The sequence below is a fragment of the Tachypleus tridentatus genome, chromosome 3 (assembly GCF_004210375.1).
Source record: "Tachypleus tridentatus isolate NWPU-2018 chromosome 3, ASM421037v1, whole genome shotgun sequence".
NCBI lineage: Eukaryota > Metazoa > Arthropoda > Merostomata > Xiphosura > Limulidae > Tachypleus > Tachypleus tridentatus.
Window position 1 is genome coordinate 31,215,673 of NC_134827.1, and position 66,445 is coordinate 31,282,117.

The 66,445-nt window shown below is 35.1% G+C and overlaps 1 protein-coding gene and 2 non-coding genes across 3 annotated transcripts; 1 reads left to right on the forward strand and 2 right to left on the reverse strand.

Annotated features, from left to right (window-relative positions):
• Positions 1–9,075: 9,075 nt before the first annotated feature.
• LOC143247961 (U2 spliceosomal RNA) lies at positions 9,076–9,267 on the reverse strand. The gene has a single exon (XR_013026752.1). It is a non-coding gene; the product is annotated as a U2 spliceosomal RNA (small nuclear RNA).
• Positions 9,268–14,113: 4,846 nt separating this feature from the next.
• On the forward strand, positions 14,114–14,305 carry LOC143247962 (U2 spliceosomal RNA). Its single transcript, XR_013026753.1, has one exon. It is a non-coding gene; the product is annotated as a U2 spliceosomal RNA (small nuclear RNA).
• An 8,552-nt stretch (positions 14,306–22,857) lies between these two features.
• On the reverse strand, positions 22,858–31,829 carry LOC143246636 (chitin deacetylase 1-like). Its single transcript, XM_076493684.1, has 4 exons — positions 31,720–31,829; positions 26,983–27,384; positions 26,324–26,645; positions 22,858–25,520 (listed from the first exon to the last, which is right to left on the reverse strand). Exons 1-4 carry the CDS (start codon positions 31,769–31,771, stop codon positions 24,686–24,688), a joined length of 1,611 nt encoding a protein of 536 aa, XP_076349799.1. The 5' UTR covers positions 31,772–31,829; the 3' UTR covers positions 22,858–24,685.
• Positions 31,830–66,445: the final 34,616 nt, after the last annotated feature.

The following is a 66,445-nucleotide window of genomic DNA, read 5'->3' on the forward strand; positions in this document are numbered from 1 at the left end:
GCAAAGACAACCCATTTTGTAAATGTTTGCTCAACAAATTTTTGAATATTAAATATTCACAGTAACTTCTGTCTAGAAAGAGCACGCCAAAATGCAAGAAGCTGAAAACGTATAACTTAATACAATTAAAAACGCTTGAAAGACCCTTAGCTTAACCCATTGTAGATATTTCGTTATATAGTTGTAGTTTTAACCTCAGCATATTTAATTAAATTAAAAGTTGATTGCGGTTATTTGGTTTCAATCTAAATCTGAAGTAACACTAATTGTAAAACTTCAACATACGCTGGATTTTGATATCAAAAGCATTTCAATTACAACATGGATCCTTCGATGCCAAAGCATCCTATTGGTGTTGCCATCTAGTAGGGTAAAAACGAAGTATATTTTTATTTTATTTTCAATTCCAAAACAGTAAGTTAATTGAAACGACTTGTACTTTAGCGCAACACTCAGAGAACTGCCATAGCAAAATTTTACGTTAGGTGATATATTTACGGACTTACTGTACAAAATTACACATGTTCGGTAATATTTATACGAAGGTTTCGTATAACATTAGCTACATCAATTGCCCAGGTTTAGGAGTGCCATTAGCTATATCAGTTGGTTTGGTTTAAGAGTAACATTAGCTACATCAATTGGCCATGGTTATGAGTGTCATCAGCTATATGAATTTGTCAAGTTTAGGAATGGCATTAGCTATATCAATTGGTTTGGCTTAAGAGTGACATCAGCTGTATCAATTGGCCAGGATTAGGAGTGTCATTAGCTATAACAGTTGGTTTGGTTTAAGAGTGACATCAGTTATCCAGTATTGCACATCTTGGATAATTGATAGATTGAAACAAGATCGAACAAAATGACTGTATTAATTACGAGCTTGTTGAGAAAAACAACTGGTGGAATAAATACCGATAAGGAATAAATACTGTACTGGGTACTTTTCCTCCAGGAGGTTTGAAAGAGGCTAAGGTTTGGATATTTAAGTCATTCCTACTATATTTTATTAGTCCTTAAACAGTTGGCAGGCACCATAGAATTGTAAATTAGGTAATGCTACTCTTCTTTTTAAGGGTGGTAATAAGTACAGTTTCAGTAATTAAAGGCCTATTAGTCTTACATCAATTGTGGAAAATATTCTGGAAAGTCTGTTAAAAGATGATCTGCAAAGTCATTGAACAAAGTTTAGAATTTTATTAAATATTCAACGTGATTTCAATAAAGGAAAATCTTGGCTTACAAATATATTGACATTATTTGAAAATGTTATCGCTTATTAGATGAGGTTTGGTGTATCTGTATTTTCAGAAAGCATTTGACAAGTTGCCACATAAAAGGCTTCTAAACAATTGTCTCTATGGATGTGAAAGACGAGTTAGTTAATGGGATAGGCGAGTGGTTGGATGGAAGAGAACAGGGTGTTGTTATAATTAGGAGTTCAATAAAACTGGATTAAAGTTACAAATATGGTATCTGAGAGCTCAGTTTTAGGACCTTTTCTCTCTTCAACTTACATCAGTGACATAAACGAAGGGTTGGTTAATAAATTAATTAAATTTGCTGATGATATTAATATCTTTGGTGTTACTGGTTGTGAAAAGGATGACGATACTTTACACAAGGATTTAGATCATCTAATGAGTTGGGCAAATAAATGGCAGATGGGTTTTAGTCATAATAAATGCAAGATAATACTTGTGGGTTGTCATAATCTGAAGTATAATTATGACATAAATGGGAATAACACAAATGCTATTACTATAGAAACATCCAGTCTCTTAATTAAGCCATCCAGTTTGCTGTTGCTAGTTGTAGGACAAATAAGATTTTAGGTAATATCTATAAAAATATTAAATACAAGTCTAAAGAGATTATCATCATTCCCCTGGTGGAATATTTGATAACTTACATATTTGTTCTTGAGCCAAGTTTATTTGATAGAGCAAAGAATGAAAATGTAAACCGCAGTCACGTCCACTGCGTCCCTGGTTCGGGGCTCGCCTTAAAGCCGTGATAGATCTTGAGTTCCAGATTTTTATGCACTCCCCATCACACCAAACATGCTCGCCCTTTCAGCCGTGGGGGCGTTATAAAGTAACGGTCAATCCCACTATTCGTTGGTAGTAGAGTAGCCCAAGCGTTGGAGGTGGGTGGTGATGAATAACTGCCTGCCTTCCCTATAGTCTTATACTGTTAAATTAGAGAAGACTAGCGCAGATAGCCCTCGAGTAGCTTTGCGCGAAATTCCAAAACAAACAAACAAACAATAGACATTGTTTAATAGAATACGTATATCTGACAAATTCTAACAATTTTCTGTAACACACATACGATGATACAAAAACACTAATAGTCCACTTATCGATCCAGTTGGTAACCTTAAAAAGAAAGAGTGGATAGAAGACCAAGGTAAGATATTCGAGGTGGTTGTTGAAGTGAATGTTGTGTGTTTAGCGAAATGACGTAGTTGAAAGGAGAAATGGATTTCTTCCATGTGACAGGTATTTCTACTGTCCTGATGAATTTTGTACAGAAGTTATTTTTGTTTTTGCACTTATCATGAAACGTACTAGCAAATGTAAAGTATATTTGGATTGTTGTTGATTTATTTATTTTAAAACGTTATACAACAGGGGGATATAAACAGAAAGGGTAGACTTTGCTTTTTGCTTTTTATTGTGTGCATTGGAACATTTTATATAGATATTAGATATTCCGGTACGTTATATGTGATAGGTCAGCTTTATTCAAGAATTGGCCTGTGGCGTAATCTCTGATATTTTCAAGATAATTAATCCATTGTTGTGCTTTAGTTATTATTTCTGTAAACTGTCTGTTCCAGTTTAGCTTTCGATAAATCCTAGATATTTAATTTTTGCTCGTAAAATTATTTTGAGTGTCGTAGAACTTCAGTTTCGCAGTTCTAACTTTTTATTATTTTGCTTTTACCTTTGATAAAACTTAATGGCTAGTGTTTAAATAGGTTTAACAGGGCGCGCCAGTTCTTACATCATGTAACTATGTGGTTGTGATTGGCTTAAATTTTGTTAGCTGCCAGAAGTGGATTGCGTGAAGTGCTCCATGGGGTGACGGTATTCGTGTATTGTGGGGAATAAGGCCAGTGATGGGATATGTTTATAAACCACTGAGCCATGTTTGACACCAGTACTGATCCAAATTGAAGTGATGTATATCATTTGGTTGAATATATGGTGCCTGCCTCATACATTCTGCCCTATATATATATATATTACTGTTTCATTACCAGGTGAGGATCATACCTGCTACAGAAGCAGTACTATACCTCACAGGTGTGCCGCACTTTTTTCCTACCTGTTCAAGTGATTTTTATCTATGTATTCGAATACTGGCACTCCTTCAGAGGCCTCTCCATCTTTCAAGGTGAGATTCTAGCTTTGAGTAAGAATAATCAGAACCGTTTCTGTAGTTAACACATTCCTCAACTGAAAATGTATTTCCAATATGTACTTACTTCCTCTAAACAACTTCCCACCAACCTCTCCACTGATGTGCCAGTGTTTTAGTTTGTAACCGACAATTCTAGAAAATGTAGATTGTGCTTGAATAATAAAGTTGGTGCAGTATGATTGGTGAAGGAAAGTCACATGATGCGCACTTTCTAAAGTAGTGCAAAAAAGAATGGATGTATAATAAACTGATGCACTCTTAGTGAAAAGATTTATAGCAATGATCATGGATTATATCAAGGTTGAGACAGATTTCAGTGAAGAGAGACAAGTACCTATCAGAAACACATTTTCAGTGTAAGAAAATACCATCATTGGCTATTTCTTTCTATCAAATATATAACAATACAGTAACTGATAAGTGTATATGGTTATATTGTGAAAGCTAACTACAAAAAATATCCTCACTTATCATGAATGATGAAGATTTTCATATCAACGTATGTAATTGTTATCAAATAACGTTACAGAATGCGTCTGAAATTTTGAATTTTTAAATTTACTGAGGAATACCAAAAAAATCTGAAGTTTGTCCTAGAGGGAAAAATATGACATATGGCTCTGATTGTTGTACTTAAGGTGCTATGTTCCGTTTGTTAGAATTGATTTCAATTGGTTTTCAGTAGGAAAGTGTACACATCAATACTAACTTTCTCAACTAGTTTCTCAGATCAGGCCCGGCATGGCCAGGTGGGTTGAGGAGTGCGAGTCGTACTCTGAGGGTCGCAGGTTTGCATCCCCCTCACATCAAACATGCTCGCCTTTTCAGCGTTGTAATGTTACAGCCAATCCCACTATTCGTTGGTAAAAGAGTAGCCCAAGAGTTGGCAGTGGGTGGTGATGACTAGCTGTCTTCCCTCTAGTCTTACACTGCAAAATTATGGATGGCTAGCACAGATAGCTCTCGAGTAGCTTTGTGCGAAATTCAAAAACAAACAAACATTCTTAGATCAGAGGGCTATACCCTTCACTTAAATTACATTTGTTTAAATAAGAACCAGATCTGCAGTTGACATAAATTATAATTTCTCTACAAGCATGCAACTTTTGGAACTGTATTACAACATGTGTAGTTCTCATTTTTGTTGTTGTGTGTTTAATGATTTATTTATGTTTAGTATCTGTCAGTGATTGATGTTCTTGCTACGTGTCTTACATCCTGACTCATTACTGATAGGTTTAAACATCACTGTTTTGTTTCCCTTCATTCTTTAGTAGGGTTGTATTTGTTTTAGCCATGTGCAAAGGGCTATAATGTAACAAACAGCAACTGGTAAAAACAATGGGCCTTACTCTCTCTGGAGTAACAGAGGTAGCAAAAACTTGTGTTTTATTGATAAAATATCGTGGTTAACACTGCATAACACTGTGCCTTATTACAGATATTAACCACACCTTTCTTACAATTACATGGTATTTATAAAATCTATCTCAGTACTATGTGAAACAGAAAGTTACACTGCATCATTTCTATTACTATAGAACTGACTTCAAGCACATAGCAAAGATAAACTAACATTTTGTATGCTGTGTTATGTATATGAAGTAAACTAGTATTTCAATTCAGTGAAAGTTAGTGGTTAATACAGTTAGGTTAAAACAGTGAACAAAGTATTTTTGTGCCTTATCAATATTGAGAAGCTTTCACAAACGTTGAGCTGAATATTAAAATGTACAAACATGGAACACATTTTGTGTAAGTCTTCTTGGGTAAATCACATGTAAAAAATAAAGAAAAGGTAAAATTTTGTCAGAACAATAATGGCAAATGCAGTTACTGGTCAGTAGATTTTGACCAAAGTTAATTCAAACAAGACATCATAGAACAGCAAATTTTCATATAGTGACTCTATGTTTGACAATAATATTACCAAATATACTGTCAGCCTGTACAGATATCAGTTTTCATTACTTCCAAACAGATGATACACAAAGTCAATAAAAATAGTAGAAAGTAGGATGAACATCTTTTGTTAGTTATGAACAACTATAGCTTGCAAATTTGAATGTGGTCTGAGGGTCACGTGCTTCTCATCCTGATGGTTACAAAACATGATCCACATTTATGGGCCATGCTTGTGTAGTGAGAGTAAGAATGAAGTCACACTTCCTGATTCTAGTAGACTCTAGAGTTGGCAGTGGATGTCACAGATTAGCTGCCTTTCTGTCATATTACATATTAGCTGGCACAGATGGCCTTTGTGAAGCTGTCTTTCTATCAAGTTAAATATTAACTAGCACAGATAGCTCTTGTGGAGCTTTGTGTAGATCTCTAGCATAAATTTTGTGAACATCTTAAAAGTTCTTTGTGAGAAATTCAAGACATGGATAAACCAAACGATGACATTAAACCTGGCAGAGGCTCAGTGATGGTTTTGAGTTGTTTATTTGTGTACTTTAAGAACCAATAAAAACTGAAGAAACACTTGATGAAGGAATAACACTCCAACACCAATACCCTCCATATCTCTCCATTTCATTGGTCAGGACACTGAATCTTAGCAGCATGCTGGAACAAAAGTAATGACATTGTGCCTCTAAAGGTCCAGATCTCAGTTGTGTTTAGTGGGTGAAGTCCTTTTGGTTAGAGAAATAAAACCACTCTCTAATGTTGAACCTAGTGCAATTACAGATAAAATTCTGGATAACTTTGTAGCATTTATCCCTAAATATTGTGAGACAATTATAATATTTAGATGAGGACCAACAAAACAGGACCAAAATTATTTTAGAAACTTCAACTTATTTGTTGCAAGGATCAATAAATAAAAATAAAAGCACAGAAAATCTATTTTATCTACTTACTGAAATGAAGCATAAAACATAAGTGGACTTACACTTCTGACCAGTACTGTGGTTTATATATTATATGTAAAGTGACCATTACTGGTTGTTCATTTTACACTTTCATTCATTAAAGTACTAAGGGTTATTTAAACATAAATTTATTTGGATAAGGAAAGTAAATTATGAATTTCAACCATGTGTCGACCAGAAATAAAGTCAAAGAGTTACAGTTTTGTCAAAGAAAAAAATGTCAAAAACTGTTTAACACCAAATCACAACTTGGAGTAATAGAACATAAAATAATTTAAAGCAACTTATTACAAGAACAGTATGATAAATAACTATATGAAAAGAGGCATATATAAGGTTAATAATTGTTATGATAATTATATATACTTTTCTGACAGTAGAATATGATAAAGTGTCGGAGGAAGAGAATTATTAGTTTAAAATAATCATTGATAAACTGTACAAATTTAATGCACATGTGAAACATATATGTAATGTTATCTTCACAATTTAATACAGGGTGAGTTAGAAACAAATGAAAGATAAAAAACGTGAGTCACACGTGGTTACATCATGTTTGAATCAGAAGAGTGTCAGAATGGATCAGTAAAGGAGAACTGACTACTGACTCACTTCTGTTAACTACGAGCACACTTGATACAGATATATCAGCCATCAAAATACTGTACTATGACTTACTTGGAGAAGAGTTTCTAAATAAATAGCTACGTCTGTCGTGTATGGTGTAATCCATTCTTAAGAATATTATCATAAATTCATGTGACATCCTGTAGACAACCTAGTTTTAAAACTACACTGAGATGTACTGCTGAGGTAGTGATGATCCCGGACACAGTCAACAGTCACGTGTGGTGCGATAGAACCACTCATGATGCACCATTACCATATGTGTTAAATGTAAACATCCACGATCCAGTTCATTGAACAAAAGCTGACCACACACAAATGTGACAGAAGCTGCTGTCAAACAATATAACATGAGACAAACAATGGGTATTGGTCTAGAATACTAAATATTAACAAGTTTCCATATGTTTCCTCTTGACATCATGAAATATCCCACTTTTACAAAATGTAAGAAAGAAGCTGAAACAAATTACAAACATACCATTATTTCACTGGATTACAACAACAACAAGTATCTGCGAACACATAAATGGCTACACAGTCCAGGTGAACTTTTGTAATGTGCAAAATGGAGGTTTTCTTCTGGGCAATGTGGTTTTCTTTCATGGTCCATCAGCAATATTTAATGTGCAGTTGTAGCTGTTAAAAAAGTAACTTTCTTATTGCAACTTCCACATGACTTAAGAGCAGAACAAAAAAAAAAAAGAGTTCCAAGCAGTCCGAGCTTAATTTATACATTCAAAAATACTTCATGGATAATGATGGTGATCACAATTAGGTCTCGTAAGTCTGCTGTACAGGTTTGGTGTTTTATGTCGACATGCATGCGTTGTTTGCTTGATGATATTTAGTGAAAAATAACATTTTCTTTCCCTACTTGTAAAGGTTTAACAAAACGAGACACTGGAACGTGTTATTTTGAAACCAATGGGTTTCTGAAGTTTATTCAACAAATCACAGATTTTTTAACAAATTTTGTTTTATAAATTTAACTGTTAGCTCACTTCACTTAAAATTAGGTACGTTCAAATGTTTGTAACATAATTCTGTGGCACTTCCTACACTTAGTTTGTGCTGCAAGATTCACTTTCACCTCTTGCTTCTGCCTTTGAATGTGTATTGATTGCAATTTATTTTCTTGACGTAAGCCTTTTTCTTCTAGCAATCTGTGCAAACTACTATTTAATATATCCATGTTTTAAAGTTTTCTGATGTGTTAAGTGTGATTTTAATGAGCTCTAAGGTACATCAAATATAACACAAGTTTTGTATTTGTTGTTGCTACAGTGGAAAAACCACAAACATTGGCACTCACTTCTTTCAAGAAGAAGATGTGAAAGTCATCAGAAACAAGTGCCACAGTTTTAATCTTAGCATATGATAGTTTCTGCAAATCAACATGGTGAACACCCCACTTCATCTATAATTAAAATACAGGTTTAGCGTATCAAAGTAATTGCTGGAGACAAAAATTGCAGCAAGCAACATTATTTTCGCAGTAGAAATGTATCTTTAGTAAATTTCAAATATGATCTCAGTGATTTCATAGAAATGTTAGATTTTTAAATCAGACACAGAATAGATTATTTTAAATATACTTTGAATTTTTTGTTGATTAATTTATTTCGTGTACTGGTTGTAGGTTAGTTTTACAGTATTTAATAAATTTTGTGCTGAAATTCTGATAAAACATTTTCCAAGAAAGCAGTAGGGATGGATAACACAGCATCATGAATGCGATGTTTTACTTATTCAGGGTCTTTCGATTTGTAATAATGGAATTTTGTTTTGAAAAGCCCCAGTGATGAAAAGGTTAAACTGTGTGAACGTGCATTTGATTGGCCCTCCCGTACCAATGGAAATGTTTGGATTTCTAGATGATTAACAAGCCCGGTATTTTTTCTAGTTGTAGAATAAATAAATCTTGTATGAATACGTAGTTACAGAAACAGTTTGTTCGTCGAAGAAACAAAAATCGATACAAACTCATTTTGTGTGTTGTTTTTTCTCAGAATACCCTGTACTATATCGTAATACGATAAACTTACTAACATGTACTAAAGAAATAGAAATAACTGATCAGTGGCATATTATTGGTATACTTTCTCTACGTCAGATTCATCTATTATTTGTTTTACATAGGGAGTGGGCCGATCCCAGAAGTACTGCAATACTGGGCCAACCCGTGGCAGGAGTGGAGCAAGCTCCAAGCACCCCGCCGCCTTACAAAAATAAGTTTAATATCATGGTCCCCAATGGGAACCGTATCAGATATTAAGCTGATAAGAACAGATACTACACTTTGATCTTAGCCAAAAGGCCGAGAAGCGATACTGACTTCACCTTCGACAAATTCTTATATACAGCTTTTACCCTTTCTATTGCAATGGCGTGAATATAGTTTAATTAAACACGTCAATCATACAAAGGCTGTAGATCGTGTAGATACTTTAGGATTTAGAACAAAGATAATTTTTCACACATTCGTATTTTTTTGCTAAGAAATAAATATTAAATATTCAAACACATTTTAGAAAAAAGTGAACAACGACTCTCATTCCAAACTTTTCATACAGTTGCGTTTACTTGAACCGCCTGCCACCTAGCGGTGAAAGACATTGTAAACAGCAAATATTTCGCGAAAATCGTTTTTCTTTTGCATTTAAATTTTGAATTTTGTTCTAAAACGTATATTTCACTGCTGTCATACTTTAATGACAAAACTGGCGCTTAATAACTGTACAAGATAAACAGCTTAACAACTAATAAATTGTTGGTCTGTGCAGCGTTACTAAATAAATGTATACCTCTCTCGGGTTACAAATACACGTTGATAATATAGTTAAAATATAGATCTGAATTTTGTGAATGTGAGTTCAGCTATAAAGTGCGTATAGTAGCGATTTTGAAAATGACATTAGCACATATTTTATTGTCATAACAGAATAGAGAATAATTTGAAAAAAACTGAAAAGTCAGTTTTGTTTTAAAGTAATTTGAATTGTTTTACTATAATATTTTAAAACAAGTGGAATATTTGCTGTTTGTTTCTTAATGAAATTTATCGTTAAGACAACGTGACAAAACACTTGATAAGAAAGTGACCAAACGTGAACCCACTTAATATACTCACAATATGAGATGAAACATAGATTTGACACTTCAAAATAATACCACCATTACCTACAGCTTTCGTGATAAAAATTGCCGAGTAAAACAATCTCGAACTGTTACGATAATCAGCCGATCCGTATCCGATTTGTTCGTGAAAAGCTTCTTTACGAATTGTACCAACAGCATGTGTTAATAACGCGTGTTTTTCCAAGTTGATCTCGGCGTTTTGCAGTACAATACAATAACAACGGTAGTTAAATAATTCTAGGCCAAAAAGGAAAAACCAATCGACGAAAATACTCTCTTATAACATTAAGCATAAAGCGATAACAAAAACATAAAAATAAAACCCTCACTCCAGATAACTGACACTAAACTCAATATAAACAAATCATTATAAGGACTAGTATACTTAAATGAAACCATATCATTAACTGACAACAAAATTCCATGAATAGTGAGATTGTTGTTAAAATATAACAAACATCCAGTGGTAAATCTCTGTTCAAGAGATATGTACATAGCTGAGAGATTCTTGTAGCCAGCCGTTGTAATAAAGTCAATTACCAAAGAATCTTTTACAGTATCTATCAAGGAAAACTTACCACATTTTTCACCGTTTTCGATACTTTGCTTTAGCAAAACGTTAATACGACTTCTCTTGAACAGTACCAAGAAACTAATTTGTTTTGATCTAAATTTTAATCAGTTAATCAATGTATAGAGAATTTCATCATGCCTTCAACCTATCGTACAAAATCCTGTCAGTGAATGAAGCTGAACGCCATTCCTGCGCAAGATGATAACCCTTCCAAAACAAGTTGTTGGATAATAAGAACATATTAAATTAACATAAAAAGACCAGGTATCACCCAGTTCAAAATCAGAAAATGTATCAATTAATTCTGTCACTAATAAGCAACAAATATCAACTCAGAATGAAGCGTGACTTTCTTTATTGGTCACCTTTCAGAGAAAGACCATAAAATACCTCATCTCCTTTAAATCCATTCTAATCTTCATCAGCATATGTTTATTTTCAAACAGCTCTCAAGATACTGAAATAAAGTCAACTGACATGAACACCAGAATTCAATAGCTTGGGCATTGAAAACCTTTATTTTTCAAATCAGTAATACCTCCCTTCACCCAGTTATCTTAACCTTTATTTGCCCTATAAGCGTTGCTAAACAACTTTTGCTAATAGTGCACTAGCTTATTACATCCCGTTCTTTCAATACCATTGCAGAGCATGTGAATATCATATGACTTCCCTCTACGTTTAAATGCAAAAGAAAAGCGATTTTCGCTAAATATTTGCTGTTTACAATGTCTTTCAACTGGCATGCTGCATTAAACCAGAGATTTACGAACTTGTACAACGAAACATAAACCAAATCAATACTAAGAACGACAGAGACAAAAAGATCTGCCACAACAAAAAACTAAAAAAACTAAGATGCAAACAACAGAAAAGACACCAAAACGACAAACCGTTGACTAACCTCATAATTTACAGATTCGACCGTCAATTAAACACAGAGGAGATACATCTACTTAACAAAAGACTCAACTTCGCAATAGCACCTAGGTACATTCCAACCATAGAAATCAAAACATGTTTAGAAGACCTAGCCAGGAGACTTGTGATACTTTTTACAGAGAAGAAAAACAAGGAAACAACGAAAAACAACCAACAGAAAGAAGACAACTTAGATAATTTTATTGACATCCAACAGCCAAACTTCCCGTGTAAAATTACAAATTTATATTTTCCAGAAACACCTAAAAACAACATCTTAAACGATTTGTTTCAAAGAATTTTTTCACAAAACCATCAACATAATTTCACAAAACAGAAAACTAAAAAACAACCTTACAAAAAGACATTAATTCCATTAAAAACCTAAAACAAGACAGAAACATAAAAATTCTAAAAGGAGATAAAGGTAACGCTGTAGTCCTAATGAACACGAATGAATACATCCAAAAAATGAATAACATCCTATTAGACACGGACAAATTTAAACCAATACACACAAATCCAACAAAGACACACGAGACGCAACTGAACAAATTACTACTACAAATTAAAAAAGCCAACACAATTTCACAAACACTTTATTCCTACCTACGTAAAACCGACTCACGCACACCGCAAATATACGGCATCCCCAAACCTCATAAACCAGATTGTTCATTACAACCAATAATGTCCACATATGAATCGTTTAATTGCAATCTTGGTAAATACATTGCATGGGCATTCTCCAAATATGTAACATCAGCCAGCTCATTCATCAAAGACTCTTTTAATTTCAAGTCTAATCTAAATCAACTTAATCATAAAGCCTTAATGGCCAGTTTCGATGTTATATCCCTCTTTACAGAAGTTCCAACCACTGAAGCCTGCAAGATAGCCTTAGAACTCTATATCCGAGACCCTAACCCAACTATAGAAATTCCCAGTAACCAGTTAGTAACCCTCATAGAATTCACCACGATAAAGACAAACTTCATGTTCAACAACCAAAACTATATACAAACAAATGGCCTAAGCATGGGCAACCCAGTATCACCAGTTTTAGCCAATATTTTTATGACACAAGTTGAAATACAAGCAATTAACACAGCATTACATCCACCACTATACTGGTACAGATATGTAGATGACACGGTTGCAGGATTCAAATCTACAGAACACATACTTAATTTTTTCAATCACATTAACTCTATACATCCCAACATTAACTTCACATGTGAACAGGAAGAAAGCAATCAAATATCATTTCTAAACCTCAAAATTACAAGAACTGACACACAATTCAAAACAGAAATCTACCGAAAAATCACCCATACTGGACTATACATTCCTTGGGACTCAGCACATGAAACAAAACAAAAACACAACATCCTAAGAAACCAAATAAACACAGCCATAAAACTATGCTCACCAGATAAAATTAACGATGAATTAGATAAAATAAAACAATACTTCATCAACATCAATAAGTTTCCTTCACAAACCGTAGAAAACATTATACGCACACACCTAGACAGAAAGCAAAATCAACCAACTAAAGTAAATATATCTCACGAATCAAAAAATCACGAAACCATATACTGCTGTATACCATATATTCCTGACATCAGCAAACAAATAACCAACATTTGGCAAAAATTAGTAACAAAATATGACATTCCAGTTAATACCAAATTTATTCAAAAACCAGGCACAAAACTGAGGCCTATACTATGTAAAAACCACACTCACAAACGCCACACCAACATTATTTATAAAATACAATGTGATAACTGCCACGACTTTTATATTGGAGAAACAAGTAGAAAAATGGAAACCAGATTCAAAGAACATAAAAAGTCACCTTCACACGTTTTCGAACACTGCAAGTCAAATAAACACAACATAACCATAGAAAACACTCAAATATTAAATAAAGAAACAAACATAAACAAACGCAAAATTAAAGAAGCCTTACTTATACAACAACTTAAACCCAAAATAAACCAATATAAAGGAACGCCTTTATACCTATATTAATATAATAAAATAAATAAAATTATATATTCAAATATCTAATACCGCCCTCTACATTCCGACACTCAGTTACACAACCCCTTTCAAACATGTGGTCAGCTTCCGGTCAGTTACCTCTTTCTTTGTGAACCTGACGATGACCGAAGAAGGTCGAAACGTTGTTCGCTCTTCTATGTAAAATATTTTCTCAACCCAAACGAGCCGTTTTTTGCATATAAATGTCTTTCACCGCTAGGTGGCAGGCGGTTCAAGTAAACGCCACTGTATGAAAAGTTTGGAATGAGAGTCATTGTTCACTTTTTTCTAAAATGTGTTTGAATATTTAATATTTGTTTCTTAGCAAAAAAAGACGAATGTGTGAAAAATTATCTTTGTTCTAAATCCTAAAGTATCTACACGATCTACAGCCTTTGTATGATTGACGTGTTTAATTAAACTATATTCACGCCATTGCAATAGAAAGGGTAAAAGCTGTATATAAGAATTTGTCGAAGGTGAAGTCAGTATCGCTTCTCGGCCTTTTGGCTAAGATCAAAGTGTAGTATCTGTTCTTATCAGCTTAATATCTGATACGGTTCCCATTGGGGACCATGATATTAAACTTATTTTTGTAAGGCGGCGGGGTGCTTGGAGCTTGCTCCACTCCTGCCACGGGTTGGCCCAGTATTGCAGTACTTCTGGGATCGGCCCACTCCCTATGTAAAACAAATAATAGATGAATCTGACGTAGAGAAAGTATACCAATAATATGCCACTGATCAGTTATTTCTATTTCTTTAGTACATGTTAGTAAGTTTATCGTATTACGATATAGTACAGGGTATTCTGAGACAAAACAACAACTAAAGCAGACAAAATGAGTTTGTATCGACTTTTGTTTCTTCGACGAACAAACTGTTTCTGTAACTACGTATTCATACAAGATTTATTTATTCTACAACTAGAAGAAATTCCGGGCTTGTTAATCATCTAGAAATCCAAACATTTCCATTGGTACGGGAGGGACAATCAAATGCACGTTCACACAGTTTAACCTTTTCATCACTGGGGCTTTTCAAAACAAAATTCCATTATTACAAATCGAAAGACCCTGAATAAGTAAAACATCGCATTCATGATGCTGTGTTATCCATCCCTACTGCTTTCTTGGAAAATGTTTTATCAGAATTTCAGCACAAAATTTATTAAATACTGTAAAACTAACCTATAACCAGTACACGAAATAAATTAATCAACAAAAAATTCAAAGTATATTTAAAATAATCTATTCTGTGTCTGATTTAAAAATCTAACATTTCTATGAGATCACATTTGAAATTTACTAAAGATACATTTCTACTGCGAAAATAATGTTGCTTGCTGCAATTTTTGTCTCCAGCAATTACTTTGATAAGCTAAACCTGTATTTTAATTATAGATGAAGTGGGGTGTTCACCATGTTGATTTGCAGAAACTATCATATGCTAAGATTAAAACTGTGGCACTTGTTTCTGATGACTTTCACATCTTCTTCTTGAAAGAAGTGAGTGCCAATGTTTGTGGTTTTTCCACTGTAGCAACAACAAATACAAAACTTGTGTTATATTTGATATATGTTAGAGCTCACTAAAATCACACTTAACACATCAGAAAACTTTAAAACATGGATATATTAAATAGTAGTTTGCACAGATTGCTAGAAGAAAAAGGCTTACGTCAAGAAAATAAATTGCAATCAATACACATTCAAAAGCAGAAGCAAGAGGTGAAAGTGAATCTTGCAGCACAAACTAAGTGTAGGAAGTGCCACAGAATTATGTTACAAACATTTGAACGTACCTAATTTTAAGTGAAGTGAGCTAACAGTTAAATTTATAAAACAAAATTTGTTAAAAAATCTGTGATTTGTTAAATAAACTTCAGAAACCCATTGGTTTCAAAATAACACGTTCCAGTGTCTCGTTTTGTTAAACCTTTACAAGTAGGGAAAGAAAATGTTATTTTTCACTAAATATCATCAAGCAAACAACGCATGCATGTCGACATAAAACACCAAACCTGTACAGCAGACTTACGAGACCTAATTGTGATCACCATCATTATCCATGAAGTATTTTTGAATGTATAAATTAAGCTGGGATTGCTTGGAACTCTTTTTTTTTTTTTGTTCTGCTCTTAAGTCATGTGGAAGTTGCAATAAGAAAGTTACTTTTTAACAGCTACAACTGCACATTAAATATTGCTGATGGACCATGAAAGAAAACCACATTGCCCAGAAGAAAACCTCCATTTTGCACGTTACAAAAGTTCACCTGGACTGTGTAGCCATTTATGTGTTCGCAGATACTTGTTGTTGTTGTAATCCAGTGAAATAATGGTATGTTTGTAATTTGTTTCAGCTTCTTTCTTACATTTTGTAAAAGTGGGATATTTCATGATGTCAAGAGGAAACATATGGAAACTTGTTAATATTTAGTATTCTAGACCAATACCCATTGTTTGTCTCATGTTATATTGTTTGACAGCAGCTTCTGTCACATTTGTGTGTGGTCAGCTTTTGTTCAATGAACTGGATCGTGGATGTTTACATTTAACACATATTGTAATGGTGCATCATGGGTGGTTCTATCGCACCACACATGACTGTTGACTGTGTCCGGGATCATCACTACCTCAGCAGTACATCTCAGTGTAGTTTTAAAACTAGGTTGTCTACAGGATGTCACATGAATTTATGATAATATTCTTAAGAATGGATTACACCATACATGACAGACGTAGCTATTTATTTAGAAACTCTTCTCCAAGTAAGTCATAGTACAGTATTTTGATGGCTGATATATCTGTATCAAGTGTGCTCGTAGTTAACAGAAGTGAGTCAGTAGTCAGTTCTCCGTTACTGATCCATTCTGACACTCTTCTGATTCAAACATGATGTAACCACGTGTGACTCACGTTTTTATCTTTCATTTGTATCTAACTCACCCTGTATTAAATTGTGAAGTTAACATTACATATATGTTTCAGATGTGCATTAAATTTGTACAGTTTATCAATGATTATTTTAAACTAATAATTCTCTTCCTCCAACACTTTATCATATTCTACTGTCAGAAAAGTATATATAATTATCATAACAATTATTAACCTTATATATGCCTCTTTTCATATAGTTATTTATCATACTGTTCTTGTAATAAGTTGCTTTAAATTATTTTATGTTCTATTACTCTAAGTTGTGATTTGGTGTTAAACAGTTTTTGACATTTTTTCTTTGACAAAACTGTAACTCTTTGACTTTATTTCTGGTCGACACATGGTTGAAATTCATAATTTACTTTCCTTATCCAAATAAATTTATGTTTAAATAACCCTTAGTACTTTAATGAATGAAAGTGTAAAATGAACAACCAGTAATGGTCACTTTACATATAATATATAAACCACAGTACTGGTCAGAAGTGTAAGTCCACTTATGTTTTATGCTTCATTTCAGTAAGTAGATAAAATAGATTTTCTGTGCTTTTATTTTTATTTATCGATCCTTGCAACAAAAAAGTTGAAATTTCTAAAATAATTTTGGTCCTGTTTTGTTGGTCCTCATCTAAATATTATGATTGTCTCACAACATTTAGGGATAAATGCTACAAAGTTATCCAGAATTTTATCTGTAATTGCACTAGGTTCAACATTAGAGAGTGGTTTTATTTCTCTAACCAAAAGGACTTCACCCACTAAAGACAACCGAGATCTGGACCTTTGGAGGCACAATGTCATTACTTTTGTTCCAGGTAATTCACGATACATTTAATGTTACTGATTCAAGCAACATGCTGCTAAGATTCAGTGTCCTGACCAATGAAATGGAGAGATATGGAGGGTATTGGTGTTGGAGTGTTATTCCTTCATCAAGTGTTTCTTCAGTTTTTATTGGTTCTTAAAGTACACAAATAAACAACTCAAAACCATCACTGAGCCTCTGCCAGGTTTAATGTCATTGTTTTGTTTATCCATGTCTTGAATTTCTCACAAAGAACTTTTAAGATGTTCACAAAATGTATGCTGGAGATCTACACAAAGCTCCACAAGAGCTATCTGTGCTAGTTAATATTTAACTTGATAGAAAGACAGCTTCACAAAGGCCATCTGTGCCAGCTAATATGTAATATGACAGAAAGGCAGCTAATCTGTGACATCCACTGCCAACTCTAGAGTCTACTAGAATCAGGAAGTGTGACTTCATTCTTACTCTCACTACACAAGCATGGCCCATAAATGTGGATCACGTTTTGTAGCCATCAGGATGAGAAGCACGGACCCTCAGACCACATTCAAATTTGCAAGCTATAGTTGTTCAGAACTAACAAAAGATGTTCATCCTACTTTCTACTATTTTTATTGACTTTGTGTATCATCTGTTTGGAAGTAATGAAAACTGATATCTGTACAGGCTGACAGTATATTTGGTAATATTATTGTCAAACATAGAGTCACTATATGAAAATTTGCTGTTCCATGATGTCGTGTTTGAATTAACTTTGGTCAAAATCTACTGACCAGTAACTGCATTTGCCATAATTGTTCTGACAAAGTTTCGCCTTTTCTTTATTTTTACATGTGATTTACCCAAGAAGACTTACACAACATGTGTTCTATGTTTGTACATTTTAATATTCAGCTCAACGTTTGTGAAAGCTTCTCAATATTGATAAGGCACAAAACTACTTTGTTCACTGTTTTAACCTAACTGTATTAACCACTAAATTTCACTGAATTGAAATACTAGTTTACTTCATATACATAACACAGCATACAAAGTGTTAGTTTATCTTTGCTATGTGCTTGAAGTCAGTTCTATAGTAATAGAAATGAAGCAGTGTAACTTTCTGTTTCACATAATACTGAGATAGATTTTATAAATACCATGTAATTGTAAGAAAGGTGTGGTTAATATCTGTAATAAGGCACAGTGTTACACAGTGTTAACCACGATATTTTATCAATAAAACACAAGTTTTTGCTACCTCTGTTACTCCAGAGAGAGTAAGGCCTATTGTTTTTTACCAGTTGCTGTTTGTTACATTATAGCCCTTTGCACATGGCTAAAACAAGTACAACCTACTAAAGAATGAAGGGAAACTAAACGAACAAACAATGATGTTTAAACCTATCAGTAATGAGTCAGGATATAAGACACGTAGCAAGAACATCAATCACTGACAGATACTAAAGATAAATAAATCATTAAACACACAACAACAAAAATGAGAACTACACATATTGTAATACAGTTCCAGAAGTTTCAAGCAACTTTGTTGCATGCTAGTAGAGAAATTATAATTTATGTCAACTGTAGATCTGGTTCTTATTTAAAGAAATGTAATTTAAGTGAAGGGTATAGCCCTCTGATCTGAGAATGTTTGTTTGTTTTTGAATTTCGCACAAAGCTACTCGAGGGATATCTGTGCTAGCCATTTATAATTTAGCAGTGTAAGACTAGAGGAAAGGTAGCTAGTCATCACCACCCACTGCCAACTCTTGGGCTACTCTTTTACCAACGAATAGTGTGATTGACCGACACATTATAATGCCCCCACATCTGAAAAGGAGAGCATGTTTGATGCGAGGGGGGATGAAAACCTGCAACCTTCAGAGTACGAGTCACACTCCTCAACCCACCTGGCCATGCCGGGCCTGATCTGAGAAACTAGTTCATAAAGTAAGTATTGATGTGTACACTTTCCTACTGAAAACCAATTGAAATCAATTCTAACAAACGGAACATAGCACCTTAAGTACAACAGTCAGAGCCATTCTCAGTGTAACAAATCAATACAATGCTACAAAGTGATTGAAGATGGTATGGAACATATTATGTATGTAAACAACACTGTACATAGAGTGAAAATATTTCAGTGTCAAATATTTAACTAGCAGCTGCTTCCTGTTGTTCTGATGTTAATGTAACAAACATGGTGATAAACCAAATGCTGAATGAATGCTTAGATTCTTTGGGAATAAAGTGAATAAGTCCAACTATGTCTCTATTTTATATATATACATATACATCATGTTAAAAGGGCATTTAAAATATAATGGTTATTAATAACACATTCAGATCAGTATGTAAAGTACTACATATTGTTCCTTATACCTAATCTATGTTTATATTAAATTCTGTGGCTAAATTAAAATATTTAAGAGTTGAGTTCAGTGATATGTTAAAGCGAAGTTACAGTTACTATTATACATCTGTTTTATTGTTATCATATGGAGGGGTTGTTTAGAGAAACAAATGTCATATTTCTCCCTCTAGGAGAAACTTCAGATTTTTTTTGGTATTCTTCAGGAAATTTAAAAATTCAAAATTTCAGACACATTCTGTAACGTTATTTGATAACAATTACATACGTTGATATGAAAATCTTCATCATTCATGATAAGTGAGGATATTTTTTGTAGTTAGCTTTCACAATATAACCACGTACACTTATCAGTTACTGTATTGTTATATATTTGATAGAAAGAAATAGCCAATGATAGTATTTTCTTACACTGAAAATGTGTTTCTGATAGGTACTTGTCTCTCTTCACTCAAATCTGTCTCAACCTTGGTATAATCCATCATAATTGTTATAAAACTTTTCACTGAGAGTGCATCAGTCTATTATACATCCATTCTTTTTTGCACTACTTTAGAAAGTGCGCATCATGTGACTTTCCTTCACCAATCATACTGCACCAACTTTATTATTCAAGCACAATCTACATTTTCTAGAATTGTCGGTTACAAACTAAAACACTGGCACATCAGTGGAGAGGTTGGTGGGAAGTTGTTTAGAGGAGGTAAGTACATATTGGAAATACATTTTCAGTTGAGGAATGTGTTAACTCCAGAAACGGTTCTGATTATTCTTACTCAAAGCTAGAATCTCACCTTGAAAGATGGAGAGGCCTCTGAAGGAGTGCCAGTATTCGAATACACAGATAAAAATCACTTGAACAGGTGTGCCAGAAGGAAAAAAGTGCGACACACCTGTGAGGTATAGTACTGCTTCTGTAGCAGGTATGATCCTCACCTGGTAATGAAACAGTAATATATATATATAGGGCAGAATGTATGAGGCAGGCACCACATATTCAACAAAATGATGTACATCACTTCAATTTGGATCAGTACTGGTGTTAAACATGGCTCAGTGGTTTATAATCAGATCTCCCATCACTGGCCTTATTCCCCACAATACACGAATACCGTCACCCCATGGAGCACTTCACGCAATCCACTTCTGGCAGCTAACAAAATTTAAGCCAATCACAACCACATAGTTACATGATGTAAGAACTGGCGCGCCCTGTTAAACCTATTTAAACACTAGCCATTAAATTTTATCAAAGGTTAAAGCAAAATAATAAAAAGTTAGAACTGCGATATTGAAGTTTTACGACACTCAAAATAATTTTACGAGCAAAAATTAAATATCTAGGATTTATCGAAAGCTAAACTGGAACAGACAGTTTACAGAAATAATAACTAAAGCACAACAATGGATTAATTATCTTGAAAATATCAGAGATTACGCCACAGGCCAATTCTTGAATAAAGCTGACCTATCACATGTAACGTACCGGAATATCTAATATCTATATAAAATGTTACAATGCACACAATAAAAAGCAAAAAGCTAAGTCTACCCTTTCTGTTTATATCCCCCTGTTGTATAACGTTTTAAAATAAATAAATCAACAACAATCCAAATATACTTTACCTTTGCTAGTACGTTTCATGATAAGTGCAAAAACCAAAATAACTTCTGTACAAAATTCATCAGGACAGTAGAAATACCTGTCACATGGAAGAAATCCATTTCTCCTTTCAACTACGTAATTTCGCTAAACACACAACATTCACTTCAACAACCACCTCGAATATCTTACCTTGGTCTTCTATCCACTCTTTCTTTTTAAGGTTACCAACTGGATCGATAAGTAGACTATTAGTGTTTTTGTATCATCGTATGCGTGTTACAGAAAATTGTTAGAATTTGTCAGATATACGTATTCTATTAAACAATGTCTATTGTTTGTTTTGGAATTTCGCGCAAAGCTACTCAAGGGCTATCTGCACTAGCCGTCCCTAATTTAGCAGTGTAAGACTAGAGGGAAGGCAGCTAGTCATCACCACCCACCGCCAACTCTTGAGCTACTCTTTTACCAACGAATAGTGGGACTGGTCGTCACATTATAACGCCACCACGGCTGGGAGGGCGAGCATGTTTGGTGCGACCGGGATTCGAACCCGCGACCTTCGGATTACAAGTCGAACGCCTTAACGTGCTTGGCCATGCCGGGCCCAATGTCTATTGTTATATGAGTTTTATATATTAAGAGAGTCTCTCATCTGTTCCGTGTAATTGTTATACAAGCAGTATTATGTAAATTATTTCTGTGGTCCTGTGTCGTTTGTGGACGGGTTGCGACGTCCTCACAGATAGGTTTTAGCTGTCCAATGCCAATGCTCATGATTCATTTACCGTATATGTTAGGCTTGAAGCTTCAATTCCACCACAGCCATATACAAGAAGAAAACAAATACCATTCCTGTCATCTTGACAGCCTTTTTTCCTCTCGCTTGACCCACGGCAAATCATCTAAGCATATTTGAAACTTCAGAGAAACAGAAGATTTCACCATATCAACTGCTAAAATTATCAACAAACCAAGAAAGAAGCGAAGATAAATAATTTTCCTTTGTCACCACCTCTGGGTTATTGTACCTAAATACCCATCATGATTGGATAGGACTGGTTATATATAAAGAGATAAAATGATCTAAAACAGTGTTAAACTTAGTTCAAGGCTGAAGAAACTGCTATAAAGTAGTGGCGAACCATATATTTAGCATTAAGAGTTAGCTTTAAAATTGAAGATGACAACTGGGATTTAGCCCTCAGGTTAAATGATCAAAGCACAACAGAGATAAATAAATATATAACGGTTCACAATTTTTCTTATAGAACATTAGGTGTAATAAATGGTGAACTGCTAATATTATTGAACCTTAAATAACCAATTAATACATCAAAGAGAGTCTCTTCTGTGTTCCGTGTAATTGTTATACAAGCATTATTATCTAAATTATTGCTGTGGTCCTGTGTCGTTTCTGGACGGGTTGCGACGTCCTTCCAGATAGAACATTTGGTGTAATAAATGGTGAACTGCTAATATTATTGATTCTTAAATAACCAATTAATACATCAAACAATTGACTAAGAAAATAAATATTTTTTATTAAAGCCAATTAACTACTTCTAGTCTATACATTATGCTGTATAAAAATACTTGGAAATGCTATTTAGAGGACATTTTGATTAAAATATTGTCCGTTAACCTTTAGGATATTGAACTAAATCTTATAAAAGATGGTTATTGATCTTACATATTTATCAATATTTGATTATTTATCTGAAGATAATTTATGTGAAGTTCCACTATATTTTGATAATTCACATGCTGCGATTAATTTCTGCCTGTCCAAGAGTAATGAGTTCTAAGAATTGTATTTAAAGTTGAAAATGTTACAACGATAATTAGTGCCAGTGGCTAAGATTGATCAAAAACAGGGCACAGAGCTGGAACGAAAGATCCAACATGCTGGTGGCGTATAACGCTGATGGAACGTGTAGGACCTTTCTTTTCAGAACTGAGCCCTGTTTATCATCATCATCTTCCACTCGATTTCGTCAAAGAACATAGGACCGCAATCACTTGCGGTTTCATGAACAGGTATTTAAGTGAGTAGGTTGTTAGCCCACTGCACCGAGCCGTCCCTAATTTAGCAGTGTAAGACTAGAGGGAAGGCAGCTAGTCATCACCACCCACCGCCAACTCTTGGGCTACTCTTTTACCAACGAAAAGTGGGATTGACCGTCACATTATAACGCCTCCATGGCTGGGAGTGCCCTGTTTATAATAAATCTTAATTACTGCAACTAGTTATCGTTGTATCATTTTCAACTTTTTAATATTATTCAAATAAACAAGTGCCGTTTAATACATTAACTTGTAAGGATATCATGACAATTCAACCATACTTACATTATATAATCCCAAAACTACTTTCAAAAGAATCCTATTTCACTCATTGCCACCAGAAAACCAAGAACTGAACTACATCTTTATCTGGCTACACTACAATATTTGAATAGTCTTAGAGATCGCAAACAAAGGGATAAATGCCAACTAAACGTTTTTTTGTTGTTTTTTTCAAACACTTTATGGAAGTGTTTTATGTTTTAAGCATCTTTTTTCATAATAAAAGACATAACCTTTAGAGAAAGCGCCCTCTCTTTAACATTACAATCACGTTGGTGTTTTTTAAAGCATACTATTTGGAATCTGACACAGTTTTGTTTGATGTTTTTTTCAGTGTACTCTTTCTGTTATTTATTTTATTGTTAATTGCGTGAGTATGTGTGTGTTTTCTAATAGCAAAGCCATATTGGGCTATCTGTTGTTGTTAAAGGCACTTTGTTGCTAGTTTATTTAGCAATAGATTGAGTCAGTTCAATCTTGAAACAACTCTTATTACTTAAAAACATTACACACACACATATATGTATTATTTCAAGATCTTTGCATATTAAAACAATTTAACATCTTCTGTGCCTGCTTTGACTATAAAATAAAACTTGAAATCACAAGAAAAAGAAACTCAAAATTAAATTTAAAAAACAAATGTTTTCCTTTCTGTCGTTCAGCCATTTGTTTTGTCGAGCCAATTTAAACCGGTGGTTTACTCTTAACAACTCTGTTTCTTTTAGTTAACTACATACTATAAATTAAACTTAAAACTCTCCACGACAGCTGTCTTGTCTTTCGTTCAGATTAGAGTAACAGGGATGGAAAGGAAGCGACCAAGAAACGTGCTTACGTATATGTATGCTTTACCATATCTGAAGAAACCAAGACAATGCTCCAGAAAACAAAATTAGAAAATAATGGAGACTTTGAATGTGTTAGAGAGTTATAAGTGTGAAACATGGTACTTAAGTTTTAAATATAACTAAATTGATTTAAATAAGTTTTGTGGCATTGCTTATTTCTTGAATGAGAAGTAATCTCCAGTTGGATCTTCAATCCATGGGTAATTCTGGGGGCATTCCATACAGGTGTGTAAACGGATAGTTTCTCCAGGAAGCTCACGAGTGGTCAGTGGGCAAGCATTTGGAATACTGCAAATAGGCCGACCTTTGACGTCACACTTTTCTTTCCATGGGGAAAAGTTTTGTATACTGCTAAGCTCTGTTGGATTTTGCATCCATTGAAGGACCTGAGTCACCGTCAAGAAGTAAATATCATTTCTGTCCAACATCTCGTCAATCCAGCTAATAAAAGCGTCCATAAATTCAGGATTCACCTTCAGAAATCCGGCGTGGAAGAAAAGTCCGAGAGGAGCGCGGTTGGTGTTGTAATGCCTCTCCAGGTTGTGATTGAGAAAATTATAAAATTGGTCTCCAGTGATTAGGTTGCTGCAACTGTCCACCATGGCGCAACCAGCCAACCTCTCGTCGAACCTTGGATCCTCGCGACGGTCAAGTTCGTTCATGGGAATCTCCCACACGGCGTGAGACCGCGTGGGGCAGTTCTGCCCATTACCGTGGCATTTGTGTGGCATGCTGAAATAAAGGGTGTATGGCCAAAGAGGAGGGTTGGACAAAGGAACAGTGACGGATGAGTCATACAGAAAGGCTTGTTCCTCCATCATACGAAACTGGGTGTTGCCACCCAAACGTAAGTACGGAGTACGGACACCAACAATAGAATTATCTGTGATGTTTGCAAACTTTTCAAGGATTAACCTCATTCCAGCCATTTCCTTAGCCCAGGTTTCAAGGTTAGCGCCACTCCAATATGATTCGTCATCACGATGACTATATATTAAAAATAAAATACTTAATATAAAAACAAATAACGTAATAGCTCTTATTACACATAGCACGTATATACATTTATTTATAAATACATAAGATGCTCGAGGGCTATCTACACTAGCCGTTCCTAATTTAGTCGTATAAGACTAGAAGGAAGGCAGCTAGTCATCGCTACTCACCGCCAACTGTTGGGCTACTGGAATTTACTGTCACATTATAACGCTCCATGGCCAAAAGGGCGATCATGTTTGGTGCGACGGGGATTAGAACCCGCGACCCTCGGATTACGAGTCGATTGCCTTAACCTCCTGGCCATGCCGGGTCCCATAAATAAGAACTTTCATTTACTAACTTCAAAGATAAAACTTAAACCTCATTCGTCAACTTTGTATCAAGCTCATTAATTACAAAACACGAAATTGTAAATTATTATAAAAAATTAAAAACAGGCAAATAATCTTACACCTATAATTGGAAAATGTGGAATTTAATCGTATATCCTGAACAGTGTCAATGTTTAAAATCAATTTGGGTTTTATTTGTTTGTTGAATTGCGTGCAAAGCTACGCGAGGTCTATCTTCGTAAGGCTAGAGGGAAGGCAGCTAGTCATCACCACCCACCGCCAACTTTTGGGCTACTACTTTATAATGCCCCCACGGCTGAAAGGATGAGGATGTTTGGTGAGATGAGGATTTAAACCCGAGACCCTCATATTACGAGTCGATAGCCCTAAACCACGTGGCCAAGCCGAGCCATTTCATTTGTTAATTATAATAAGTAAATGTAGTAATTAAACACTCACGTGATAGAATGAGATGCTATTTCGTGTCCTTTTCGATGAAGGTCCTGAACCGCTGAGTAATTGGTGTATTTGTGGGATACAAAGAAGGTACCTTTGATGGAACAGCCATTAGGATTATTCCGGCCATCTCTGAAGAGTTCATTATAAATATCAATGTTGTTATTGTTGACAGCGTCATCAAAGGTAATCATTACCATTTGAGGAATATTAGTTGGATCCTTCCTACCAGGAACCTGAGTCCCGTCAGGAGAGCAGAAACAGTCTGGCAGGGTACATTGTTTCTGGTCACAAGGGGGCGCCCTGTTAGGATCTTTTTCTTTAGCTAAAGGGGTATAAAGTTTATTTCAATTATTTATAAGTTTAATTTCAAATAAACTTTTTTCTTCACTGTCAGAGTCCAACTCTCGGTTTTATTTTAAATTTATATTTTTTGTGTGTCCAAAGTCAAACCGTAGTTTTCTCTTATTAAAAACACGTTATTATTAAGAGTTAATTACAGATTTAAGTTAAGTTATTTAATTTACAAATAATGGAACAATAAGATTTTATGACAACTCACAAATACCTAAAAGACGTTTCATTTTTTCAACAACATTAGGCTCGTAATAAGTAGTAAAGTAATACTGAAGTGTTGTCTTTAGGCTTAAATATAGGCTTACTGCAAATGTTTTCATCGGATCCATCAGAACATTGAGGTTCTCCATCACAGAAAAGCTTACGCTCAATACAGTCACCGTTTCCACAAGCCAGCTGGTTCTCACTGCAAATGGGTTCTTCTGTGGACAGAAGGGGCATGGCCAGGCGAGGTTTCTCCACCTGATCACAGTTCTTTACTTGGTTCTTCCATTGGCAGGTCTGTTTTTCGATGTCGAAAGCAAGTCCTGTTGAACATCTAAGTGCAAGCAAGCCTTGCACTGAGCAGCGAACCACGTCTCTGCAGTCCTCGCTTGCTGTCAGACGGAAGTACTCGAGGGCGGATCTACCTTTACACAGGTCAGAATCATTTTTAATGTCAGTATTGTCATTACTCGCCTGCCTCTTGACTATGGATACACCCAGCACTGAAACGGAGGAATGTTATATCTGCTTGAAACACCATTCAAACAAGAAATCCAACAAAGAATAGCTTACATAAAAATACATTATAAAACTGTACATCTGGCTGTGGAGTTCGTGAATGATACTGCTTGCAAATATTTTTATTGTTTGTGTAACAATTACGACTAAAGCAGGGAAATAAAGATATAAGTAGATGTGAGAAACAACAGCAACAATAAGAGAAAAAGATTATGTGGTCAATGTCTTGAATGTTTGATGTTTAGGGAACTCACTGGACTCGCAATATGAAGGTTGTGGGTTTGAGTCCCATCATTGAACATGCTTATTCCAGACTTGAGGACGTTTTAATGTGATGATAAATTCAATTATCTCTTAGTAAAGAGCAGCCAAAAACTTGAAAAAAATTAGTTTAGAATTTGTTTGTTTGTTTGGAATTTTGCACAAAGCTACTTGAGGGCTATCTGTGCTAGTTATCCCTAATTTAGCAGTGTAAGACTAGAGGGAAGGCAGCTAGTTATCACCACCCACCGCCAACTCTTGGGCTACTCTTTTACCAACGAAAAGTGGGATTGACCGTCACATTATAACGCCCCCACGGCTGGGAGGGCCGGCATGTTTAGCGCGACGCGGGCGAGAACCCGCGACCCTCGGAATACGAGTCGCGCGCCTTACGCGCTTGGCCATGCCGGGCCTATAGTTTAGAAGGAATGGACTGAAAAAAGTCCAGGTTGTAAATTTCGAGCAATTTAGCGCGGAATTCAAAGAGTAAACAAACAAACAACATTTCAGCGAAACCACCTTTCTCAGCATCAAACGATATCGTATATTTGAAACGTTGGTTCCAAGTATTTTTAAATTATAGCATTTCATCTTTTTTTATATGCTTTATATATGTATAAACGGTTGGTATGGATAGAGAAAGCATTATGCAGAGGAGCGAACAACGTTTCGACTTCTTCGGTCATCGTCAGGTTTACAAAGAAAGAAAGGGTTAGCTATCGGTAGTTGACCACATCTTTGTAGGCGGTTGTGTAATTGAGCGTAGGAATGTATAGGGCGTGCCTAGATGTTGGATATATTTATTAATATAGGTATAAAGGTGTTCCTTTGTATTGGTTTATTTTGGGCTTGAGTTGTTGTATAAGTAAGGCTTCTTTAATATTGCATTTGTTTATGTTTGTTTCTTTATTTAGTATTTGAGTGTTTCCTATGGTTATGTTGTGTTTATTTGACTTGTAGTGTTCGAAAACGTGTGAAGGTGACTTTTTATGTTCTTTGAATCTGGTTTCCATTTTTCTACTCGTTTCTCCAATATAAAAGTCATGACAGTTATCACATTGTATTTTATAAATAATGTTGGTGTGGTGTTTGTCAGTGTAGTTTTTACATAGTATAGACCTTAGTTTTGTGCCTGGTTTTTGAATAAATTTGGTATTAACTGGAATGTCATATTTTGTTACTTGTTTTTGCCAAATGTTGGTTATTTTTCTGCTAATGTCATCACGGATTGTTATTCGCTTTGTTTTTGTTTATATAATCAGAACTCACGACGTGGTCGTTCTTGTAAGTACACAATATAGGCCCGGCATGGCCAAGCGTGTTAAGGCGTGCGACTCGTAACCCGAGGGTCGCGGGTTCGCATCCCAGTCGCGCCAAACATGCTCGCCCTTTCAGCCGTGGGGGCGTTATAATGTGACGGTCAATCCTACTGTTCGTTGGTAAAAGAGTAGCCCAAGAGTTGGCGGGGGTGGTGATGACTAGCTGCCTTTCCTCTAGTCTTACACTGCTAAATCAGAGACGGCTAGCGCAGATAGCCCTCGTGTAGCTTTGCGCAAAATTCAAAAACAAAAACATTCAAATAACTGATTAGCTTTCAAAATACTCTAAACAGGTTAGTGAAAAGAATGTCTGATAGACATTGTTTAAATTTGCACTCGAGGACACCTGCTGTTGCCGTCCGTTATTTTGTGCTTCTCTAATAGATTAGTGGGACTTGACTGCCTTGTTTATCACGCACCTAAGGCCTTAAAGTGCGGAGGAAAGAGAAGAATAGGACACGCAAATGGATCGGTTGACTCCCAGATTTATCTAAATCGAAATACCTACTGAAAAAAGAATTTGTTTGTTATTAAGCACAAAGCTACGCAACTAGCTATTTGTGATTACGATAATCGTGTAATATTACGCGTAAAATTTGTATTTCTTTTATGACGTTGGAAAAATGCTTCCAATTGGCTCCGTTTTTCTTAATTGCTTTCGGTTTTGATTCAAGAGATTCAGTTCCTTATGAACTATAACGGGAAATATATTTTTTCCTAGTCTTGTACGGCGCTATGATACAAGCAGCTAGCGGGGTGTGCAAGTGACTGAGTGTTCCTACACTTAACTCTAACCATGTCTGCCTTGACATGGGTCCTGAAACCTGCTTTTCCGGCTCTAACAAAAAAAAACATATTCGAGTCTTGTTAAGTGTCTTTCTTGGGCAACCACGAAACGAACCAGAAAAAGCCAAAAAGCAACCCTGATCTGGATATAGGGCATTACACTGTAAAATTTGTACAAAAAAAAAACTGGTCGTTCACGTGCACACCAGTTACTGACAAGACAATTACTGTGTGAGAGCTATGAAACAGCTCTTGTAGTTGCTCTAGTTGGGGTTTCCGGAAACCCCCTTCATGGTAGTTCTACTGGCTCAGTGAACTGGATTATACTTTGATAACTGCGGTATTCAAAATAATGGCGACAATACAATAGCAATGGTTTTGTTCAGAATGCCCTAAATCAGTGTGAAACAGCATTTTCATAAATCTGTAGGTGAACATGTAAGGTTAGTAAATACAAATATAACGAAATTATTAAGCCATCCCAAAAGCGAACGTGTCAGACAACTGATGTGAAATTATCAATAACTAAATATCCTGGTTACCAGTGCTACATCATCAGCAAATATACCTAAAAAATACGTTACAAATGTATTTCACGTACCGCAGAATACATTCATGAATACAAACGTAATTTTAATTAGCATAGAATGCAGTTATTAATACAATCGCATATTGTGTATCTTTCCAAACAAAGTGGATACAAACAAAGCGAGGTTATTTTCTAGGCCCGGCATGGCCAGGTGGGTTAAGGCGTTCGACTCCTAATCTGAGGGTTGCGGGTTCGAATCCCGGTGGTACCAAACGTGCTCGCCCTTATAGCTGTGAGGGCATTATAATATGACGGTTAATCCTGCTATTTGCTGGTTAAAGCGTAGCCTAAGAGTTGATAGAGGGTGGTGGTGACTAGTTGCCTTCCCTATAGTCTTACACTGCTAAATTAGGGACGGCTAGCGCAGATAGCCCTTGAGTAGCTTTGCGCGAAATTCGAAACAAAAAAAATTTGTCTAGAAGTGAAGATTAGTGGACATTTTATCAAATGCTTTGCGCTCCGTGCTTGGTATTTATAGAATGACTAAATAAATTTTTAAAAATAAAATATGATCTAGTGAATATGAACATGTTTTTTATTTCTCCTAAGAAAACGTCAGTAAAACGTTTAGTTTCACTTCTAGAGTTCAGTAAATCGCAAATACAATATATTAATTTTCTTTTTGTTAATCTTAGGGTAATACATAAGTTATTTTAAGAACAGCTTGCTTGTGTCTACACAACAAATATCTTTGCATGATATAATCGAGAGAAAAGAAAACTGGAATTGCAAAGCTAAGCCTAGATTATAACAGCAATTTGTAAGATATAATTTTAGGGTTAAGACCTTTTTCGAGTGTCAAATTCATAACAAGTGTAATATAAATTTTAGCCTCTGGAAACTTTTTGGGAGTGGCTCTGCGAATGTATCAAAAGTCCAGATCTATAAATGGCCAATAGCATCTTTTAACTACATTGAATTTTCATGGTATTGTAATTTTATTACTGTCTACCGGGTTTATAGCTATTACTAAAAAAAAACAACAAACGATTAACCAACTATTCTGATTTACATTCAAGTGTTTTATTGTTTGTTATTTTTTTGTGTTGAACACGAAACTACAAATGAGCTACTTAAATTCTACCCACTGCTGGTTTCTAAACCCAGTTTTTAGCGTTATATGCTTTCAGTCTTACCCTTTGTGCCACGGCAGAGGCTGCATTTATACCAATTCGTAAACTTAGGTAACGTAATTAAGATTACTTTTTTGCAACACCTAAATATTCACATTTTGCCATATGCAACAAATTGTATATTTCATGAACTGAATGTCGTAGTTACAAAATTGAAAAAAAAGATTCTGACTCCGAGAGGAACAACTCATTTTTGTTCTGGATAACAGGAAACAAAAAAAAAATCCTTACCAGTTGCAAACAGACCCAACAATACCACGAGCCGTGCAATACGTGATGTCATCCTACATATATTTTTCTAACAAAGACTGATGGATAAGTAATAACTCAGTCTTATATATTGGCCTACTCACGAATCGAAGCAATCAATTAGCTTTTGAGGACAGTCGGTACCCCGCCTTTCCTTAAAGGCGATTGGTCAACGTGAAAAATGGCGCCTTCATCACAGCACAGAAGCAAGTCACGAGCATCAACATTCAAATACTTTGAGTAAAATAGTGGTAGAAAATTTAAAATAATAATAATAAAAAGAAACAAGGAAACCTTGTTTCTTTTATTATTATTATTATTTTTTTAATCATTATTACTTTTTTACTCTTATTGAATTATTACTTTTTTTTGTGTGTGTGTTACTATAAGTAGTAGTAGCATTCTCTCTATGAAGAAAAAGGAGAAAAATACAAAAAATATATATATATATGAAAATAAAAAAACAAACAAATTGAAGAAAAAATACAAGAGAAATAATAAAAGGAAAAAAAAAAAACTTCTTGTTCGTCCATGCATGGACTGAGCCCTGAAATGGGCCTGAGTATGATGTTATACTTTTACTCTGGCCCAAAGCTATAAAAAAAAATCCCTAAAGACAGACGCTATAATCGTTCGGGAGAGAGGAAGAGGTCTAATGTACCTGACCCTCCTGGGTATTTAACATCAATACCCAAATACCGACACAGTGAAACTAGAAAATTTATTATTGTTTTTATCTTCTACTTGTGCGGTAGATAGAGTGCTTACTTATTAAATATCAATTTGTTCGTCACTATACACTCCAATTTTCAGAGGTAATTGTTTGAAAATGAGACATGTCACATGGTCAATTTACGTAATATCTTTACAAACAATAAGTTATATTGTTAAGTGAAATTCAAAATACTTGCATGGATTTCTGTAAAACTGCCAAAGCTTTTTGTCCACATAACTGACTTTTAGTTTTGTGGTTTAAGGTATGCATTATGGTCTGTGTGTGTGTGTGTTTTTCTTATAGCATTATGGTCTCCTATAACCGAGTAAACCAGCATTTGCAGTTGGTCAATAGAAGGTCAAAGTTTCGAACACTTTCACTTTTTTTTTTTTACAGAAAATATTTTACTTTTCCAACATATCTCAGTTTTCTAACATAAGTAAAATATCACAGTAGCTTTAGTTACGATGTAAGGTTTGTAATATTTCGTAAACTTTATGTACTTAGAATTTAGGGTCGCCATTTTGAATTGTTCCAATGAATTGGTTAAGAGTTTCTTTCATATGTTTTTAACTTCAAACTAAATCTACTAGACGGAAGACAAGTGATTAGAAGCACCCACCTCCAACTCTTAGGTTTGACCTAATTGGGTAGAGGGTTTAACTGTTACTCTTACAACATATCCACGGAGAATAATGGTTTTGTAACCTAACACGAACCATGGCGCCCCTCAGGTTCACAACCTCTTAATACTCGGCCACTATAAACCTTTAGAATACAGTCCACGGTAAGAAGTTTATGAGAATCCTGAACACAATAATATTAATAATCAATTTGAAAGTTGACAACATATTTATGAGGTGTACTAAAATAATTCTTTGTTGTCTATTGGCCTGTTATATTGCAGCCAATTAGACACTGCTTCTAAATATAACCGCAGTTAAATACGTTGTTTACATTATATTGCAGCCAATTAGACACTGCTTCTAAATATAACCGCAGTTAAATACGTTGTTTACATTATATTGCAACCAATTAGACACTGCTTCTAAATATAACTACAGTTAAATACGTTGTTTACATCAAGCTAGCTCAGTGAAATACAGGTATGGTATTACGATCTCCATTGCACACGGTTACGCTAGAAGAACCAGTTGTCTGGAACTGATGTCCTCAAAATGGTTCAACATAGAACCAGACAAAAAGAATGTGGAAGATACAAATAGCTGAAGCATAGAATAAGATGAGTTATTTGTATTTCTAATCTTTAGTTATTACACGACGCTAAATATAAGACCTAGAATTATAACGTAGCTGTATAATATCTTTTAGTAGTGGACCGATTTGGTACTATCCACGTGATTAGAACAAGTCTCAACTTAGCTATATTCTGAGCAGAAGGAAAATGTTCCCTTACTTTATATAGCTTTCCAAAAGATCAAAATATAAACCACGTGGTTCTGTTTCAAAAAAACAGAATAAACTCATGTTAACAGAGAAGAAAACCTGTCTTCTAGGATTTTTTTTTTAAATGAGTCATGCGGTTAGTGGTGAGTTTAATGAAAAATGATTAAATCTTTAGCAAGAGGAAGAAACGCAGAAATGACTCAACCTTTGTTGGTTACCCGGTGTCACTGAGAGGGATATTGTTCATAATAAGCTATTACTTTGGTGAACATTAACAACAACAATCAGGCTAATGTCAGTGTTCCAAAGCTGTACACCAATGTTTGTTATTCACGTATTGACTAATTAGTCACTTTATTCAACTACTTACTGATTACTCATTTCTTTAGACATTGATTGCTTAGTCAGTCTCTCAAATCGTCGAGTATTTATTGATAAGTCAGTTCTTCAGGTATTGATTGGTTTGTCCGTCGCTCAGATATTGATTCATCAGCCAGTTTCTCAGTTATTCACTGATCATTTATTTCTTCAGGCATCGACTGGCCAGTCAATCCCTCAGATACCGCTGGCTAGCCAGTACTCCAGGTATTTAATAGTCAATTCAACGTTCAGAAATCGACTGGCCAGTTAGTTCCTTAGTTATTCACTAACTGGACAGTCCTTCAACTATTCACTGACCAGCTAATATCTTATATATTGATTTATTAGTTAGTTCCTTGGGTACTGACTGGTCAGTCAGATTCAAGATTCAGACTCTGACAGATGGTTCTTAATGTTGGATATAAATGAGTTCCAACTTCAAAAGTTAGGGCTAAGCTAGAACAGTTACTGAATCGTATTGCAGTGAAGGACCAACAACAAGTTTAAAACAAGATCTGTATGTCAAGAAAGCGAGAGTTGCAGTATTCTATATTCAATTAATTTTATTTTACACTTTTATCTGTGCACATTAAATATACCAATTTTATGAAACCTCGCTATTACTTCGACAAAGGCCTAACGTTTATTTTTAAGAGATCTAACATTTCCAAAGTAATTTACGTTCTTGAACAGCGTCTATTAGATTGTTTAGCTAAGACTGATGCAATGTATTATAGAAGGGAGAAAAGTTTCAAATAAGTAGACCATCAAACTGTAAAAAAAAACAAAACGAAACCACATTCTTAATTTCTACTGAACATTATTTAGGAATAATTAATTTTTACCACACCAGTGATTATCACACGAGCCTGAAACTTCTAGATACGACCAGTTTTGGCAATTTTTGGTTTTAAACGGAATGTTCAAAAGACAGGAGGCGCACGACAGTTTTACTTATATAATTAAATTCTGTGTATTTCACACATGCAGACAATGTCATATTAATAAAAATACACAACTTGAATCTTACGGAGATCAAACTAGATTTACTGAATATTTATACATTTTCGTGTAAAATTAGGTAATATGTTATAAATGTTACAGTTTGGTAGTGTTACATCACTGATTATTTTCTAGCATTTACACTTTTAAATAATAATAACTTTTAACAATGAGAATACTATTAATAAAAATTCGATAGTTACTTCTATTTTAGATTATTATATACTAGCTGAAGTACCCTTTCCATGAGCGGAAGTTATATAAATTCGTGATCAATGAAGGGTTACATTGAGACGTTAAAGTTGCTTCCTTTATACGTAAGTGTAAAAACAAAACAAAACAAACGCTAATAAAAACTGCCAAAACAAAATGTGAAACTACAAATTATCCAACAAACCTTCATACTATATTTGGTGAAAATCTATGAACTTTGTGGAAATTCCAAAACAAACAAACAAATTATAAGTAGTGATAAGAATCGACCATAAAAACTGCAAAATGCCGAACTCAAAATTTGTTTTACCCCTCCCCCCTCCCCAACTACCCAAGGACCTAATGAATCTCCATATTATCAATTTTGGTAAAGATCCATTTACACATGCGAAGTAGTTACATGGACAGACAACAAACACTTCTGTTTTATTTATATAGATAAGTAGTTACATGGACAGACAACAAACACTTCTGTTTTATTTATATAGATTTACCAGTTGTTTTCGGTGGACTCAACAGATAACCCGATATGGCTTTGCTATAAAAACACACACACATCAGTTGTTTCTTTCTTTAATTCTGGAAATTTATTCAGTTAGATTTATTTTTTTGAGAATTTACTTAGCACGCCCTCTACATTCCTACACTCAATTACACAACCGCTTTCAAACATGTAACCAGCTATCGGTCAGTTACCTCTTTCTTTCTTTGTGAACCTGACGATGACCGAAGAAGTGGAAACGTTGTTCGCTCCTCTACATAATGCTTTCTCTATCCATACCAGCCATTTTTAAATATATAACATATTTGTATAAAATACTCAATGACGCTTGGATACAATCACTGTCAGTTATAAGCCAAAAACAGCTTCAAATCTAAGAAATTGATGAGAAAACAATGTGTAACTTTAAAATAATGTATCAAGTACTTTAAAGGATTTACGAGTGTTTCTAACACATTAAAATAATTAAGATATTTTTCTTCATTCAACTAGTTGAATCACATCTAAAAGGGAGTGGTTGATATATGAAGAGAGTGTACTAACTTTAAAATTATTTTCTCTTGACAAAATAAGAGTTAGAGGGGATCTGACTGAAGTGTTTAAGATTGTAAAAGGAAGTGATAATGGTGGTGCATCAAGACGTTTCATATTTAACAGCGAGAATTATAGAACTAGGGAACACAAATGTATATTTAGCAGGCTTCAGTTAAAGTGGTTGGCCTATGAAATGAGTTTCTTTCTGGTGTTGTGGAGACAGTAAATTCGAATGAGCTGAAAAGATTGTTTGCTTGTTTTTGAATTTCGCGCAAAGCTACTCGAGGGATATCTACGCTAGCCGTTCCTAATTTAGCAGTGTAAGACTAGAGGAAGGCAGCTAGTCATCACCATCCACCCGCCAACTCTCAGGCTACTCTTTTACCAATGAATGGTGGGATTGACCGTAACTTTATAACACCCCCACGGCTGAAAGGGCGAGTGTTTTTGCAACCATGAACCTCTGGATTCACAGTCTTGGCATGCTAAATCATCAGACCACACCAGACCATTCAGGTGTTTGAACATTTATGTGGATTTCCTATTTTGCTAACTTCATCACTGAGTCGCCACTTAATCAGTGATAAGGTTGTATTCAGGCAAATTTTGTTGTGCTTTCGAATTGTATCTTGAAATGATTATTGAGAAAGTCGTATCTGGTATTATGCATGACTTTCATGTAAAGTTACAAAGTTGCATTCATTTCTTTTATCTTAACCTGTAATCAAATGTAGATATGAATGTAAAAATAACAGAACTAAACATTTTTATACAGATGATATTTCCTGTCGTTGAGTATTCTAAAGACAATAATAGCCTGGAGTCTCCAGATAGATAGTAGCCTGGAGCAACAATGTCAAAGACAGCCTGGAGTCTCTAGATGGATGGTTGTCTGGAGCCACAAGGTCAAAGACAGCCCAGAACGTCGAAGTGAATTACAGTTTGGGGCCAAGAGGTAAACGACAGGCTAGAGTGTCAAGGTGAGTAACGTTTCGATCTTTATATTTGATTCAACGCCTGCACTGTTACACTTATAACTCACAGAAAAGCAGACGTTTGGAATAAAAAATGCCTTTAATCACTTAATTTCGTTAAAAAATTTATAAATTTATTGTGTAAACTAAGGAACTGTTAATAAAGGTTGTTCAATAGTTTACTTTAACATCTCTTTCATAAAGAATAATGTAGTTAACTAATATTCCCAAGTTTAAGTATAAAACAATATACATACAAGTATACATATTAATTTGTTATTTTAACTCAAGAACAAACAAAGACAAATTAAACAAAAAACCTCTTCATCAACTGAAAAGATTCCAGGGAACAAGCTTCAATGTGGGATTATAAAATGTATCTTAGGTTTTGGAGGTAGCTGAAAAAGTAGGACCCACATAGGTGTAGGGATACACCGTCTATCGGTCTTAACCTCCATTCGCCAGTTTCATATAAGAAATAAAGAATAGCAATAGATATGGAATTAGAAATAGAAATTAGGAGAGCGAGGTGTGGGTGCTCAATTCCACAACGTCCCACATTTATATCACCCTTCGCTGCCTGCAGACACTTGTGGAAAAGTGGCTGCTCTCCCAAGGTATGGTTCTTCTTATTTAACTATATGCCCCCACTAGTACAGCGGTATGTCTACGGATTTACAACGCAAAATAAGGGGTTCGATTCCCTCGGTGGGCTCAGCAGATAGCCCGATGTGGCTTTGCTATAAGAAAACAGACATTTAACTACATATATATATATATTTATATAAACAGATAAAGCAAAGCTGTCAATTTCTCTGTTTAGTGTTGCAAGTTGTGACGAACTGGTTGAATCGATTTTTATATAATTCATAGGAGTAACACAGATTGTCCATCAAAGGATCGAATTTAAATGAATAAGCAATCAGGAAAAAAAAATCGGAGAATAGTGGAAAATACCGTCACTTTATAACGCCCCCCCCCAAGGCTGAAAGGGCGAACATATCTGGTATGATGGAGATTCGAACCCGGGACCCTAACGAGTAGAAAAGTAAATGTTGTAGAAAGAGTTCAGTAGTTTCAGTGAGAATGTTGCATAAGTTCATTAGCAATAAAAACAACAACTTAGCTGTATCATAAAATCCATAGCCCGTCACGGGCCTGGCATGGCCAGGTTAAGGCACTTGACTCGTAATATGAGGGTCGCGAGTTCGAATCCCCGTCGCATCAAACGTGCTTGCTCTTTCAGTCGTGAGGTTATTATTATGTGACGGTCAATCTTACTATTCGTTGGTAAAAAGTGTAGCCCGTAAGTTGGCGGTGGGTGGTGATGACTATCTGCCTTTCCTCCAGTCTTACACTGCTAAGTTAGGGACGGCTAGCGCAGATAGCAGGTGTAGCTTTGCGCGAAATTCAAAAACAAACATAACAAACGTTTGATTACTAACAAAAAAAAGTCTACGGGTTGTGAGTTCGAAACCCTATCAGACCAGATGTAACCCTTTCAGTCGTGAGGGCTTTCTAATGTAATAGTCAATCCCACTATTGATAAAAGATAAAAGAGTAGCCCAAAAGTTGGCGGTGGGTGGTGATGACTAGTTTTACACTGTTAAATTAGGAACGGCTAGTGCAGGTAGCCCTCGTGTACCACAGTGAAAGAGTGGACATTTTTAGCGAACCTGAGATTTCCCGACCTGCTGCCTGACACGTGGTCAAGCCTGGTCTACAAGGAAGGTGAAAAAGGAAATATTTCATTAATATTATTGGTTAACGATGTCATTATTTTCTTGTTCATTGGTGGCGCTAAAATAACTAATAATAATATTAATTCAAATGTGAGATTTTATAAAATTAGATTAGTATTGTTGAAAATAACGACCTTGTCTTGAATACCTGTGGAGAAAAATAAACATATTGTATTTTAAGCACATGCAATTATTATCATACAAACCTTGAAGTTAATATCACGCATATTTCAGTTTCTAGCGAAGAACAAGTCGAGTTTTGTAAAGGTAGAACAGCACAGGCTTTAGGGTAACGAGGCGTGTTGTAATATGTATAATCATGTCGCTAAAATTCAATATATATAGAGTTTGTTTTTTTAATTCATTAGAATAATACGAAGGGCTCAATTTCTAGACTAAAACGTTACCGGATCTCTGCTGACGAGTTCATGCAAACGTTTTGAGTGATGGAAGACAATTTAAACATTGTTTAGGCTTGAGAGAAGTATTTTGTTTAATTATTTTAGTCAAATATCAATGGTTCATAACGCAGCCTGAGGCAGTCTCAGACTCATTTATAATAATTTCAGCTTGAGACTGAAAAAAACAACAACAAACCATTCAAAACAACCAACGAATCTCGTTTCCGAAAGGGCCCCGGCATGGCCAGGTGGTTAAGACATTCGACTCGTAATCTGAGGGTCGCGGGTTCGAATCCCCGTCGCACCAAAAATGCTCGCCCTTTCAGCCGTGGGGGCGTTATAAAGTGACGGTCAATCCCATTATTCGTTGGTAAAAGAGTAGTCCAAGAGTTGGCGGTGGGTGGTGATGATTAACTGTCTTCCCTCTAGTCTTACACTACTAAATTAGAGACGGCTAGCACAGATAGCCCTCGTGTAGCTTTGCGCGAAATTCAAAACAAACCAAACGTTTCAGAACTAACTCATGTATGGACATCTTATAAGACAAACATACTTTCCTCTTTGTACGTTAACGTCACTAAGATATTCTGTAAGACTGCTTTTCCTTGTAAACTGTAGTCCTGAAGTAATTCTGTAGTAAGTGTATCAGAAGTAAGTTGAGTAGACTTACATCGTCTGTATAATAGCCTTCTTCAAGAACTGAGCAAATCTGTCGTGACTTTAACCTCTTAGTAAGTGTACTTACAACTGATAACTTGTATTGTCCCCACATTGCTTCACCTAATGTTGTGTTAAGGGTTAAAGAGGTCAAAAGATAAAGGGGATTCTCTTCTGATCACATCTTTGCGATCTTTTTTATTTTTATATACTACTGGTGCTAGAATAGAGTAATTGTGTAAAAGCTGATCTCTGTTTAACTCAACATTCTGGTGATCAGTAGACTAAAACCAGGTTATAATACTAACGGTGGCAGTAGTCCACAGTGCCTGATGACCGTAACTAATTACCAGCCAGAACAACAAAAAAGTCTACACTAAAAATAAGACACGTACATTGGAGAAGTACTAGGTAAATTCAGTACAGTTCAGTTTTGTTCAGTTATTTCGTTAGAGACATACCTGTACAGAGTTTTGTTCAGTTATTTTGTTAGAGACATACCTGTACAGAGTTTTGTTCAGTTATTTTGTTGGAGACATACCTGTACAGAGTTTTGTTCAGTTATTTTGTTGGAGACATACCTGTACAGAGTTTTGTTCAGTTATTTTGTTGGAGACATACCTGTACAGAGTTTTGTTCAGTTATTTTCGTTAGAGACATACCTGTACAGAGTTTTGTTCAGTTATTTTGTTGGAGACATACCTGTACAGAGTTTTGTTCAGTTATTTTGTTGGAGACATACCTGTACAGAGTTTTGTTCAGTTATTTTGTTGGAGACATACCTGTACAGAGTTTTGTTCAGTTATTTCGTTAGAGACATACCTGTACAGAGTTTTGTTCAGTTATTTTGTTGGAGACATACCTGTACAGAGTTTTGTTCAGTTATTTCGTTAGAGACATACCTGTACAGAGTTTTGTTCAGTTATTTTGTTGGAGACATACCTGTACAGAGTTTTGTTCAGTTATTTTGTTGGAGACATACCTGTACAGAGTTTTGTTCAGTTATTTTGTTGGAGACATACCTGTACAGAGTTTTGTTCAGTTATTTTGTTAGAGACATACCTGTACAGAGTTTTGTTCAGTTATTTTGTTGGAGACATACCTGTACAGAGTTTTGTTCAGTTATTTTGTTGGAGACATACCTGTACAGAGTTTTGTTCAGTTATTTTGTTGGAGACATACCTGTACAGAGTTTTGTTCAGTTATTTTGTTAGAGACATACCTGTACAGAGTTTTGTTCAGTTATTTTGTTGGAGACATACCTGTACAGAGTTTTGTTCAGTTATTTTGTTGGAGACATACCTGTACAGAGTTTTGTTCAGTTATTTTGTTGGAGACATACCTGTACAGAGTTTTGTTCAGTTATTTCGTTAGAGACATACCTGTACAGAGTTTTGTTCAGTTATTTCGTTAGAGACATACCTGTACAGAGTTTTGTTCAGTTATTTTGTTAGAGACATACCTGTACAGAGTTTTGTTCAGTTATTTTGTTGGAGACATACCTGTACAGAGTTTTGTTCAGTTATTTCGTTAGAGACATACCTGTACAGAGTTTTGTTCAGTTATTTCGTTAGAGACATACCTGTACAGAGTTTTGTTCAGTTATTTCGTTAGAGACATACCTGTACAGAGTTTTGTTCAGTTATTTTGTTGGAGACATACCTGTACAGAGTTTTGTTCAGTTATTTTGTTGGAGACATACCTGTACAGAGTTTTGTTCAGTTATTTTGTTGGAGACATACCTGTACAGAGTTTTGTTCAGTTATTTTGTTGGAGACATACCTGTACAGAGTTTTGTTCAGTTATTTTGTTGGAGACATACCTGTACAGAGTTTTGTTCAGTTATTTCGTTAGAGACATACCTGTACAGAGTTTTGTTCAGTTATTTTGTTGGAGACATACCTGTACAGAGTTTTGTTCAGTTATTTCGTTAGAGACATACCTGTACAGTTCGTTATAAGAATAACTCTCTGTAATGAAGTACGTCAAGGCACGTGCCCCAGTCTGTGCTGTAGGTCAGCAACAAGTTAAGAGAGCAAAGATTGACCTGACGGTTTTGTTGAATATTAGAAACAAACAAAATAAATAATGTAGGACTCTGGTTTAGTAGCACAATACGCAAGTTGTGTATGACAGATTGCCCCAATATCTTAAGGATATTTCTTCATATAATGGTTTAGTTTGAATTTCGCGCAAAGCTCACGAGGGCTATCTGCGCTAGCTGTCCCTAATTTAGCAGTATAAGACTAGAGGGAAGGCAGCTAGTCATCACCACCCACCGCCAACGCTTGGGCTACTCTTTTACCAACGAATAAGGAGATTGATCATTAGATTATAACGCCCCCACGACTGAAAGGGCTAGCATGGTTAGTTTAACGGGGATTCGAACTCGTCACCCTCAGATTACGAGTCGAGCGCCCTAACCACCTGGCCTTGCCGGACCCTATACGGTACGTTGTTATAAAACATTTATTTCACTCTAAAATTATTTTTCTGGGTATGAATGTTCTCTTAACAGTTTTACTTACGGTCAGTCTGTCTTGTTATTTGTAAATACACAGTGAATACATACCACGGTTTATGTTAAATAAAGTTTAATAATATCGTCAATAATACCAATACAAGAGCTACCTACATTCTATGTTTTGTGACAAGTGGTACGTGTACGTAGGAAACTATTCCTCAGAAGAGTTAGTCCGATTTGCACATTATGTTTATAAATCCAATGTAAACCGCTCGTTATTTCGACCTATGTGTTTGAAACATATAAATAAGCAAAACGAGGTTAGGGATAAAAAGGACCTCGAAAACAGTTGAGTTGCGTCATAGCACGGACTATACGTGTGCATTGGTTATCAAAAATGAATCAATAAACAGTAAAAGAGAAAGCTTGTTTGGCATTTATTAAATCTGTTTTCCAGTTAATGGTTAACCCTTATTATGTGGTCTTACAGGTGTCATTATCTTAGTGTCTGATTTCTTTTGATTCTAACGACAAACCCATGATATTTTTGCGTCCATAAGTATAATATATTACTGTATATGATCCAAAAACGTTTATCACAACGAATTAAACCACAAGTCACTGCAGATGATCCAAAAACGTTTATCACAACAAATTAAACCACAAGTCACTGCGGATGATCCAAAAACGTTTATCACAACGAATTAAACCACAAGTCACTGCGGATGATCCAAAAACGTTTATCACAACGAATTAAACCACAAGTCACTGCAGATGATCCAAAAACGTTTATCACAACGAATTAAACCACAAGTCACTGCAGTCACTGAGTGAAAAAATATAGCACAAACTAATGATATCTTTCGGTTTTTAAACGAATTAAGTTATAAAATCAACTAAAACGGATATGTATTAATATTGTTACCCATATTTAAGCGAACTGAGTTATTAAATCAACTAAAACAGATATATATTAATATTGTTACCCATATTTAAACGAATTAAGTTATAAAACCAACTAAAACAGATATGTCTTAATATCATTACCCATCTATAAACGAATTAAGTTATAAAACCAGCTAAAACAGATATGTCTTAATATCATTACACATCTTTAAACGAATTAAGTTATAAAACCAACTAAAACAGATATGTCTTAATATCATTACCCATCTTTAAACGAATTAAGCTATAAAACCAACTAAAACAGATATGTCTTAATATCATTACCCATCTTTAAACGAATTAAGCTATAAAACCAACTAAAACAGATATGTAATAATATCATTACCCATCTTTAAACGAATTAAGCTATAAAACCAACTAAAACAGATATGTCTCAATATCATTACCCATCTTTAAACGAATCAAGCTATAAAATCAACTAAAACAAATATGTATTAATATTATAATCCAATAAATATGCTTAAAGAAACGTTATTGTTTGTTATGAATTTAAATACGAAACGCCAAAAACATAGATAGCGTAATATCATTAGACTATTTTTAATGTATTGTCTTAAAACACTACACTAGTCATAGAAATGTGAACATGTCTTTTTCCTGTCGTTAAAGATTATTTTTGTACTCGAGATTAGATATTAAAACATTAGGTTAATCACACATGATGATGATAATGGTCCCGTGTTACCTTGGAAGTACTTTTTTGGTCGTAGATCGTGCTAAGCCTGATGCCAATGATTGTGTACTCCTACACCGTGTAATTTTCACTGTAACAAGTTTCTGCGAAAGGCCAAAGGTCAATTTAGAGCATATACTTTGACCAAATTTTTTAGATTCTTCATTTACATGGACTTAAACTTTCAAGTCTACTACGATTAAACAGAATAAATGCACGAGAGTCCATTGAAGCTGCATCAGGGAACATGAAAGGCACGAGGTCAAGTGTGATTCTTGTAATTAGATTTTCCTTGGGTCATCCTTCTCATGATAGAAGCCATTAACTTCTAGGTTTTCTTGAAACTTCCGAGCCTTCTTGTTAACAGTCTAGGACACGCGTAACGGGTTTTTAAGTTGAGATGTTATATTACATAGCCATAGTAATCACTTTGCAGCTAAGGACCTGTTCCTGGTTAATTTTGGGATTGGCTTACGAATCCTTTGGTATACTAAACGCTCAGATGTAAGATTTGTGTTTGCTTCTATTGAGAACATTTAGACTATCCATATTCAGAACTCTGTGTCTGTTGACTGTTCCCAAATACTTCCCTGTGAGGGGTTTTCATTGTCAAGGAAAAGATTGAGGTCTCTTATCATGTACAAGACTCTCCAATTTGTTCTAGAATGTTTAACAATCTCGCTATACAAATTGTAATTACAATATGAATAAACTAAATAGTTACTAAACTCATCGCTCGTGGCGCCATAGTCCGCTACTGAGCCTCAACACCGCGACATTAACAGGTGAAACTCGTCCTTACACAGTGTGATTAGCAGAGTGTTTATTTTTATATTGTAAAACCACTACAATACCAAATTCTAAGTTTTTAACGTAATAAAAACGGAAACATTATTAAACATAAAGTGTACTTCAGGAGCACTTGGTAAGCACTCGGTAAGTAACACTTTGATCTAATGTTGAATTTTTTTTGGCTTCAAATTAGTGAAAATACAAGATATTGGAAGAGAACAAAAAAAAAACATTTATGTTACTTTAAATCCACACGTTAATCTCAATGAAATATTTATGAAATAATACAACATACCTTTTCGTAATATGTTTGTTTGTTTTTTTGAATATCGTGCAAAGCTACTCGAGGGCTACCTCTGCTAGCCGTCCATAATTTAGCAGTGTAAGACTAGAGGGAAGGCAGCTGGTCATCACCACCCACCGCCAACTCTTGGGCTACTCTTCTGACTTCTGGAATAATGTTCTTTGGACAGATGAGTTCAAAACTGAATTATATGGTCACCAGAACAGAGGACATGTTTGGCACAAACAAAATACAGCATTCCAGGAAAAGAACCTCATACCAACTGTGAAGCATGGAGGTGGAAGTGTCATGGTTTGGGGCTGCTTTGCTGCAGCAGGACCAAGACAGCTCACAATCATAGAATCCACCATGAATTGTACTGTGTATCATAGGGTGCTTGAAGATCATGTAAGGCCATCTGTACTAAAATTAAAGCTGAAGCGGAACTGGACCCTGCAACACGACAATGACCCAAAACATACCAGTAAATCCACCAAGGACTGGCTGAAAACTAAGAAATGGAGAGTCCTGGAATGGCCGAGACAATGCCCAGATCTTAATCCCATTGAGATGCTGTGGGGTGACTTGAAACTGGCTGTACATGCAAGAAACCCCTCAAACATCTCACAGCTGAAAGAATTCCGCATTGAAGAGTGGGGTAAACTTTCTTCAGACCGATGTCAGAGACTGGTAGATAGCGCCTCACTGCAGTTATTTCAGCCAAAGGGGGTAACACTAGCTAGTAGGGGGTAGGGTGTCCTAACTTTTTCCTCAGTTAGAATATGCATTTTTGTAGAATTACATTTACGGAAGATCTTGAAAAGCCTTTTCTTCAATTTTAATTGTTTAGTTATATTCCTATAATCTCTCAGTATTGTTGAAATTGAGATTAAATATTTATATATCCAAAAATGTTACAAAAATACACAGGCTTTCATATGGTGTCCTAATTTTTTCACATGACTGTACATGTTAATGACATTCGTGAAACAAGCCACTTTCAGAAGACACGTGGTAAGAGAACGATTTTTAATAAGCATAGTGTTAAGTTTTCCATATTTTTTAAATTTAGTTCTATTACACTTATGTTAAAATTTACAGAAAGTCACCACATGCGTTCCTTATCTAGGACACCGACTTCCTGTACATTACATTGTATTTCTTTTACTGCAAGGCAGCATTTCAGTCTGTTCTGTTTTTAATCCCTCTAGCAATATCAGATAACTGTTTCATGCGTTGGTTGTTGTATTTCTACCTCAGTTTATCAGTTTTAACTCAGTGCAAAAAATAAAAAACTAAGGTATTCTAAAAATGGTCTCGGCTACAAGCACAACAGCTAATTTCAGATGTAAACATTGAACTGAGTAGCAATCGAACTTAACTATCAGTTACGCTACACTTGAAAAAACTGAAGTTAAAGAATTTAACATCGTGAGGGGGGCTAAAAAGGCTTAAAATTAGTCATTTTACTTTGTAACTTATTTTGACAATAGATTTACAGCAAAGTTTTCATTGCAAAATACTCTGACGTACGGCTGTCATGTCCAAAGCAGAACACTTCTCCTTGATTTGCTTTCCATAATCCATCTGATGTGCGAAGGCAACAGCTTTTCAGCACACGTTTCAAAGCTCTGATCGCACAGAAATCAACATACGACTTGACCGTTATACATTCGTGTCAGAAGCTGAGACAAACTGGTTGAATTATTTTTTATATAATTTATTACAGTAATACAGGTAGCCCCCCCCCCCAAAAAAAAAATCGAGCTTACACAAACATTATGTTAAGTCAAGAATGTATATTACATTAAATGATTATCCTGGTATACTCCATCTACTCCAGATATGTGACAGAATTTAGGGAATTATCATTTGATTGCCTTATCTCTGTGAACTAGTACCTTGTTGGACTTGTTTGTTGACGGAAATCCTTCTTGGTCATATTATTGCATGAAACACGTGAACAACTTTTGACATTAAAATTTGTGTTCTTCAATTCTCACATGCTACAGCATTTCTCACTTTACTTACCATTTCTGGGGTGCGACTTGTTGCAAGTCCCTTTTATAATGGTACTGGTACTCCAACTTGATCCATTTATTTATTTTTTACCAGTATCATTAGATATAATGAATAACTAGTTTCGATAAACTCTAAATCGTCGATCTGAAAATAAATTTACAATTTAAGTGTATACATATTTTTGGTTGAAAAGAATTGTTACACATCCTTCAAAAAAGCAACTAATGTTTGGTAGCATCACACAACTTACTAACGCCAAACAACGTCACCATGTAGGTTTAATACATTTCGTTCCAACACTACTTTATTTCGTGTACGTTAGTATAGTTGACTGAGTAGAGTGACATATTGAGTTGGTAATCAGATGTGAACTGGTTGAAAGAAATTCTGCCGAATAACTAGGATGTTGAATAGATCTTAACTAAAACCAGGCTTAGGCACACAAAAACTCATAGCAGTCTGCACGTGACTGTCGATGAATTAAGCAGACGAAGAAAACAGCATTAATATTTTGGTTTATATCTATATCTTCATCGTATAACTAGGTCCAGGAAATGCACTTTAAAAAATTTAAATAGATACAAAAAATATTTTCCCATGGCATATATTGTGAGAAGAAAACAAGTTCAACATTATATTTTTTGACATAAATTAGAATCAAACTGAAACAAATAAAGCAAACTCACGAAACTGGCGTCTTTGGATGGTTATCATAATATCAAATATTTTTTTCTGGTTGTTATAATGTTTCTTTCAAGCATTATTAAGTACATGATTAGGCCACAAACTACGTGTGTTTGCAAACTAACACAATACTTGTTTCCTCGTAACTAGATCAGTCACGAACTGGAAGAGAAAGAGGATGCTGTTATAATATCTTATTTGACACATGATTTTAAGGTTCGTTTCTGGAACTCATGTTTCACAGATGCACCAATAAGACAACGACCCACAAGGGAAACTTTCGCGCAAAAATTTCCTACGTTATTTCCTGGGGAGCTCTAAAAGTGGTAACAATCGGTTTTGTTCGTTTTGTTTTTAATTTCGCGCAAAGCTACACGAGGGCTATCTGCGCTAGCCGTCCCTAATTTAGCAGTGTAAGGGAAGGTAGCTAGTCATCACCACTCACCGCCAATTTTCGTGATACTCTTTTACTAACGAATAGTGGGATTGACCGTAACATTATAAAGTCCCCACGACTGAAAGGGCGAGTATGTTTTGTGTGAATGGGATTCGAACCCGCTACCCTCGGATTACGAGTCGAGTGCCTTATCTACCTGGCCATGCTGGGCCACCATAGTTAGTAGTTCTAGATACCTACTCTGATTCATTAGACATCATTACCATTGAAAGGAACAAAACGTGAGGTTGCTTACTCGAATTAATAATGCTATATGTGAGTTTTTTTTTATTTGTATCAAAACAGGTTTCCTGCAATTTAAAATGAGTCAGGTAGATGTACATTCAGTCACAACGCCACCTTGTTACACTATTTGTAGTTGTTATGGAACAGACTGTAGGGCGAACTGTGTAATGTACAGACGAAAATCTTTTAGCAAACCTATATAAGGAATCATGAGACGCGTCTTTGATTAATCTATAGAAACGACGCTAGAGGGTTTTATAAGTTATTATATGTACATCGGGCTAAAGGGATGAAAGGAGCAGTCGTTAATTAGTCATTAGGATTAGAAGGCATAATAGCTGCTAAATTTCGAAGAAAGAATCATGTTTGAGGGTCTTAACCATTAAAATATTTGTAATACAGGGTATCAAACCTTGCATATTTTCGATGAAATGATCCAATAGGTGGATGGCAGAGATCTCGATGTCATCAGATATTCGTTAAGGTGTTTCGAGAAGCAAAGTTCCAATCGATATTCCAAGTTCAAGGAGTCCACAGACGTCACTTCCTGAAGAGCTACTATACGTCACTTCCTGAAGAGCTACTATTGGTTACGGAGCTTCCTGGAGGTGTGTCCAACAACTTTCCTGAACTGAAGGAAGCTATTGCAATGAAAGCTCCTGGAAGGTTGTTATACTTTGGAATGTCCAATAATATCGCCTGGATCAATGAGGTCATTGAAAAAGATGGTGGACACGTTGAAAGGTTCTTGATGTCATTTTTATAGAATAATTACTTTTATATTCCTTCACATTACCATAGACACGTACACGGTAGTCAAAGTATCCCTTATTATGGGTAACGTACGTGTAATTCAAACAAAATCAACCAATTACCATCTCAACCTTCTTCATCTACACATTTTTTACTTTTTAATGCGTTAAACACCTTACATGATTCATAAATTTCTCCGTTAAAATTATTTCTCACAGTTGAGATTGTTCACACACCTAAGGAAATTAGTTTTACACATATTTTTTAGCAAATCGTTCATTCAAATTTGAAACAAACAGGATTGTTTCTTAATGTGTGCACAGTACTACTATATGTATTTTTTTTCTTAGTTACGTTATTAAGTTGTGGATAGACATTAAAACTGAAATATTTATGAGTACAAAGAAATTAACTCGTCCAGTGGGACAGTGGTAAGCTTACGGACTTACTGTACTAAAATCCGAGGTTTGATTCTCTCTGTTGAATAAAGCAGATAGCCTAATGTGGCTCTGCTATAAAACAAACATAATAGAAAGTTTAACTTTAGAGACAATTTGAATTCGCAACGAAGGAAAGTTTATTACAAATGCACAACGTTTCAACAAGTTTTTATCGTCATCAGGATAACACGAGCTGGACGAAACGTTTGAAGTAACGTTTCTTTCACTCTCCATTCACACCGTCTCTAATCTTTATTTCCTAACAAGTTGGTTCCTCGGCATTAAGATAGACATTTATTTTATTTTTTACTATTAGTAGAAATTGTCTAAAACTCGATACTGCCAGGCCTTTCTGGGCTTTATCTGACTGTTCTTTTTTCTTATTATTATTCTTAGAATTTTCTTATTTACAAGTGGTTGTTTTATCCATGTGTATCGAACTGGCTAGTCCTATTTTAATTATCCGAAATTACTAAACTTTGAACAACACGATGCAGTGCTACCACCTGTGCATCGAGTGGCAAAACAGTGTTTAGGACTAGTACATATAAATACATGCATGATAATCCTGAAGAGCTTACATTGCAATTAATTTTCGTTTGGAAACACTGAAGAAGAATGATGAAGGATTTCTAGTTCTAAATTCTAAATGTTAAGTACTGTCATTAACAACAATGCGAAGAAGGCCTAGTTAATGGTGTTTTGGATTCGTAATCGAATGATTGGGGGTTTGAAGCTTGTTCATTTCAAGTTGTTGGGCCCTTATTTGCTTCACTCTATCTACAGTGCTAACCCTTACGTACAGTTCCGAGCGTTCGTTTGATATTTTAATGATCAGTTTTAAGTCAGTAATCCTGGATTGTAATGTAGAGTTTTAAAGATATTACAGCCTGTACTTTCTTAACTTTTGATGACAGTCTATACAGTCTAACAGCCAAGAGACCACACAGTATAATAACCATATTAATTGGAAATTTTATAAATGAGTTTGTGTAAGACGCAAGCAAAAACATAAATATGTCAAGGTGAGGCAGTTGGTCTCTGCTACGCTACCTGGTGAGCTATGTTGAAATTTGTCGGCAGCGCCTCCATTAATGACCTCCTTCATTTCTTCAAGCCCCTGAATGACTGGCTACACAGCAGCTCTGTTTGTTATTACTCTTGTTCTGTCTCAACATAAGTGTCTAGATACAAGGTTAGTTTGTTGTTGTTGGTTGTGACGGTTTTAGAAAAATGCCACACTAGGCTATCTGCTATGTATATCGCGGGAAATCGAACCTTGGATTTTAGTATTATAAATCAGTAACCCTGCCGCTGTCCCATTGGAATCGAACCTCAAAAACGTATTAAGCATGCGTGTAAGGCACGAAATCATTAGCTCGTGAAACTAGAATTCTTTGTATCATTTAACGAAGAAGCATAATTAGAACAATAACTTTGTGCAAGTATAAACACTTTAAAACTATTAACAGAAAACTTTTGTGCACAGAAGAACGTTACTTTGGTGGTTTTTTAATTAAACTGTCTTCCATTCTTACGTATAGTGAGATTTCTCGTCTTTTTTGTTAATTCAAACTAACGTAACGCTGTTCCGAAATGTTTGTTTGTTTTTGTTTTTTGAATTTCGCACAAAGCTACTCGAGGGCTATCTGTGCTAGCCGTCCCTAATTTAGCAGTGTAAGAACTAGAGGGAAGGCAGCTAGTCATCACCACCCACCGCCAACTCTTGGACTATTTGAACCCAGGACCATCAGATTACAAGTCGAACGTTTTAACCCACCTGGCCATGCCGGGCCATTAACTAGGGTAAAATATTAGTAGCAAATACAACTGTCAGATAAAAATAGTTCACTGCATTATACTAAAACGATTTTAATATGCAAATTAGATAATCACGTGATAAACTAGCTAATATAAACTCGTGATGGAAAGACATATAACGAAATCAAACTATGACATTATTGGTCGTTTCCTACATAGATAATGTGATAACACCAAAAATTTAACGTCTTTGAGAAAGGCATTTAACAGTCCTTCCAAAATCTATTTATACATTCAGATTAAGAAGATGACCTTAGATCAGGAATTATGAATTTCCATATTTTTGTTACTAAGTAGCATTGGATAAGAAAGGAGAATGGATCAACTGAGGTTACCAGGACCATCCAGAAACAGATCCGCAATACATTTTACTCCAGCTGTGGTAAAAGAAGTGTGGAGTCTTGCAACAGGTGAGAATAAATGAACACAAAGGTCAGTGGCAAAGGGATATTGCCCCGAGCAACAGCACACAACATAATCAATAATTATCTTCGTCTGGAAGAATGCCCAAGTCACGTGTACGCAAGTTGTCTCTACATAGCTCATGAACTGTAAAATGAACGGGATATTCATGTTATCCCGTACAAACACATACTGATCAAATCAATGGGCGAAGCATCTATGAATTTACGTGGAATCGGACTATTAAAACTAGTGTTGGGAAATTGTACATTAGCTGCCTTATGGAAAGCATGCAGGGAGGATGACAGTGTTTTGAAGTAACCTTGTTACTTACGGTTAAACGTCGAAATATTGGAAAACACATAGGCTTAAAATTTGTTATAAAAACAAGTTAAGCGGGATGCCCCACCCCACGTTCCTCTTACTTTGTCCGTTACAGATCGAAATCGGGTAATGGTTATTTTTACACATTTTTGATTTGGACCCACAGTGAAGAAATCAAAAAGAAGAGAAACATTTGTATTTAACTTGTTACAATTTCTTAGTTAACTGGTTTTATTCAAGCATATATAAGAACAACAGTTATTAGATGTCGTTGTGGATATATAGATATTTCATCTATAAAATATATTGTAAGACGTGAGCAAAAATCAAGGTTTGTTTGTTTTGTATTGAAACCCAATTTTCGTCACCAGGGGGCCAAAACGAAGGAAATCCCAACTATCTGATATTAAAACATCATTATATTGCACAGTCTGAAGAAGGGAGAGGGCGTGGCCCAAAACACTCTGTGCTAAGATAATTTCATTGGTGAATTTATTCGTAAATCAATTTTTTTTTACCCTCTCTTGCCTAACTTTAACGTTCAACTATTTTATACGTTATTTCTACCGCCAGTCGAACAATTTTCTCTCTTCAGTCAACTTTTTAGTGACAGAAACTAACAGGTTTTAAAGTAGCACTAGGTATTTGTTCAAATGTAAGCGAAAAATGCGTTGGGAAAAACAAAGTGAACAAGGAATGTGGTGAAGTTGAGGCCTGGAACTGGAATGTTGAATATTGTCCTTGTGCTTTCTAAACTACCCTGATAATAATCCTGTCATGTTGTCCCTCCCTGTTCTGTTCTGGTTTAAGCACTTGTCCATACGATTTAGAGGTGAAAGAACAGTATTTTTACAGCAACAAACCAACTACATGGTACTATATTTGTGTGTGTGTTGGTACTGGTTTTCTTTATAGAATCCAGAAAAGTGTATGTTAATCTCACTACATTTTATCATATTGTCAAACTGACAAACGTATATGTTGCTATGAGTGCTCTAAAAGGATTAAAAATAATTTCTGATGTAATAACGTCTATGACATTCACTTATGAACAAATGTATTTTCAGAACGTTTCTAGCCTAGGCCTAGGTAGTAACTCACGAAAAAACATAGTCCCGAAAAGATGTGAAAATATATACTTGTATATATATATTATGCAGTAGATAGCATATGTTTAAGGGCCTATACCTAGGTAGTGTCAAACTTAGTTTGTGCTTGACAAAATATCTAGGCCTGGCATGGCCAAGCGCGTAAGGCGTGCGACTCGTAATCCGAGGGTCGCGGGTTCGCGCCCGCGTCGCGCTAAACATGCTCGCCCTCCCAGCCGTGGGGGTGTATAATGTGACGGTCAATCCCACTATTCGTTGGTAAAAGAGTAGCCCAAGAGTTGGCGGTGGATGGTGATGACTAGCTGCCTTCCCTCTAGTCTTACACTGCTAAATTAGGGACGGCTAGCACAGATAGCCCTCGAGTAGCTTTGTGCGAAATTCCAAAACAAACAGACAAAATATCTACAGTTCTACTCTTAGTTAGTGTATGACGAAGGTCGTATAAGTAGTGTTTTTTGAACAGCACAGATCAGAAAATGTTGTGGAAATATATTTATTTTTAAGTGGATACATCAGAACACGGCGACCCTAGTGATTAAGTTTATTTTGACGAGCACACAAACCAACATTTGGCTTTTGACAAGATTCGGTGAAGGCGTTTGAATACCCATCCGTATGCCTTCAAATCGCTTGGTTATGTTAAATTATTCGAAACATTTTATAACTTTAAGTTAATTATATGGAATCGTTATGATAATAGAGCATTGGAGGTAATAATTACCAGTACGCAGTATTATCACCCAGTAATTGTACTTGTCTCACATCAGCTGTGGGACAAGTTTTAGATAGTCTGTTGAGAGATGACTTGCAAAGACATTTAACAAAATTTAGGATTTCATAAGATAGTCAGTACTATTTTATTTAGGAAAAATCTTGCCTTACAAACATTTTGACATTATTTGAAAAGGTTATCGCTTATGTACGTGAAATTAATGGTTTACATTTGGTGTCTTTGGATTTTAAAAAACCTTTTGAGAAGGTGATGTAGGAAAAGCTTGTAAATATAATCTCTATAGATGTTTGTTTGTTTTTGGGTTTGGCAAAAAATTATATGGAGGGCTATCTGCGCTAACCGTCCCTAATTTAGCAGTATAAGACAAGAAGGAAGGCAGCTAGTCATCACTACCCGCCGCCAACTCTTGGGCTGCTCTGTTACTAATGAAGAGTGAGATTGGCTGTTAAATTATAACGCCCCCACAGCTGAAAGGGCCGAGCCTCTTTGGTAGGATGGGGATTCGAAACCGCGACCCTCAGATTACGAGTGGAGAGCCTTAATCACGTAGCCGTGCCGGGCCTTATAGATGTAGGAGATAAATTAATTAACAGTATAGAATAATGGCTGGATGGAAAACAGCAGAAAGCTGTTATGGAGATCAGTCATATTGAATTAAGGTCAAAAGTGAGGTACTTCAGGGGTCAGTACTAGGACTTCAGCTCTTTTTTATTTACATCAGTGGTATAAGTAAGTGAATAGTCAATAAAATATTTAAATTTGAATATTATATATATGTGCATATATATAACTATTTGGTATTGATAGATGTGAAGAGGGCGCTACTGATTTACAAAAGGATTTACATCATTTAATGAGTTGGACAAATAAATGACAGATGGGTTTTAATTATAATAAATGCAATATAATGCATATAGGTTGTCAAGATTTGAGTTATAAATAAAATTTTGATTGAAATGTAATATAATATAATGAGAAAGCGCAGCTCGAAGTTATACGAAATACGTTTGTTCATAAACATTCGTATGTGAAGTACAAATCTGGTTGTTAATTATAATATAGATCTAAAAAGTTTTATTATCGCTAATAGAGGTGTTATTTTCTCTTAAAAGACACAAATGCGATAATAAACCTGACCTTTGAAAGGAGTGAGATTTGATAAGTTATATTTCTGTGCGGATATCTATATTTAACCGCTTGATGACTAATGTAATGGCTATAATTAGGTTTAGAACAAATAAAGAACATTTGTTTTGTTTACTCGTCAAAATGTTCAGCCTCGTTCTCGAGATGACCTTGACACACCATATAAGGGAAACTGTAGGCTGGTGTATTTCATCTACCATTTCAAAACGTTTTCACTAGCTAAGCATTTTCTAATATATATATATATGTTTCACTGAATTGGAGAAAAGCAGTTTTAAATAATAGTTGAAATAAGATATCATAAATAAATAAAATACGATATTCTATAGTTGTATCACTAACACATTTACAAGTTAAAAAACATCGAGACAATAAAACATTCATAATGTGATGTCTTTTCTCACCCATCGTCTGAGCTAAACAAATTAATGAAGAGAAAAATTCAAAGGCTGAGTTGTCTATAAATCAAGTTACTTCAGACTGCTATTTCACTATATACACACACATCGAGTGGTGTGTATTCTGGTCATAATATTATTCAAATTATTTATTATATGCAGGGGATGCAAACTATGTTGCACTTAGTACAGATTTTTAAACCCACAACGAATTCAAAGTAATTGTATTTCATACAGAAAGAAATAGAATAAATTGTCGATAACTCCATGGATCGGGCAGGGAGTTATATCTTCACTATGTTAGCATAGATCCTTCCGCCGTAACTTACCTACAGCTTCAGACACAGTATTTCATTTTTATATATAAAACAAAAGCAAAACTTTGCCTTAAGGAAATTCTACTCTGATACACGCTTATTAAGAAGAAAAGAGTGTCAGGCCACACGCAACGCTTAATGAATTCTAGAAACGTTCAACTAATTTACATACATATCAAGAAAGAAAGTAACAACACTGAATGAACCACGGAAAATCCAAAGATGCTACACACTCATCAAGAAAGAGGGTAGCAACACTGAATGAACCACGAAGAATCCAAAGATGTTACACACTCAAGAAAGAGGGTAACAACACTGAATGAACCACGGAGAATCCAAAAATGCTACACACTCAAGAAAGAGGGTAACAACCTGAATGAACCACGAAAATCCAAAGATGCTACACACTCACCAAGAAAGAGAGTAACAACACTGAATGAACCACGGAGAATCCAAAGATGCTACACACTCACCAAGAAAGAGGGTAACAACACTCAAGGAGCTCTAGAGAATTTAACCATGTTACTCATACATCAAGACAGAGGGTGACATTATTCAAGAAACATAATAGACATTATATCCTTGTTACACACTTATCAAGAAAGAAAACAGCAGTCAAGAGATTTCAAGGAATTCAACCATGTTACAACCTCAACAAGAAAGAAGGCAACAACATTAAAATTTGTGGAATCACAACCATGTTACACAACAAAAAAAAAAGAGTAACACCATTCTTCAGGAATTTCAATTATTCTACACATTCTGACTCAGAAAGAGGCTAAGAGGCAAATTGCATCATTTCTATAAACTTGCTTGTCATCTTCAGCTACAATGTACGAGTACATATGGTAGATTATGCTTGAAAAAATAACACTTTAAGTGAGCCAGTCATAAAGTATTTGAAATACTATTGGTGGGTAAATACTGTGGAGAACATACAGGGTTCTATAGAAGTTATTGTCTTTGTAATCGAGTTATCTTAATCACTATTTTTCCAGTTTTTCTAATAAATTACATGAAGTGAATGAGAGATGTTGTAACCAGAATGGTGGTTATACTGAAGATGTGAAAACGTGAATGATTATGGTCTTTTATCCAAACGAGTTTTATGCCTGTTTTACATATGTAGTTTGTTGAACATGACTAACATGGTTTTGACTTGGAAGTTACTTTGTATAATATTGCCTATTTTTACGCCATGTGCAATTATAACATTCACAATAATACTGTGTGTTTTGTATAATCTAAATGCTAAATGTTTTTAGAACACGAAAAAAACCAAGTAATGTTGAGTAAAGAGCAGGTATTATCTTTGTTAAATTGAAATTACCTGAGACATCATATGTTGGTCTCACAAAGTTTTATTTCAATTTGAATTTGGATTTGAATTACATAGTTCAAATTGTTTTATATTATACGAAATATGTAGTTGGATCTCAAAGAAGTCATCTGGATGTTCACCCGCTTGAATGGCCATAATCCACATTAAAAGGACTAGATCTCTATTGTATATCTTGCCACACCAGAATCGTAAGGTACCTGTTTTGGAATGTGGATTATACGGACCAGCATTCACAGAGATTTCTATAGTCTGTTCTGTCACACCGGAATCGTAAGGTGCATGCTTCTAGACTAAAACATATATTTATAACCCTAGTTGGAGGCTCAGACTTTATAAGACCAAGCTGTGTATCAGTGAGGAGACACTCTGGTCACAGCAAAACTCAAAACAATTCGTCGGTAATGAGGCCAAATGGATAAACGTCAGATGGAGCAATATTGTTTTTCAGATGTGTCTCGCTTCACCCTTGAGTCAAATAACAGAACTACACTCATTTGGAGAGAACCCAGAAGAGGAGAAAACTAGATTTACACAGTAACGTGTTGCATACGACAGTGATGGAAACGTTCTTTAGTTAGGGATAATCATTAGTGGACTTTCCTAACACTGCAACGTTTAAAATGGAGTGGTCTGCATTCTTACTGGGCTTGAATCCTATTACGCATGTGTAGAAAATACTCCTGGGAGACGCATTAAATTCCACCAAGTTGTTACAGACACTAAAGATGCCTTGTAAACATATTTGTCGAAGATAGATGGTCGAGGATATCTTAAGACCTTCTAACATTCTGATTTTAAGCAACTAATATTTGTGCCAGGCTATTCATAAACTGTGAAGATGTAAAGCCGCCTTCACAAAGTAATCATATTTCATTAGACTAGACCAAGAATCGGCGGTGGGTGCTGTGGAATGGCTGCCTTCCATCTAGTCTATCAGCTCAAAATAATCGACAGCTGGCTCAAATAGTCATTGTGAAACTGTGAACCAATATTTGAAACAAACAAATAATAACAAAGGAAACAGAAAACTAAACTTGCAGAAACAGTTTTAATGTTACAATATAACATAAGTACAGAGCAAAAAAGATGATTCATATTGTTACAAGATGGTGGGTAACACCAATAGTACCAGTAAACATATTATTATTGTTACAAGATGGTGGGTAACTCCCATGTTACCAGTAAACATATTATTATTGTTACAAGATGGTGGGTAACACCAATAGTACCAGTAAATAGATTATTATTGTTACAAGATGATGGATATCTCTTATGTACCAATAAAGAGGTTATTATTGTTACAAGCTGGTGGTACCTACCATATTACCAGTAAACATATTATTATTGTTACAAGATGGTGGGTAATTCCCATGTTATTACACTACTGATTTTGGTAGAAGTCATTCTGAAAGATAAAGTTTTATATGACAACGGAAAGCGTAATTTGCATAAGAAATATTTTTAATATATGAATATTTCAGTTTTGGTTTAGCTTACTTTGGTTCGATATTTAGTTTTATATTTGTAAACAGTAAACAGTAGTCAACAGATTTTACAGTTTTTTTCATGACATTGCATTATTTACCACGTCATCCATTAACTGTAAAAAACCAAGTTTCTGATCTCTCTCGTTGTTAAAGTTTCTGATATCTCTAGTTGTTAAATTTCTGATCTCTCTAGTTAAAGTTTATGATCTCTCTAGTTGTTAAAGTTTATGATCTCACTAGTTGTTAAAGTTTATGATCTCTCTAGTTGTTAAAGTTTCTGATCTCTCTAGTTGTTAAAGTTTCTGATCTCACTAGTTGTTAAAGTTTCTGATCTCTCTAGTTGTTAAAGTTTATGATCTCTCTAGTTGTTAAAGTTTCTGATCTCTCTCGTTGTTAAAGTTTCTGATATCTCTAGTTGTTAAATTTCTGATCTCTCTAGTTAAAGTTTCTGATATCTCTAGTTGTTAAATTTTTGATCTCTCTAGTTAAAGTTTATGATCTCTCTAGTTGTTAAAGTTTCTGATATCTCTAGTTGTTAAATTTCTGATCTCTCTAGTTAAAGTTTATGATCTCTCTAGTTAAAGTTTATGATCTCTCTAGTTGTTAAAGTTTATGATCTCTCTAGTTGTTAAAGTTTATGATCTCTCTAGTTGTTAAAGTTTATGATCTCTCTGGTTGTTAAAGTTTATGATCTCTCTAGTTGTTAAAGTTTATGATCTCTCTAGTTGTTAAAGATGTGTGCAGGAATAATAAGAAAACCGTTATGCTTATTCTTTCTAGAAATAAGGTGTTTATTCTTTAAAAACAAATTCTAAAGTACTTTTGCTAATATTTCGAAGGAAGCACCTTCCAAATCTGAAAGATGCAAATATTATCATCATTAATAATTCTAAAAAATGATCTACATTAAAAAAATCACTGAATGTTGATTCTACCAGGTGATTGGCTCGTCATTATTCCAGCTTTTGTTGGCCAATCAGCAGGATCCTGGAAAAGACAACAATAGTTTTCTTGAATGTCTTCTATACAATGATTGGCCCATCAGTACAAAATTAGCCTAACTAAATGAAAGGTTAAAGCGATTTTCGGAATCCCTTCCAGAGAACAAAATGTTTGAAGTTTTTATTCGTGGGATTTTACCGTAAAGTTAAGGATTCTTTAAAATATTTCTGGTCTCAGGTTAAATGTTAGAAAAATTCACTTCAACATCAATTTGCTCATTCACTGACTTTACTACAGCGATAAAATATTTATGTGTTATTTTTAAATTAGTGGTAGATTTGCAATAAAAACTTTTATTTCCTTTCATTTACGTCAGTTGAATAACTTGTAAAACTGGTTTTGTGTGATTTCATAAAACCGGATTAGGACACTTTTATCTGGAATTAGCAGGAATATTATCTAGTCTACGTATAACCTCTGTCCATTTGTTTACATATCTTATTATATTTATATGCCATCCTGTGATTTAGAAAAGGTACGGTAGTTAACTTGCCCATGATATAAATCCTAGAATTCAGGGATCGTGTCCCCTTGTAGTAAAAACGTGCTCCGCACTTGGGAGAAGCGGGAGTGCTATAAAAGTGATGGTCATATCTACTATTCGGTCAGACTAGCAGTTGGGAGTGATTCAAGTTGGGGGGGGCTATAGAAAATTGCTAAGGAGAGCCCTCTCTTCAATCTTGCTATATGGGAACTGAAACAGTATTGTGCGATCTGGAAGCGATGGGTGTGACGAAATTTAAAATTGTCATGTAAAGGTGTCCAAGATCCTACTATTCTGGTTGTTGTATAACCTGACAGCGACATGTTTTGTTTTGCTTTCTGCTATACAGTATATCTTAGTACATTGTGCTGCTTAGTTGAATTTTCAAAGTTTTCTAAAATGAATGACCAACTGTCCTCTCTTGGGGTAGAACTCCAGATTTTTCTTTAACCACTGGCGGTAGGTGCTGCCTTCGTTTTAGTTTGTCAGTTCAAAATTACAGACTGCTATTTGCAGACAGCCCCTTTCTGAAGAAATGAACAAAAATTCTGGTTTACAGCGATCAGTAAAAGTTGTTATTTTTGTCCCATTCCCAGTGGCACAAGAATATGTTTGTGGAATTACAAAATTAGAAATCGGGTTTCGATACCAGTGGTGGACAGAACAGAGATAGCCCATTGTGTTTAATTGCAAACAAAAACATATTATTTTTGTATTAATTCTGACTGAACTTCAAAGAGCTACTACCAAGAAGCTCATGTAGCGAGTATATTTTTTATGTGCTTTCAGTACTCATTTGTTGTTTATATCAGTAAAACTTTTACATACACGGAATAATCTCTTTTCTGTTCTTCGTAAATATTGTTAAGCCTTTTTTCATTCCTTATTTTTCTAGTTAAAATATTTAGGCCAGGCATGGACAGGTGGTTCGGGCTCTCGACTCGCAATCTGTGGATCATGGGTTCGAATACCCGTCACACCAAACATGCTTACCCTTTCAGCCCCGTGGGGACCTTATACTGTGATGGTCAATCATACTGTTCGTTGGTAAAAGAGTAGCCCAAGAGTTTACGGTGGGTGTTGACGACTAGCTGCCTTCCCTCTGATCTTACACTGCTGAATTAGGGACGGCTAGCGCAGATAGCCCTCTTGCAGCTTTGCGCGAAATTAAAAAACAAACAAACAATAATTTCACTTAGTCTTTCCTAATTTGGTTTGAATATTTTATTCACACCTGCTACATTTCAAACATAAATGTAATTAAATTTATCGTATTGTTTGGGTTAGTTTTGACATTATATGACAGCGTAGTTGTTAGAGAAACTTAGCTCGCGCGCAACAGGTTATGAGTCCGAATCCTGTTATTCTTTTTAGTCAAGAAAGTGTTGTATGGTGACCTTCAAATCTTACTATTTGATTAGACAAGAGTTATTCAAGAGCTAGTGGTAGGTATTGATGACTAGAGGCCTTCCCTCTAATAGCTTAGACAAGAATTATTCAAGAGCTAGTGGTAGATATTGATAACTAGAGGTCATCCCTCTTGCAGCTAAGACAAGAATTATCCAAGAGCTAGTGGTAGATATTGATGACTAGAGGCCTTCCCACTTGTAGCTAAGACAAGAATTATCCAAGAGCTAGTGGTAGATATTGATAACTAGAGGCCTTCCCTCTTGCAGCTAAGACAAGAATTATCCACGAGCTAGTGGTAGATATTGATGACTAGAGGCCTTCCCTCTTGTAGCTTAGACAAGAATTATCCAAGAGCTAGTGGTAGATATTGATAACTAGAGGCCTTTCCTCTTGTAGCTAAGACAAGAATTATCCAAGAGCTAGTGGTAGATATTGATGACTAGAGGCCTTCCCTCTTGCAGCTAAGACAAGAATTATCCAAGAGCTAGTGGTAGATATTGATGACTAGAGGCCTTCCCTCTTGCAGCTAAGACAAGAATTATCCAAGAGTTAGTGGTAGATATTGATGACTAGAGGCCTTCCCTCTAGTATTTTAGACAAGAATTATTCAAGAGCTAGTGGTAGGTATTGATGACTAGAAGTCTTCCTTTCAGTAGCTTTGTATAAAACTCAACAAAAAACAGATAGACTTAAGGTTGTGGTATTTTGTTTTGTTCACTGGTTTGAGGTTTTCATTTGAAGATTTGACATTACTTCATTTTTGTTTGTATCCCGCTGGTGTAACTGTAAGTCTACGGACTTACAAAGCTAAAATCAGCGATTCGATTTCCCTCGATAGATTCAGCAGATAGTCGATTGTATTTTTCTATAAAAAAACGCCCGCTCATTTTTATATATTCAACCTAGCTTCAATGGTAGTCTTTTGTCTATTTCGATTTCATCCCCTTCAGATCGTAAAAAAAGTAAAAAAATTGGCTTTCATGTTAGTTGCATTGGTTTTATTTAACCACAGTTGATTACGGACATGCTTTATTATCATATAATTAAAATATTTCATAAATAAAGTAAAATTTTCTAGCATTGGTACACTAGTTAATATTTTGGTAAATTTGAGTATTGTTGTAGCACTTTGATCCTAACTTTTATAAGACACGACTTTCAACGGTACTTCTGACATTGAACGTTATGTTTTGATTAAATCAATGTTAACAACTGGCGTAAGAAACGTTCAACTTGTTTTTATTCTAATAAAGGAAATTAAGTAACTTTTACGTAGATCACAAGTTGCCAACACTGCTTCTGTTGATTCTCTCTCCTCTGGTTATTTTAGCAAGTTACTCTGCATGTCTCACTCAAACAGTAAGTAAGCTACAAATATAAATCAAATAACAAAAGAGACAATAATTGGGGTACTACACATCAATTGGGAAGGACAGAAAAGCTGTAATTTTAAGTAGGCATTCCACCCCCCCAGTATAATTAATGTTTAGAAATAACTTAAAGTATTATTATTATAAGCCTAACCTTTTGATATTTTATATCTTTATTTGTTTTGTTTGTAAACATTCACCTTCCCACTTCTAGCTGCAGATAGCGAAAGATGGTGACATTATGGGCTAAAGCACTCACATCTGCTCTTTTTCTTTTTATATTTTATACCGCTAAAATTAAGGTAAAAATAAAACAAATAAATAATGTTGTTTCCCCAAAGAAATTTAGGTTTTATTTCCATCGGTACTTCAAAATATCAAGACACAATACATAAAAAAGCCACGCTATGATTAGTGCCCTGGTGTTAGATATTTGTTTTGTGGATGAGTTTTTATTTTTCCAATATATATATATATATATATATTTGACTTATTTATGCACTTATTTTTTTCTCTATACAAAATTAAACTATATATATATATATGTATACTAGATGGCGTATCGATCGAACATAAGGGAAAAGACATACAGGACGTTAAAGGTTAAGTAGAAGTCATAGTCCAAAGACAACCTCAATGTCATTCATTGAAGGTTGTAAGGGTGCGTGCCAGGTTTGGTGAGAATCGGTTTAGTGATTCGGTAGTTATAAACAAGTACGATATACTGGAAGTGCATAGGTGCTCACAGAGGGCTAGCTCCGAACGCAGACCCCTCTATGTCGTTCACAACCTAAGGGACAGCCCTAAGGGTTCGTGACAACCTGTCAGATCATTCGCCAGATTTCTGAACACAAATACACAGTGACGTTTCTCAAACAATACTTTAAATAAGTCGTCTGGCACTCCATCAGAGGTTCAACAGTACATACGAGGGTTTATAATACTAAAAATGTAGTTTTGATATTTGTGGTATCCTTTTAGTTAATTGTGCACTATGTGCTGAACAATAAAAATTAGCTCGACTAATTAATAGCTAGTGCTGCCATCTGTGGGAAATAAAATTAACAATTAAAGACTTCAGAAAAACAGGTTTGGTTTGGTTTTTGGAATTTCGCGCAAAGCTACTCGAGGGCTATCTGTGCTAGCCGTCCCTAATTTTGCAGTGTAAGACCAAAGGGAAGGCAGCTAGTCATCACCACCCACCGCCAACTCTTGGGCTACTCTTTTACCAACGAATAGTGGGATTGACCGAACATCATAACGCCCTCACGGCTGGGAGGGCGAGCATGTTTGGCGCGAACCCGCGATCCTCGGATTACGAGTCGCACGTCTTACGCGCTTGGCCAAGAACAGATGCCTTGAGGAAACTGGTTTGGTTTGTCTTGAATTTCGCGCAAAGCTACACGAGGGCTATCTGCGCTAGCCGTCCCAAGTTTAGCAGTGTAAGGCTATGGGGAGTGCAGCTAGTCATCATCTGAAACATTATAACGTCCCCACGGCTGAAAGGGCGAGCATGTTTGGTGTGACGGGGATTCGAACCCGCGACTCTTGAGGAAATACTTAAACTGCTATATATAAATACCATACAAGAGTATCATTAATTTCTAATAAAAGAAGGAGACAGAAATACCACAAGGTGGAAGCCATATCAAAACATGGGTAATATTTCTAACAAAACGTATATGGAATAATAATAATAATGTAATAATATTATTATTAATAATAATGCAATAATAATAATGTAATAATATTATTAATAATAATAATGCAATAATAATAATGTAATAATATTATTAATAATAATAATGGAATAATAATGTAATAATATTTTTATAATAATAATAATAATAATAATAATAATGTAATAATATTTTTATAATAATAATGCAATAATAATAATAATGTAATAATATTATTAATAATAATAATGCAATAATAATAATGTAATAATATTATTAATAATAATAATGCAATAATAATAATGTAATAATATTATTAATAATAATAATGCAATAATAATAATAATGTAATAATATTATTAATAATAATAATGCAATAATAATAATAATGTAATAATAATAATGTAATAATATCCGCCAAAGAATATTCTTTCAAGTTTACTCGTTTGGTGTAGTGTTAACTTGTAGATGTATGCAATAGCAAATATACACTTAAGTATAAATTAAATATTTCATCGTAAATGTTAATTAAAACATAGTTTTTGCTGTTGCTGTTAGGCCCGACATGGCCAAGCGTGTTAAGGCGTGCGACTCGTAATCTGAGGGTCGCAGGTTCGTATCCCCATCGTGCCAAACATGCTCGCTCTTTCAGCCGTAGGGGCGTTATAATGTTACGGTCAATTCCACTATTCGTTGGTAAAAGAGTAGCCCAAGAGTTGGCGGTGGGTGGTGATGACTAGCTGCCTTCCCTCTAGTCTTACACTGCTAAATTAGGGACGGCTAGCACATATAGCCCTCTTGTAGCTTTGTGCGAAATTAAGAAAAACAAACAAAAAACAAGCTGTTGCTGTTACTTTGGACATTATTGAAGATGCATTGATTCTTTCACTCTTGAATAAGAACTGGTTAATTCGTTGTTATGATATCTACTTATACCATCTTTCTCTGGGATTGAGCGTGGTCCAGTGTTTAGCGCTCCGGACTATAGATCTGCAAGTCCATTGTCACGTCCAGTTACCAGAAATATATTTTGTTCCACACTCTAGGAACATAGGCGTGCTGTTGGTGTGACGGTTAAATCTCATTATTAGATTAGACAAGAGTAACCTAAGAATTGGTAGTGGCACAGAAGTCTTATTTTAAAGTTACAGAAGGTTAGTGCAAAATACCTCGTATTGCTATGAATGAACATCCAAAGAGAAACCAGCACTTTTTTGACACATGCAACAAGGCTTAACGTGTCAGTTGATATACTTGGATTAAGATAACAAGCAGTGACAACCATGCAACCCTCACAACTGCGGAGAGGAAAAACGTGTCAAAAGAGTGTCTGACAAACTTAAGAATTACCGACAAGGTGGATAAATGTATGGGGCCTAATTATTTTTTATGCTGGTGGAAGACATTTTTTATAATTA

What these genes read in the sequence shown, in the direction of transcription:
- LOC143246636 (XM_076493684.1), bottom strand. Translation starts at nt 31,771, where the DNA reads ATGACATCACGTATTGCACGGCTCGTGGTATTGTTGGGTCTGTTTGCA. An exon ending in GTTGGGTCTGTTTGCAACTG is followed by an intron (nt 27,385 to 31,719) that starts GTAAGGATTTTT and finishes CCTCCGTTTCAG; the next exon opens with TGCTGGGTGTATCCATAGTC. An exon ending in ATCCGATGAAAACATTTGCA is followed by an intron (nt 26,646 to 26,982) that starts GTAAGCCTATAT and finishes ATACCCCTTTAG; the next exon opens with CTAAAGAAAAAGATCCTAAC.